At 41.6% G+C, this 72,089-nt stretch overlaps 1 protein-coding gene across 1 annotated transcript; it reads right to left on the reverse strand.

Annotated features, from left to right (window-relative positions):
* Positions 1 to 1,872: 1,872 nt before the first annotated feature.
* Positions 1,873 to 35,741, reverse strand: PCSK1 (proprotein convertase subtilisin/kexin type 1). The gene is made up of 14 exons (XM_065406125.1): positions 35,559 to 35,741; positions 33,628 to 33,732; positions 28,239 to 28,349; positions 25,775 to 25,921; positions 24,569 to 24,645; positions 22,056 to 22,144; positions 18,761 to 18,933; positions 16,137 to 16,349; positions 13,428 to 13,528; positions 11,069 to 11,302; positions 9,327 to 9,484; positions 5,800 to 5,933; positions 3,550 to 3,711; positions 1,873 to 2,235 (listed from the first exon to the last, which is right to left on the reverse strand). Exons 1-14 carry the CDS (start codon positions 35,739 to 35,741, stop codon positions 1,873 to 1,875), a joined length of 2,250 nt encoding a protein of 749 aa, XP_065262197.1.
* Positions 35,742 to 72,089: the final 36,348 nt, after the last annotated feature.

The raw sequence follows: 72,089 nt of genomic DNA on the forward strand, positions 1-72,089 counted from the left end.
AGTGTAGACCTACCCTTACAGTCTTTGTATTACCCTGCCCAGGGTTCCCTCAATTTTTTAACTGGGTATTCAGCTGTGCGCTATTTTTTGACTCTGAGCAACAAAACATATACCCATCCGGGGCACTGGAACAATTTGTATAGTGGAGGTGCTGCAAGCCTTTGAACAAAACTGTAAACTCTGTATATGATGGAAGCCACTTCAAGCTAGGGGTGCTACCACACCCCTAGCACTCCTAGTTCCAGCACCCCGGACCGATCTTGATTTCAATTAAAATAAATGTATGAAACATTGCTACTCTGACATCCACCATCCCTCAGCCATTTTGTCCCAGAATTTGTCTTCCTACGTTAGATAAGGTGATCTGACCCCTCCACTCAGCCAGTCCCACCAGTTTGAATCAGATCTTCTGGATGCAGCACTTTACTTGACAAGAGTTGCTGGGACCATTCTGAGGGACTTCCTTCCATCTCCCTTTCTCTCCTCTCTTTTCTTTTCTGACTCTGACCTTTCATTTTTCTCTTCCTTGTCTTTGACTGCTGCCTCCTCTTTACTCACATTCCATTTCATCCTTTCCCCCCCCCCCTTCTCTATTCTTTCCCTCCTTTTTCAGGCCCATACAATTTCTTCCTATTTTGTTTTTTTCTCTCTCTCCATTTACCCCTCCCCCTCTGAAAGATTTAAGAAATGCTGCAGTCAGCCATTGGCATGCCCACATCCAGTCTCACCGTGTTCTCTGTGGATAGAGGTCCTCTCCCTAGGCCACAGTGAGATTAGGGAGAAGACAAGCCGGTCACAGGCTTTTGTGCAATATTTCCAACACTGTAGTTACTGATTCTGAGCTCTTTTACACCAGTGTGACTCTGGATTAGTGTAAATCAGGAGTAACTCCCTGGTGTGTGATCAGAATCAAGTCCAATACTTTCTTCCAGCCATGGATCATAAAGAATAGTTAATCTGAATTCTCTTGATTTATAACTGTCTGCAAAGCTCAAACCCATTGCAAGCTTCCTCTCTGCTCTAGAATCTGCACGGAGACAGAATTTGCAGCCAGCATTAAGTCTTGTGAGAATACCAGGTGTGAGAAGGACTGATATGCTCACTACAGGGAAGATGGTATTTTCCCCATTCCTTGGCAGCTCGCAAAGCACTGGCAGTTCTGTTCAAAACCACTGCCTGCTAAAGGAATCAAGTGGAAAACAATAGGGAAAGGAAAAAGAGTTTGAAGTGGAGCTGTAGTATTTTCAGAGGAATATAGTTGCATTTCATGCCAGAGGGAAGAAACTACCTCTTTTGGTGATAATGAAGACAAGATTTGAATAGAGCAGTGGTTCTCAAACTGTGGGTCGGGACCCCATTTTCATGGGGTCACCAGGGCTGGTGTTAGATTTGCTGGGACTTGGGGCTGAAGTCGAAGCCTGAGGGCTTCAGCCCTGGGTGGTGGGGCTTAGGTTACAGGCTTCCTGCCTGGGGATGAAGTCCTTGGGCTTTGCCCCTGCCCCCCACCTGGGGCAGTGGGGCTCGGGCTTTGGCTTTCCCCACCCCACACCCGCTTGGGGCAGCGGGGCTCGGATGGGCTCAGGCTTTGGTCCCCCGTCCTGGGGTCATGTAGTAATTTTTGTTGTCAAAAGGGGGTTGTGGTGCAATGAAGTTTGAGAAGCCCTGGAATAGAGCGATCACTGATACCCTTCAGCTTAGTGCCTCGCCACTAACAAATTACACTTCCTATCTGTTTCCCACCGCTTGACATCCTGGTTAAGTATGAAGCAATCAAAGTAGTAATCACATGAGTAAAGTGTAGAATATACTTCAGAAAAGGGCAGTGGGGGTGGGGAGCATGAATATTTCCAACTCAGTGCCATACCCTATATTTTAGTTGTCTTCATTCAGAATATCAACCAAGGCTTGCAGCAGTCTATCATCTCTATGTTTGTATGGTTTGGCATTGTAAAAAAGGTCAACATAGTCACTGTACAGAGTGTCCTCAGAGTCTTTTAACTGGGAGGGTTTGTTTAATTTTTCAAGGGCTTGATAGAAGTGTTTATATGGAATATTTAACTTTTCATTTGGAGTCTTCTTTGGTGCTCGATTCTGGGCCATGTGCCGGCTAAAAGCACTTTGCAATAGACGAAGCATTGCCTCTGATGGGATTTTGTCTCTCATTTTATCAGTGCTACTGCTGGTACCTTCAGTGACCATGGGTTTTGCACTCAGGTTCTCTTGCGTGGTATGATCCTAAAAAACAGAACAGTATCAAAAGGGTTAGGTATCAGTGAAATGCTGACTGAAGTAGGCCTTGTTATTAATAGGGATTTGTGTGTATGAATAAATGCTACTTTGATCATTTAGGAACCATTGGCACCAGGAAAGGGATTGCAAATATCTTGTGCAAAATGTTTAATATCCCAAATAAGTAACAGATCATAAAAGTGTTAATTTGGATTCTACCAGCTGGTTACCTATTCTGTGTACCTAGCTACCATCCAACATTATATAGTTATCCCTGCAGATCTTAAAAGGTGAATACAGTTGGATTGGGTACGAACTTGGAAAGAACACCTCTCAGGAGGTAGTGCATGAAGTGGTAACTCAGTAGGTGGCATTTTTCCCCTCTCAAACAGGACTAAACCAATACCCCAAAATAGTGAATACATTTCTGCTGGAGGTATTGTTTCAGATGAGACATGAAAATGATGTCCAGATACATTCTGCCCAGCAACTTCCCCCTGCAGTGTCAGTTGACTACAGTTTTACTTCTCTTCCCGTTATACACTGTTGTGGACTATTGCTGTGCACACAACTACTTCAGACTGATGAATTGATATCTATATATCCTATGGATATACCTACCTACCTATTAGGGGTGATGTTAGACTATGTAGTTAATGCCTGTGAAGTGCTCTGAAAACTTTCAGATAAGCAGCTATTTTAAAAGTGCAAAGTATTATAATCATATGTATCTGGCACCAAGTCCCAGACACAGAGTCTTGAAACATTATTTTTTATAAATAATTAGCAGTTCACCTCCAAGCAAAGAAAGAGGAGAAAAAGGAACTGAAGGCAACAGCTCTAGTTACCAGAAAAACATTCAGGATCAGAGGTTCCCTAAACTACATAGAACCATTTGTAGGTGCTTCATTCCAAAACTCACAGCAGGCACCAGAGCTGGCATGCTCTTTTAGGGCCTGATCCTACTCCCACTGGAATCATTATAAGTGATTAGACCCTAAAATGCAGCTTGATTGTTGGAGGGATCCCCCCACATTATTCAGCTTCTTTACAGACTCAGTGGAGAGTTCGTTTTGAGAACTGATAACATAAAATGATCACTAGGTCCCTCGGGTCATGTATCAAACCACAAGATAAATGAAATAGTCCATTGTTGGTACAGATCACATCACAATACTCACACAGTTCACAAATGAACAAGGGCTGGGTGAAATGAATAGAGAGATAGGCACATTCATAAAAGCAAAACCACCATTTTTTCTAAATTGTTTTAAGAATTAAAAGTAAAATATGTAGGAAACACCACAAAGTGACTGATACCTCTACAAAGTCTGCCATCTTCTCCACTCCTCTTCTGTCATTTTGCACAGCATTGTAGGATGTGTATACACGAGGCTGCTTCATGTGTTCAGGTTGGGTAGAAGTGCCATGCAAAATTAATTTCCAGTTCACAATTCTTCCTTCATTCTGCATTCTCCTAGACTAAAGGACAAGCATGAGTATTGTATTAGCATAGACTCAGGGGATGAGAGAGAAGAAGAGAGAGGACAGCTGATGTCAACAAAGACAGGAGTCACACGACTGGTTTATAGTACTTTTTAAATGTAAATGTAGATGCTGATTTACAACCACTGAAATATACCGCCGATATGATATATAATGTATGATGCATAGCAGAAGGTGAGAATGAGTCCAGTGATTCTAAACTATCCCAAATATGCCAAAAATACACATATGTTTTTAATAAGTATCATTATCATTAGTTCAGTCATTACAGGTGGAAATACAGTACAGAATGTCAAAAATTACTAAACCAGATATTTCATATTGTTAGAATTTGTTCTCTGAGCCACTGGACAGCGATTTCTGCACTGTGAGCAATAGATTTTTAATAATGTTGTACAGTAGTAACACTGCTCACTACTGCAAGCAATAGGGTTTGGGACCATGACTGAGTAATACAGTCATTTTAAAATCTGATAAAGGAAAAGTCAAGTATGGAATTTAGTGGAACATGTTTTCAACAAATATCATCTTCAGAGTTCTTGCTCAATTGTCTACCTGAACTAAGACAGCTGCTGAAGATCCACCTATTCTAATAAAACCCTACATTACTAGCCTTGAGATTTAAAGGCTATGAACACTATTTAAAATTAGCAGTAAATCTAAGTGAGGATCTCATTGGGTAGCTATAAATTACAAGTGGGGTCAGTAACAAGTGTGAGAAACTGTTTCTGGAATAACAAAAAGTGCCAGAAGCTGAAGAAATGGTGCATTGTTTTTCAGGGAGAAGGTGGGGTTTGTATGAGAGTTCAGGTATCTCGTATTTGAAGATGGAATATGACTATCCATCTAACTAAAAACAAAATGCTCTTCTTATATACATTCCAAGAAATATTATGCCTTGTTACAATGAGCTATTGATTAGGGCACTTCTAACCACGGGATTATCTGACAAGCCTACAAATCCTACAGGTAGTATTAACACTACTCCAGAGCTCCCTGTGGAGAATAATGTTTGTTTCTGCTGCCTTCTCCACCTGCTATGTGCTTGGCATTACTCTGCTGCTTACAAGTTCCTCTCATTCCACAATGCACCATTTATTTCTCTAAATGGCGATCCTCCAATTAAAGATGTCCCACAGAGAAAAACAGAATCAGTGTTCCTTTTCCAGGACTAAGGTCTAAAGGATAGATCCTGAAAGGTGCTGAGCACCTTCAACTCCCACTGATTTCTATAGAGACCAAGGGGGTTGGATACTCTCATATGTCTCATAGGAGGCACTCAGCACCTGATAGGATCTGCCCTTAGTGACAAGCTTATTACCAAACTACTTCAGTGAAATTCTCGAGAGATGAGTGAACTTGGATTGATTGCTCTCCCTTTGAAGAGAATGATTTCTCAGTCATCTACCAAGCAGCTTTCTCCCCAAACCTCTCACTGTTGTAATGTAATCCATATTCCCATATGGTTTAGTAAACATTTATTATATATCTCTAGATTTCTTGGCTATAATCCTTGTGGACCATTCATTACTTTGAGAGAGAATATAGGGGAAGATATACATCAGAATTGCTCTCTGAGGTCACCAGGAATTAATAGACTCACAAGCTTTTGAGTCAATGAAAATTATGTGCATATACCAAGAAGAGACTAGACCTCTTCTTGTGCTTTACTCCCCAGGAAATTAATTTGCAAGTAATCCATTACATATTCCATTTCAAAACCACACAAAAATTGCATTAAATGGTTATTCTTCAGCCATATGAGGAGTATGTACAGCATGATAAATTATTAAAAGCTAAATTCTGCTGATAGTTGCACTTCCATGAAGTTACCCTGGTTTTACACAGCTGAATTTGGCCCTATCTTTTGAATTTCTATCTCTTTAGCCTGTCCTTTTCCACTTTTATCCAGGTGCATGTTTTGTTTTGTTTTGTTTTGTTTTTAAATAATTAGTTTTTCACTGAACAAACTCCACCTGTTCTCCATCCTGCATGATGTTAGTGATCCACTGGTCTATGTCCCCAACTCATCTACTTGGCTAATTAACATGCACACATACTTACCACATCAGTAATTCTCAAAGTCCAAGTGCCTTTTGGATTCTCTCCCCATGTGTGAACAGACATGAAGTCCCAGTTTTTAAAGCCATTGGGAGACTTATCTCTCTCTCTTTCAGCCAGTAAGACAGTGTTGGTGCCTGTATTAGTGCAACAAACAAACATTAATGGAGTTAGCGAGCATCCATTGATTTTGCTGAACTACAGCTCCTGTAAATCCTCCCCTTGTGTCTGCTCTCCATTCATCACCTTTTAGAGATTTTTGCCTATCATCAAGAACTGCCCACCTTGTTAAACAATACCCATGCTTGCTTTAAGACTGAATAGACCATTTGACTGTTGATCCAAGGCTCTCTTATTTTTCATACTATCAAACCACCAATTGCACTCTACTATCACCTGGAGCAGTTACACTTGCTTTTGGTTTAATTATGGGATGGGACAATGTTACTTCTGGATATTAGCTGTTAACTCAATTTCAAAGCAGGATTTACTACGGAGGGTTGCAGTTAATCTAGGAGATGTAATGGAGTATCAGAATCACACCAGCAAGGATCTCACACCCTAACAGACAGTAACATACACCCATAAGGGAACAGCTTGCAGGAATTAGGAAGTGAATGTCACGCTTTCCTACCTTATGAAGTCATTCAGTAATAAAAAACAGAACTGGGGAAAACTTTCCCCACTTTAACCTCTGCGGGTCAAATTCTGCTCACAAAGTTTGCATGGGGGTAAATGAGAGCAAAATTTATCATTGTGTTTTCAACGAGTGTGGGGTGTATCTTAGGCCATGTCTACACTATGGGCACTACAGCAGCACAGCTGTGGTACCACAGCCATACTGCAGTAGCGCTGAAGTGTAGGCACCTCCTACAATGACAGAAGGGAGTTTTCATGAATGTAGTTAATCCACCTTTCCAAATGGCGGTAGCTAGGTTGACAGATGAATTCTTCTGTTGCCCTAGCCATGTCTAGCCCAGGAGTTAGGTTGGCGGAATGCATTTTTCACATCCCTGAGTGCTGTAGATCTGTTGACCTAACTTTTAAGTGTAGACCAGCCTCATACTCAGGCCAAGTCTACAGTACGGGGACGTTAGTGACACATCTATGGTGCCGTAGCTATGCTGGCGTAACCCATAGTGCAGGCACAGCCTACAGTGATGGAAGGGGGTTCTCTATTGTTGTAGGAACACTACTTCCCTGATCGATGGTAGGTAGGTTGAACGGAAGCATCTTCCATCAACCTAGCTGAATCTGCACCAAGGATTAGGTTGGTGTAGGCTGTAGCTATGCCATGCAGGGGGTGGTTTTTTCATACCCTTGAGCAAAGTAGCTATGTGGACCTACATTTTATGTATAGGCCAGGCCCGGGTTACATTGTAACACCATGGTGATGAGCTCTAACAGGGGGAAAGGCATTTTCACCATAGTACTGGCCTGAGTAAAAGCCACTACTTGTGTCTTGCTTGCAACACTCCTGCTAATACATCCCAGAATGATGTTCGCTTTTTTTGCAACAGTGTTACACTGTTGACTCATATTTAGCTTGTTATCCAGTATGACCCCCAGATCTCTTTCTGCAGTACTCCATCCTAGGCAGTGTGCAACTGATTGTTCCTTCCTAAGTGGAGTATTTTGCATTTGTCCTTACTGAATTTCATCCTATTTACTTTAGACCATTTCTCCAGTTTTTCCAGATAATTTTGGATTTTAATCCTGTCCTCCAAAGTACTTGCAACCCCTCCCAGTTTGGTATCTTCTAAAAACTTTATGAGTGTACTCTCTATGCCATTTATCTAAATCATTGATGAAGAACAGAACGAAACCAGACCCAGAACAGATCCCCGCGGGACCCCACTTGATATGCCCCTCCAGGTTGACTATGAAGATAACTATTCTCTGGGAATGTTTTTCCAACCTGTTATGCATCCACCTTATAGTAGCTCCATCTAGGTTGTATTTCCCTAGTTTCTCTCTATCTATTCCCAGACAAAATCTAAACTAAGATGGAGTCAATGCTGAGAGTACGGTCAGTAATTTAGAGTAAAATACATTTCAGGGATGTGGCAATTATCCCCAAAACAGACATTGTAAACCCAGGAAATTCAGAGTTAAGGTTATACTTGAAAGAAATCCAAATGAGTTAAGGGTGCAAATGCACAACCCAAAGAACCCTAACTCTGCCTTCTAGTGACACCGTGCCATAAGTACATGTTTAGGATTAATGCAATTTAGTGTTTGTGGTCCCAGATTAGATAACACTGATCTCAAAGACCATATTAAATTGCTACACCTCAACCCTGTGACAATACAGGGCGAAGTTAAGATTACTTGTTTTATATTTTAATGCAACCATCACTGTAATATCTAGGTGCCTGATACAAACATAATGCCCCCATTCAGGTGATGCAGTTGCTCACCGCCATCCCAGAGCTCCGTTGACTCACTGAGTCATTGTCTGGCCCCTACAAAGCATAAACTACAAGCTGGTGTCCTACAGAAACCCCCAATATGGGCTACACACCCTCAGCACTGGACAGGGCCGGCTCCAGCTTTTTTGCCGCCCCAAGCAGCGAAGCGGGAAAAAAAAAAAAGATAAAGCCACGATCGGCAGCACTTCGGCGGCAGCTCTACCGCGCCACTTCATTCTTCCGCGGCAATTCGGCAGCGGGTCCTTATCTCCGAGAGGGACTGAGGGACCTGCCGCCGAATTGCCGCCGAAGACCCAGACGTGCCGCCCCTTTCCATGTGCCGCCCCAAGCACCTGCTTCTTTCGCTGGTGCCTGGAGCCGGCCCTGGCACTGGAACACTATACCTAGAAGTCTTGTCTCTGGAATATGGGACATCAGAAAATGATGCCTCAAAACTAACCAATCACTGTTTCCAACCTTGCAATATCATTTTCATTTATGGATGCTACCTCTGAGGTACAAACAATGGGACATCTGGAGTGATTCTGAGCCTGTAAAAGTGAAGAGCTGGCAGTGTCTACTGAGCATCCTTACAGAATTCTCAGGACAGCTACCTCACAAAAGGAACAATCTTCAGAAAACCTGGATGGGTGGCAAACCTATTTTAGTATCATTTTCAGTTTTCATTTTGAGGTCTTTGCTTTCAAGAATAACTTAAAAGACACGGAGGTAGATAGTGAGGCATAGACAGCCAAATCCCTGCCTTCACCACATGCTTCATCCAAGAGTGGCATTGAGGATCTGGGCCTTTAAGGGCTGAGCTTCCCAGACAGAGTCTGGGCAAGGTACTTTCAATCTCCTGCTGTTGTGCACAGCCAGTTGGAACTGGACATAGAATAAAGCAGAGATTTTGCAAGCACCTGAAGCACTGAGAGATCACTGAGCACCACACCAAGCATGCACCTTTTTGGAAGTAATTACTTTTCCTAGAATGTATTCAGCCATTTCGAACACAGGGAGATTAAGTGATTTTTATATAAAGATTAATAAGATCAGTGTCTTACACTGCAACAGCAGAAACTAATCATTTCTTTGAACACATTTGTTTGCCTCCTGTACCTGATGGGGAAGTGAGGGTGACGTGAAGATCACCTCTGCGGGAATATTCAATTGTTGCTTCAAACTGCACATGCTCCAGAGATGTAACAGAATTTTCTTGCCCTTCACAAGCTTTTGTGGGAATTTCAATAGTTACTTCTCCATTTGCTCTTAATAACCTAGCAAAGATACAGGGATTATTTGGTTACCTACTAGCTTATTACACAAAGTCCAATGGATGCATTTTACACCTGTATCATGAACGATCAGACTGGGGGAAGATGTACTGCACTCCTTGCTCATCCCAAACTGCCAGTGGGACCTCCGGGAGCTCTGGGTGCACATGAAATACAGAAATCAGCTAAACTGTTTAAACTGACTGGGCCTGATTTCTTCCACACACTACGGAAGCAAGCAAGCTGGATAATCAATATGTTCTTTCAAGGCTTAATGTCTACATTGCTCTCCAAGAGACTCCTAAAAGACACTCTCTTTAAAATTACAGCATCACACGAGTGTATCAGATGTACATGTTGTTTGCCTCAGTAAAATCACCAGCAGGAATATTATTATATAGTTAAAATGGCTGGAAAAAGCTGCAGCGGCTGTAGCCCTCTGAATCATTCCTAGAATAGAGCCTACACCTTCCCAACATTTTCAAAGCATTGTGCATGGTTTTCTCTGTAAAATTCTCATTAACTTTAATGAGAATCTGGTGCTTGAATCCCTCCCTACACAATGCATTAAAAATGTAGGAGCTAGCGAGCTTTGTTTTTGTAATGTAACATAAAAGGATTGCAGTAATGATACCTAACTAATAAGTTTCATGTACGTCAGCTCTCTGTATTAAATTCAAAACACCAAGGAAAACAGATCAGATTGGGGAAAAAAAGGCAAGAGAGTTAAAAAAAAGCACTATAATAAAAATAACATAAATAAACAGGTTACCAAGAAGTGAAACACCACATAGTTGTAATATATTTCTACTTGGTGCACTTAGATGATGTCATTTAAAGATTTGTTATAACTATCTTTATTCCAGACAGCAAAGCCATAAATTAACATGTGAAAACCAAAAAGAAGAGAGTCTAACGGTCCTTATTGATTAAACAAATTAATTATTGAGAAAGTCATTGTGGCTTGCCAGTATTAATACTAAGTCTATGTGCAATATATAGGAAATATTTGCAGGTATGATATATGAGGTTTTATCAGAATGCATCTGGGATGGTTGTGTACATAGGAATGGCAGGATGTGTGAGTTATGCAGATCACCCCACGAGTGCTGCTGATACAACCTTTACATCACACTGTCATGTATGGGATATATGTCACATACGTTACAGAAAAAAATATTTTAGGAACAATTTAGAAAAAACAAATTAAACTATATCAGGGCTATTTCTTGTATTTCTTCATCTTAACTGGTTGGATTTAGTATAACAGTGCTAATAGTCCTGCAGTGTCATCCATCCAGATGACGGTTACACATGCAGACAGAATCTTCATTCTGTATTGAATCATGTATCTTAGTATTTTGCAGCAGTTTTACAATGAACTACATGAAACAAAGAGATGGGGCATTACTCACCCACCCCCTGGATTTGTGAGAAATAGAGCAAGGCAAAACCAAAGAAACTGAAATTAAATATCTCAATCTCATTTATACCTATTGGACAAATTTGTGCAAGATACTACCTTCTTGCCTTAGATTAGAGAGAGATAAATTGATATGAGGTATTAATTTCAATGCAAATTCTTACCTAGGTTCAAAGCTGTTGTCCTTGACTATACACTCTTTCTTTTCAGGTACTCCTTTCCAGATTTTAGGATCAGCTAAATCCACCAATGCCTTGGCATTAAGTAATCCAAATCCAAATCTGCTATTCACCATCAACCCTGCTCCATTCTTCTTCCATCCAGGATTGTTGGCCAGTGGATCATATTCTGAAGTCCAGACTACCAAATGCTGCATATCCCTCCAGGTTAGATTAGGGCTGTTTAAAAAAGTCTGGTTAATTCCTACAAAACTGCCAGTCAGCTTTCTCTAATAGTATAATTTTACTCTACACACACAAAGATGTTGAAAAAGCAAAATATTTTTCTGTTAGGCGCTTATATGCACCCCTGCCCCATTACTGTAGTATCTGAGAGTCTCACACACAATGTATTTACCCCAACAAAACTCCAAGATATGGAAGTACTATTATGGCCATTATACAGATGGGGAACTGAGGCAAAGAGAGACTAAGGGACAGATTTTAAAACGTATTTAGGTACCTGAGTACTTTTAAAAATCTGGCCCTACATGACCTGCCTAAGATACGCCTCTGGTGAAGCAGGGAATTGAACCCAGGACTTCCAAGTGCCCTAAACATTGGACCATCCCTTCCTCCCTCACAGTGCATTTCTTCTCTGAAAAAGGATTTTGTGAAAATGCTGTTGTGAGGTTCCATGATTTTTCGAAGACATTTTTTCTAACTACCAGACCTGCAAACTCAGCATTGTTCTCTGAGCCCCGATCTATACTACAAAATTACTTCGGTATAACTACATCACTCAAGGGTGTGAATAATTCACACCCCCTGTACAACATAGTTATACCACCCTAAGCACTGGTGTAGACAGCGCTATGTCAGCGGGAGAGCTTTTCCAGCCAACATAAATACCGCCTCTTGTGGAGGTGGACTTATTAAGACAATGGGAGAGCTCTCTGCCATCGGTTTAGACTGTCTTCACCGGAAGCACTGCAGCTGCATCGGTGCAGACACACCACTGTAAATTTGTTGTGTAGACCTGCCTAGAGAATCAGTCTTGGATACTTTCCATTTCATGCATCATCACTAGCACTAAGGGTTCTGCAGACTGAATTAGCACCTCATTTAAACCTGGGCAACCCTATTGTCTTCAGATTAGGTGCTCACTGACATGTGCAATCCCATTGCCTTCACAGGTTTTGTTCACAGGTAACAGACTGGAACTTAAACTATGTCTACACTGCCTTGAAGTTCGGACTAAGGGGGTGTGAATGGCAGTGTGTACCAAAGTGCTGCATTGTAACTCCCTGTGATGGGGCGGCTGCCCCACACTGGCAGAAAAGGGGTTAAAGGCAGCCCTAAGGAGGCTGCGCCAGAGGCAGTCAATCAGAGAAGGGCTGAAAGGAGCAGCCAATCAGGGCCGAGCAGGCCCATATTAAAAGGGAGCTGCAGGACAGAGGAGGGCAGTTCTCTGCTGGGAGCCCAGGGAAGAAGGACTGTGTCTCTGGAGGGCTGAGAGAACCGCCAGCACCCTGGACAGAGCAGTGCTGCTAGCAGGAACCAGGAGAGTGAGAGACAGCTCCTGGATGGCTGCTGGGATTTGCAGGCAGAGGCCCTGAGGCAAGGGCAAAGAGGATGCTGGGGCCATGAGGAAATGACCAGACAATTCACTGCAGTAGCCACTAGGGGAAGTGGCTGAACAGTGGACTGCAGGTCCCCCAGAAGGGGGGAGCACAGTGTGTGGCATGGCTGGAGGGCTGTGTCACTGAAGAGGATGTTGTGGTCCTTCAAGAGACATGCTCCCTAGAGCAGGAGTGATGGCGGCAAGGCACTACTCGAAGAGGGCACACTAACACGCAGAGATAATTCCCCCAAGACAGCCAGCAGGAGGTGCCAGAGTGGTAAGTGCACCCTGTTACACTCCCCCTGTGTGATGCCATGGTCATGAACTAAAAGATTCTTAGTTCTCATTAATCTACTCCTGTTTGAAGAAGGTGATGGCAATGCAAACTAGGAACTTTTTAGTTTGTGCCTGCAGCTTCCACATGGGGGAGTTATCACACCGCACTTTAGTGTGCAAGGCTATTCAGACCTCCACAGTCCAAACTGCAGGGCAGTGTAGATAAGCCCTAAGTAAACAGACTGTTGCTGATGCCCAGAATGAAACAGAATCCCCAGACTCACCCTATCTCATTTATGTTGATCTGCCTGGCTAGCAAGGGTTAAAAGGACTACTAACTTATTTTTATCACTAAAGTTAGTAGGCCTAACTCTGACAGGAAGCGGACCAGTTGAGTGAGATGGTGCCAATTTTGTACAGTCACAGTATGAGAGGACTACAGAAGTAGAGTTTAGGAAGTCTTACTTTGCTTCAAGAGCTAGAGCAAAAATCCCTGCTGCCAATGGAGCAGATGCAGAGGTCCCAGTGTGAGTCTCAGTACATTCGTTGTGAAGATCAGCACTTGTCTGAAAGAAAACATGACTAAAATTAACATGAAAAAGCTGAATAAGCATTATTGTTTATATGTTTGGATACATAGTTATGCATCCTTTATCCAGTGCACCTTAATTCACTGTAGAAAAACTTCCCCCCAGTGAACAAAATAATGGACGCTTAAATCTGATGATAATTCAATCTACTCCTCCCCCTACTGTATCTATTTCAACTATAATTTTTGTATCAAAATGCCTTGTATTGGAACAAAGTACTCCCACATTGAATATCTTGCCTTATTCTGAGATCTGAGAGATATAAAAATTAGTGATTCAGACTCATCTGTGAATCATAAAACCCCATCATTGTGTTTGGTCTAGAACATTTAAAATTACTGCTTGCTTAAAAATTACTCACAGGCTTAGTAGTAGCGTTCTGCTTTCTCTTCAGCAGAAGCACTATAATTTGTAAATGAAACATGCATTTTATTTGAAAATGAAGTACCTAATTCCTCTGCCCATGTGCCTGCAATATATGAAAGTGGATATGCTGAGAGCTTTACATCTCAGCTACAGAGAAGCCACTTTGGAAGGGCATTCTTTTGACCTACTGAAATGAAAAGTTATTTTAACCTCCACCTATGCAGTACACTGTAAGATTATCATCAACCAGATCAAAGCTGTTGTAGTTACTTAAATTCTACTTTATCACACGTAATCTCTTTACGGCAGGGACTATATATACACACATTTTCATATACATATATATATATATATATATATATATATATATATATAGGTGCTGCATATTAGATAGATAGCACCTAACACAATGGGATCCTGAGCCTTGACTGAAGCGTCTATGTGTTACCACAATAAAAAAAAATGAAGGCGACATAGAGCCCAGTTCTGCCTCCTGCTGAGCGTCATTTGCAAGGTGCTGAGCAGTTCTGCTCCTACTGTAGTCAGTGGGAGTGGAGAGTGCTCAGAGCCACACCAAAAGGGTTGAACATCTAGCACAAACAATCTCAGAGTTTGGAAAATTAGAGTTGGTTGGAAAACCGAGTTTTTACTCCCCACAAGAAATTTTGAACAAAATCTTTTTTCTTTTACTGAACAAAGTTTCAAACTGCTTCAAAATGATCATTTTTGTTCCAAATTGACATCCTGACTTTAAAACAAAAACCTGAATTCGTTTATTTACATTTCAATAATTAAAAAAAGAGACCCAATGCCCTAGGTACTCTAACTCATCATTAAATATCAACAGCATTACAATAATTTCAACGTAACCGGCCAGACACCTATAAAACTCCTTTCCAACCCTTTTATTGTGCTAGGAAACAAACCCTCAGGCCTTTTAGAAAACCCTCACCAACAGATGTCTTTTTCAATGTCCCTTGAAGGTCATTAAATTCAGGCTATTTCAGACAAAGGACGAGGCAGGGAGAAAGTTCCAGAGTCCTGGAGTCCTCACAGAGAATGCCCTGCCAGCTGCCTCCTATCTTGGATAATGAGGGGGATACAGCTGAGGCACCCCTGCTGACTCAACTGTGCCATGAAATGACATTTTAAGTTGGAGCAAAATGAACATTTTCCTTTCATTTTGAAGTGTCAATTAGAAGTAAAAATTTTCATTTTGAAATTGCTCCCAGGAAAACCAAAATTTCCCATTAGACTTGACATTTTCCCACTGGAAATTTAGATTTTGACTAAGCTATATTTTGGGGTAGAACATTTTTCAACTCAAAAAATTTCAACCATTCTAATGCTGATGATAGGCACTTAGGCCAACTGACTGTTAATCACAGGCAGTGGAAATTCTTAGAGATTTCCTAACACCTGGAGATTTCATATCATGAGAGGAAGATGCAAAAAAAAAAAAAATTGTTGAATCTAGGGCTAGATTTAAATTCCTGTTCTGGTCTCAAAGGACACATACCTGAAAATACAATGCTCCTCTTACTTGCAGGGAATGTAATATTCTGAAGCACATTTATGTTTGTGTTAAAAGGTCAAGGTTCCAACTAGAAATGGACTTGAGTTATGATAAGCAGATCTGAACCTGAACTTCCCCAATTTTCAGGCCTTCAGGTCTAGTGTTTGGATCTGTCTATATTCTTAACATGTAATCACCCCTGATGTCACATGTTTGAATTCTGAAGAGCATACATTCTTTGAGCTAAGGTCAGCATGAATTTACACTTGGGAATTTTCCTTCCGTTTTCTGATGGTATGAACGCTACCTAGTTTTGTATTTTTATGATTCACCAGCTTTGGGTCAGAACCCACCCACTTTTTTAGACTCTCCCAACACAAGGATAGATGAGATGTGGTTCTGAATATCTTCCCTTTTGCAGGATATCCTATCAAACCTCTATCATATTTAAATAGCGTATCTTTTCAGAGATCAACTGTAATGAAATGATGGTACTATGTAATTATTGCTTTAAAATTAAGGGACGTTAAAGGGTTGCAACCAGGTTCCAGCATGACAGTATTAGGCATATAAAGCATAAGTAAATGAAGCACTTAAAAATCAGGCCTCTAAAAGCTGTTTCTGTTTTGTCATTTTCATATATAAAACAATTCTACATGTGTTCCTCAAGCATGTTTATTAAATCTGGTAAAAACAACCTACAATTCTCTGGTCAGTATAATCCCCACTGCTGTATGCTGTGGCCAGTGTCGAGGAACACTTCTCTGCATACCAGGGAGAAAGACCTTGTTGAGAAGCACTGCTTATGGATATAGTGTAGATACTATCTGTGTAACCATCACAGTCACAGTTATCACCCTGACGACCACCATTCCCAGAAGCCCATACAAAAATGGAACCTTTTCCATTTCGGCCCTAAGGAAAAGAAAGGAATGATTATCATTAGGAAGAAAGTCTACAGTCTCTTTAGTACCTTCACACCAAAAATCCACATAATTAAATGATCTGCAGATGATAAAGAATAATTATTCATATAAATCCTAAAAAGTTAGAGGTAGAAAAGACCTATTATATGTTCCAGTCTATCTCCCTGCCAGTGAGGGATTGCTCTCTATAGTACATCATCTTGTGATTGGTCCAGTCTAGTTTTAAATGTCACAATTAATCAGGCATCTACCACGTCCACTGGAAATACGTTTTGGATGCAAATCAGGAGACTGTGATCAATAATGTGGTTTTTCCTATGAACACATTTGGTACTGAGTGTGTTTACAAAAAGCAGAAATATTTTTTTCAATAAATGGAACTTCATTATGAGTTAATTTCATTTGCATTTGTTGTGATCACAGTAATATTGGTAAGCAGTATGTCTGATGTGTGAGATGACATTTCCATCCAACTCCCTTTGTAGTTATGCCCTTTACAGTTTGGCATTTACTTGATGAAAAACTGCAAACCCATAAGCTCATTTTATTGGAGAGTCTACTCATCACTCCCAAATCTGTGGGCTTCCAGTCATCAATCTCAGGGCACAATTGCCCCCACTTCCTATTCCAGTTTCTAATGTATAATAAATTAGTTGCAGCTATAAAGATGCTGACAGCTAGGGATTTGGAGAGCTGGAGCAGCATGAAAAATGCCACACTTTTCCTAGTTTAAACAAGTATTTGCCATTACATCTTAAACTCTTGTAGACTTTAAGTGGAAAGTATCTGCTAATGTGCAGAGCAGAAGCTTACATTTTTAATTCAGTATTAATTTATGTACATTCATTATAGAGAGCAACTAGAAAAGCAGATCATCAATTAATCCCCTCTAATCAATGTTGACGTAGCTGGTTCAGGGGCCAAGTGGCAATTGCAGCAATCTCAAAATAAAAAATAAAAATAGAAAAACAAGCTACACTCTTCCTATTAGAGTTGTCAGGGTGGCTCCATTGGAAATCACAATAAATGAAATAACTTGTTTTAGTAACTATGGCCCCAATCCAGCAACACACTTAAACACATGAGACACTCCATTGACTTCAGCAGGAATACTCATGGGGCTAATCATGTACTTACAATTAAACATGTGCTTAAGTGCTTTGCTGGATCCGGATCTAGGGGGCCAGTCCTGAAGCTAGCTGAACACTGTCATCTCTGACTTCAATGGGAGTTGAGGGCACTCAGTACCTTGCAGGATGGGTCCCCAATGGGTTAGTTTGGTACAAAATAAACTGAAAAAATGCTGTCCTCTTCACCAAGCAAATTTCCTGATTTCCCAAGTCCAGGCCTATGATTTCAGGGGCATTAGTTCTTTACTCTTTCCAATGCCCTTTCAGCCCATCTTCCCTTCCCACCCCCTGAGACTCAATTTTCCACTCTACCTTTTCAGACCTCCATTCCTCTCCCTCCCCATCTCTATCTCTCCCTTACCAACACCTTTATCATTGGTTAGAATTTCCCTCAGTTGTCAGGCTCCTCCTTCTTCTGTCCCTCTTTCTGCTGTTCTTGGCCTTTCCCTTTTCTCCAGACACCTCTTCTACAACTCCACGAGCTCTGCTTCAGGCTCTTTCTCTTCTCCATTTATCTCTCTGCTGCATCCCCCTGTCAACACTATCGCTAGACCATCTTTAGATGTCTCGATATCTCCTCCTGGCTAACAGGTGGGGACAGTGTTCATGTGTCTGTTTGTGTGTGTGTACCCAGCACTCTCATTCAACACACAACTTGTCTCCTAACCAGATCTATAGGAATAACATAAAAGAGAATTTAAAAGCTGCTGCTTTCAGTATTCTCCAGCATGCATTCCTACCATCTTCATTTTAATTGGATTAGGTTATGCATAAAGCAATTAACATAGTGCAAGTAACAGAATAACACAACCCATCCACACAATGCTAAAACACATCACCATTTTACAAAATGAAATATTCGTGAAGCGAACACTTTGTATTAAATTTTTATAGGAGCCTCTGTGCAGAAATCCAATTACTATTCAGAGCAAAACATGCAGACAGAGAGGAGGTGGGGGAAGGGAGGCACAAAAGCAGCAAAAGGAAGGATGAAGAAGGAAAGCTAGTCTGCAGAGAATAACCTCTTGAAAGCAGAACACTGTAAGAATGCTTTCATAAGTCAGGTCCCAGCTGGGAAATTTTGCTGAACCTTTATATTAACATCCTTCTAAAGAATGATTCAGTTTCTCAAATCTGTTTGAATGAGCAGAATGCTTTAGCAAGAAATAGACAAAGAACGGACCATTTTCTCACCCCTAAGAACCATTTTAAACTACGGTCTTTACCTGCAAGCTGGGCTGTATTTCAACTTAACTACCTGTTAGCTTACCTGTTTGATCCCATATTCAAAAGCCTTCTGTGCTAGCCTGCCAGGTCCCTCTACAGTTTTACCATCATCATTAGGGCCCCAGCTTGCACTGTAAATATCCACATGTTCTGGATTGAAACCAATTGAACTGGCTTCAATGGCATCAGTGACTATTCCATCCAGCATTCTTATACCTTAAAATAAAAAAACAGGAAGAATGAATCTATTTAATGTTTCCTTTACATTATCATTAACTGCTCGTACAGCACCTAACACAATGGGGTCCTGGTCCAAGATTATAATATCAATGTAAAACATTTCACGTATGTATCATCCTTCCTTTGAGGAATTCAGGGCATTTTACAAATATTAAAAGTGACCTTATAAAAATTGGACTGTGCCCCACTATTTCTCTCCCATTTTTTTCTTTTTATAGTGTACAGAGAAGGACTGTGAGAGTTCCCCCTCCCCCAGTTTGTTTTTTACCCTTGAAATATAAAAAAGGACAAATCTGGTCTACAGTGTTGTTGTTTTTTTTCTTGAGAACCTCCTGAATGTCTCATAGAAGGTGTATTGTATGCTCTTATTTTAAGGTCTGTCTGTCTGTCTCTGTCTGTCTCTCGTCTTTTAACAAAGATTTCTTTTCTCTGGAAGTTAAATAGGTGTTATCAAAAATTTTAAAAACTTTGAGTTTAAAAATTTTGTTTAAAACGAAGAATTTTAAACACTCTGACTAAAAAATCCCTTCCCCTCTCAATTACCAAGCTTGTCTTTTATGCTAGCTATCCAATCCTGAATACACAAAGGAATATTGCAGAAATTTCCCAGCATTGCTAATACTAGTTAATTTTTACCATTGTGAGCAATGTGGGAAGCCCCAGTGATAGCCAGCCATTAACATTTTCATTAGAACCATGTCATCTAATCTTGCTCAGAGCAGGGCTAATCTCCAGGATGCCCTAAATTCCAATGGCAGCTAGTGGCTCATCTGCACTAGAGCTCCCAACATTGCTAACACTGTTCGTTGTTAGAAATGGTGGGGAACTTTTGCAAAATTCCAGCAGTGGTGCAGCAATGGTAGCAACAGTACAACCGCTAATGTAATGAGGATTCGGAACAGGTTTTCATGGCACAATAATAAAAATGCTTGGGCTCTGTCTATGCTAGCAATTTAGTACCAGAGAAGCTGTATCATTGCTGGCAGTTGCTGAACTATTGCTTATAATTCTTCTAGTGCAGAAATTCTCATACATTTTCCAAAGAAGGACAGACAAGATCTGAATTTCTAATGGGAGGGGGGGGAAAAACCACCAAACCTCAGGCTTTGATTCCTTCTTTTGCATTATTAAGAAGCAAAAAAAGGGAACTGACTGCAGGATTAGGGCCCGAGATTGTAATATGCAATGAAATACTTAGAAAACAGGAGCTAGTATAGACACTGTGAGAGCACCAATAGAGGTAAAGGCAGCTGTACAGATCTGTAATATAATACAAGAACAAACAATTATATCCTCAGCACACTAGCGAAAAACAATTCAAGCAAAACTGCTGTTTCGGTTCAATTCTCTGTGAAAATTCTGTTTTGTTTTCTAAATAAACTCAGGGATATGATTATTGTAATGGTTTTTCATTAAATTAGTTTTCACCAGGAAGCAGAGTCATATTAGTCCATACATTTGTCTTTCCCTTTTCTTCTACATGCTTGTTTCCCATCATCAGCCTCATGAATTCAAAAGCAAAAGGAATTTCAGACAGATACATGTAGCTGCCTGACAGACGGCTATTTTTAGCATCACATTCACTATGTTGGAACTCTCAGCCCAGTCCTTCATAAAATATAACTTCTTAATAATTTGATTTCCATGCAGCATCAGAAGAAACAGTGCTATGGTGACGTATGTGTAAATAAATAAATTCCATTTACTATATGGTATATGGGATAAACATTTCTTTTTTCTACAGAAAATAAAGGAGGGAAGTGCATGTAAACACTAAATGAAATTGAAATGTAACCTTTAAAACTGATACAAGGAAATATTTTTCAAATAATGCACAATAAGCCTGTGGAACATATTGCCACATGATTTCAATGAGAGCAAGAATTTAATAGTATTCAAAACAGGATTGGACATTTATATGGATAATGAAAACATCCAGAGTTATGATGTTAAATATTTGAAAAATAAACAAGAGCATTCCTTCCTGGAGATGTGTACCAGTAAAAACCTGTATCTCCATTTGCAAATCATATAATAAAGCATGCAAACAGGTGTGAAGTAACCTTCTTTGTATATGCAAGTGCTTGGAAATGTGGGTACAGTGAGTGTTCAACATTTTTGCAGTTTCATCCCTTCACCCTGCTTTAAATATTTGATCCTTGGTGTCTTCATCTTCTGAATGAGATCTTTTATTTAAACAGTGTGTGAAAGCATAAAGCAGAATGGCAAAGGCGGACAGGAAAATGACATCTGTGACAGCTCTAAACCCCTCTGAGAAAACAGGACTCAAACGGTGAGAACAGTAATCACAGTTGTCAATCCCAGCTCAGCTGTCCCATTTGAATCAAGGAAAAAATTGTGAAATGGAAAAACTACAAATTTACAACTCTATTTTCTTTTGTGCTAAATAACCACTAGCAACTGATATTTTGATCATGTCTATTTCACAGATCTGTAATAAACTAGACTTTCAGACACCATTCTATTGACTAACCAATAAATAAGCCTTTACCATTCTACTGACTAACAGATAAACAAGCCTTTACCTGTTTTCAAAATTAACATGCAATTGAAATGGAGAAACAAGCAATTGAAATGGAAACTACAGCAATATGAATACCTTGACTGACACCACCTTTCTATATAACTGTGTAGACAGGAACAAAACACTCTAAATAAGAGTAGATAGGAAATTGGATTTTCTTTCTTTCACTCTGCAGGTTCTATTTATTTTTGTTCAAAATGAAATACCAGTCCACCATTCCTTTATTTAAAAATATAGCCCTCTATTTAGTTGCAACCAATAATCATATTATGGATCAAACCCTGAGAAACTGATGGTTGCTCTGGATTTGAGACAATATACATGTAGCAACTTACACTATTTCTGGTATGAAACCAGATACCAAATACCGCAAGGTGCTGAATGCCTCTTGAGACATGCTGAGCACACTCAGCTCAAGGTGATGGTAGCTCAGGGTGCTCAGCACCTCCAACTGAGTGCTCAGTACCTTTCAGGGCCAGTCCCTTACTTCACTTTGTTTCCATTCACATCAGAAAAAGTAAAGTTTAAATCAAATTATTGTTTGGTTTCTTACCTCCAACTCTGGAATTGTATGCCACGCCAACACCACATTTCTTGTTATTGGCCTGCATGGCAATTTCTCCTGCACATCGTGTTCCATGTCTGGATAAAGTAAATGATCATTTAAATCATACTATAACTCAGTGCATTTATTTAACCTACAGAGAGACTTATCACTTTTCTGCTAGAATTGGTGCATTCTTTCATCACCGAGATGTGAACTCTTTGAATATTAAATAGGTATGGAAATATGTCTATTTGGAAAAGAATGCACTTTTTGTACTTAGGCTTTGGTAAACATAATTTCAAACCATCCCGTGATCAATAGATCATCAGGATGAGGCACTAAGGACCTGATCCAAACCCCACTGAAGTCAATAGAAAGATCATGTTGTTACAATGTCTACCATGAGCTGTACCATGCCTACTATAACAGAGTGCAGTAGTGAGGCAAATTTGGAATGCCAAGAAGATGCTAAATCCCTTAAAAATATCATGAAAAAAGCCACTTTTAAGCAAAAATTTAGACATTTAATTTATTTTGGAATGCAACTGGGTAGTATTTAAAATAAACAAACCTCTTCATCTTTGTGAAATGATTCCTCTAACAAGGAATAATCTTTTGCCATGAAGGATTCCTACCCTTCAAAGCATAACAAGACAGCATAACTATACAGAGTTACTTTATCTAGTACTACAGCTTGGTATGCAACTAAATGATTCAATGTTTCTGGATGGAATTCCATTTACATATTAATAAAGATTAGAGGTAATGCAGGTAGATTTAAAAGATAATGTCATTGGAATAAGAGGATAATGGCCTCCTACTGCTATATAAATGCTGAAGCAAAGCAGAGACATTCATTTTCAAAATCATAGAACATTTCTCCTCTGATAACTTCCCATTCTGGTGACTTTATTTCTATTATACCAATGGATTCATGATGTGGATGCTACCATTGTGCCTGATAGACAGTGGGGAACCAGAGTGTGAGTTCCTCATTGTATCATTATTAAATAGTGACTTCACAACTGGCTTACATAATTGACTTGTTCTGTGCTACAGCTTGTAAAGAGGTCTGTTCTCTTCTCTGTGGACTAGCTCTCTTCCTAAGCTATCATGGAAGGATCTAGGTGCAGCAGAACTACCATGGTGTTTCACTGTGCAGAGGAGAAGTGGGTTGTAGGGAGGTCATGTGGGAAGATTCTTCATTCCTTCCCTCCCACAAAATGCTACAAAATTCCACTAAAATAACTGGCCAGGTGTGTAGGAGGGAGCCAGCTGCATCTTCACAAGGGATGGTGCGGTAGGTATGTTCCCCTAGTGCAGGAAGGGGCAAACTTTTTGGCCTGAGGGCCGCATCGGGTTTCATAAATTGTATGGAGGGCCGGTTAGGGGAGGGGTTCACGGCCCCTCCCCCCTTTGACTCCTGCCCCATCCAACCCCCCCGTTCCCTGACGGCCCCCCCGGGACCCCTGCCCCATCCACACACACCCCTCCCTGTCCCCTGACTGTTCCCGGACCCCTGCCCCATCCAACCACCCCTTCTCCCTGTCCCCTGACTGCCCCCGGAACCCCTGCCCCTGACTGCCCCCTGCTGCCCCATCCAACCCCCCCTCCTTCCTGACTGCCCCCCCGGGACCCCTGACCCTATTCAACCCGTTTTCCCCCCCCCCCCAACCGCCCCGACCCCTATCCACACCCCAGCCCCCTGACCACCACCCCAAACTCACCTGCCCTCTATCCAACCCCCCCTGCTCCATGCCCCCTTACCGCGCTGCCTGGAGCACTGGTGGCTGGTGGCGCTACAGCCACTCCGCCGTCGCCACCACGCAGCTCAGAGCACCGGGTCAGGCCGGGCTCTGCAGCTGCGCTGCCCCAGGCGCTCACAGCCTGCCACCCAGAGCATTGCGCCAACGGCCAAGCGAGCTGAGGCTGCAGGGGAGGGGGAACAGCAGGGGAGGCGCCAGGGCTAGCCTCCCGGATGAGGTGCTCGGGGGCCAGGCAGGATGGTCCCGCGGGCCGGATGTGGCCCACGGACCGTAGTTTGCCCACCTCTGCCCTAGTGCCTAAGACACAGTCCCTCCCAGAGGCCATCCGATGGGCAGACGTAGTTCCTCATCGTCCCCCGTGCAAGGCCGTGCATTACAGGCATAACTGAGTACAAAGTCTGCTTAGTCAGATTGGTGTGCCCTATAATTCATTAGCACTAACACCAAAAGATTGTTCCCTTGAGATTACAAATATGTTATCAGTGCTTTATACATAGAACCATATGAAAAAGAGAGCTTCAGAACATAATGGGGAAATTAAATTGAAAAAACTCATCTTGATCTGGAAACTTATTCAACGTCCATATATAATGTGCGCAAAAATACCATAATGTTTTTTCCCTTTTACATGTAATAGTCCTGAGTACAAATATTTCTCAGGTTAATGGTGAAGAGCTGTACATTTGCCTGTTCTAAGGCACAGCATAATACTTCATTAGTTTGTTTCTTTTTACAAAATGAGAGGCTACTCACTTGTTTTCATTTGTTGGATCATATCTGGGAAAGGGATCGTGATCATTGTCATTGAAATCATAACTTGCCTCTGGATCCTAAATTAAAAAATAGACTTTATAGTTACAATGAGAGAATATCCTCTAAAACAAGTTTTAAAGTTTCTGAAGTCTATACTAGGCAATGGCATAATTAATTAGATAGATAGATGTGACATCAACTTTAACGTATACTTTGTCCTCAGCGTTAGTCATCATTCTTGATGTTTAGGTGAACAGTTCACTTTCATAAAATAAAAGTACATAACATTTAAATTAATCTTCTAGAGAGGTATTGATTAGCATGCACGTGGGAAAGGTTTTTTGCTATCAAAGCTTTGGATGTTGGAAGGCTAGTGTGGGGAGGCCTGCAAAGAAAGGTATTGGGATATCTAGAAGAAGGGCACTGGATGGTTTATTTATCATCAAATCACTTTACAAACATTTAATTAAGGAATCCTCACAGGCAGAGCTGTTTTGAACGACAAGTTTTTGTTAAATGAAAAGTGGCTTTTTTCAAAACCAATTTTTTTCATGAAAAATTGGTGAAAGTTTTTTGTTTACAATCTGTTTTCAGTAAAAAAAAATGATAACCATTTCAATAACATTTTCAAAAATATTTTTTTAATTCTCCATTTTTTTTAGCAAAATTAAACATGGATCTTTTAAGAAATCTTTGAAATGACAACAATTTTGAACATTCTAATTTTTGTGTAGTTAAATTCTGGAACTGGCTTCTAAAGGAGGTTGTGGAATCCCCATCAGGTTTTAGGAACAGGTTGGACAAACACCAGTAAGGGATGGTCTAGGTTTACTTGGTTCTGCTTCAGCACAGGGGGCTGGACTTGGTGAGCACTCAAGATCCCTTCCAGCCTTACATTTCTATGACACTGTGAATAAAAAATCCACAAAGGGCTAAAAGAGTTTTAATAATTCAGCGTTAAACCATTGTGTCTAAACATGCCCAGGGACTAAACCACCCTGAAGAACCCACTATCCTGGTGAGCTTATTACTCAATTCCTAGTGATACAGGCCAGGGTCCAAATTATGCTTGAGGTGAGTATTTCAGTTTCTCTGTCATGTGGGAGCTGTCTTACTGAACAGAGAGAAAGCCAACAAAGAATGTTTGTATATAAACATCTGCAATTGTTTTATTTTTTCTACAGCATTCTTAAATCACAAACTTACATAGTTAGTATATATGTCAGTGTGATTCCACTCCAAGCCATCATCGAGCACTGTTATAACAACACCTTTGCCTGTAATCCCTTTTTGCCATACAGGAATAACATGGAGATCCAGTTTTGGCAGAGATGGAGTCACCCTTGTATCTTGCTGGGGGGAAAAATGATAGTAAGCATTTTAACATTTATACATTCATATTACACCTGTTCAAAGCTGTGTTTGAGCCATATTACAAATGTGCTTTAAATCAACCTTGGTTTGAGTGTGACCAGAATTTGTAAATTCCACCCAAGTTTTACAAAAAATCAACGAAGATTGGCCTGTTCAAATAGCCGGGATATTGACAAACCTCCCTATCCCTACCCAACTTCCCTCATTCCGTTCACCATATGACTTATGATCCTCCCGAAAGATATCTTAGGTAAGAAAGGGGCATCCTGTGTCTGATAACAGGAGTAAGGGAGACTGAGGAGCAGGATATGCTGGATGATCCTTGGATATTTGAGTTAATAGTCAAATCTACAAAGGCTGGTTCTCTTTCACCCACTGAGAACCAAACTGCAGCCACCCAGGATATGAGGAGCTGTGTTTTCTCTAAATGGTCTCTCCTTTGATGTCCAGGTTAGCTAGTGGAAAACAATTAGGAAATGAAAGGAATTAAAATGATGGGTTGATTATGAAGGACTGTGCTGAATCACAATTTGCTATTTACTGTCTTCTCTTGGAAACATGACTCACCTATGCCCTCTTTCCATTCATGGAAGGGTCTTTAAAGATTAACTCTTAAACAGATTATTTTTCTTTTGTAATGTTAGCCATAACCATATATATATTTTAATATGTGACAGCTGTACTTGATACCTCTATAAAAACACAGGCATAGATTCAATCACTAATGTTTTCTTTGAGTTTCTCAGCACATAAATACATTATTAAATAGGATTTTTTTTTAATTTTTGTACATCTTTGTTTCCAGAAAAATGCTGAACGAAGCATGAGATCCAGATAATGAAATGTACTGCGGGAACAATATTTCTTGCATTACAATGCCCTGTTTTCTAGCAGCTGCAGTTCAGGGAAATATTCTAGGTCACAGGGTTGTTCTGTAGGATCTATCAAATAATTGCTTTTCTGATGAATGTGTGAGGATAACCTGGGGCAGTGGGTTCTATTTTGTCATCAGAGCAGCCAATGAGCAATGTATTTATTACATGAATAGGGAAGTACCTTGGAAAAAATACTTAACCCTTAAATAGCACTTTTTATTTGAGGATTTCAAAACACTTTGTAAAGGAGGTAAGTATCATGATCCCTGTATGAGCAAACTGAGATGCAAAGAGGTGAAATGACCTGTCAGAGCCACACAGTGAGTTGTGGCAGTACCAAGAAGAGAAACTAGGTCTCCTAGATTCCAGTCCATTGCCTTTTCCACAAGACCACACTGCCTTTCTGTGTATTTGCATTCTCCCCATTGGAAATGAGCTGGAAAGAGAACACAGGGGAAAGGCTTCCCAGAAATAAAGATTCTGAATATTCTCCATTGCAAAAAAACAAAACAAAAAACCCACAGCTGACCAACCAGCATTGGGGTGGGAGAAAAGCAGGCCAATCAAAGCAGAGCAAACAAAAAATGCCTAGCGGCACAGCAATACAGTGCCCCCTTGAAGCTGATGCCCGGGGCAAGTGCCCACCCCTAGAACCAGCTTTGCCTGGGGCTTCTAACTGTACCTTACCCTCATTCCCTCTTTTGGAGCCAATGAAGTCTGAAGGTACAGGCATAAGTAGATGCACAGTGTGATCATATGTGGTGAACAGGCTTAAGTCTAGTTATGATGGGGAATGTCCAGCAGATTCTCAGAAAAGCAATGTAAAACTCAGCTGTTCAGCTGTATTTAGCTGGGTTGTCACAGGAGGCCAAAAAAACATGTATAGGGCAGGAAACCTCATCCTCTGCCACCTTTTCATTAATGATTTGATCCTATGAGATGCGGAGCACCTTCAACTCCAGTCGAAGTCAATAGAAGTTGGGGTGGTCAGCACCTTGCAGGTTTGAAGCTTTATTCCCTGTTGACATATGCAGTGTGCATTATTAGCTCCAACACAGAAATATGCTACCAACTAAAGAGGTAGAACTAGAGATGCTGGTGTTATCTGGTAAGGCTAAAATTCCTGTTATTGTAAACATGGTTCTTAACTGTTTAACAGCTTTCTAAGGTATCACATAATTCCAGTGATCAGAAACTTGAACTGGATGACATGGCTTTTGCGTGAACTGTGGTTTAAAGAGAGAGAACATTGCTTGGTGACATCAAATGCTAAGACCTATCATTTCCATGGGCTACACCAAGGAAAGTGGCTACAGTCTGCTCCCTTCTGTGCACCCTCTTTGACATCAACAAAATAGCATATGTGATCAGTATAAATAAAGTTCATTGCCTGCTACTATCATATAAAAATAAACTCTTACCAGGTACCACTGCTGATTCCACATAGGATCGTTGAAAAGGTTTTCTGCTGAGTCTCTCAAGGCTGAACGCTTAGTTCGCTTTTTTTCATACTGTTGCTCTGCCCATGACACCTACAAGTATTTTTATCAACAATAACAACGTATAAACCCACAGAGATTAACTGGTTTTGAGAGTGTTTCATTGTAAAACAGTACCTTGGTATCTAGAGGGAAAAGTGGAGGGTTCATTGCTGCAAAGTGCATTTCTGCATTAAAGTGTATCTTAAACAGAAGGAAGATTCAGTGAAACCATGATACTATAAAAATCATTTAAAGTACAGCTAAAGTGAAAATCTTTTATCCGCAAACGCCCCATAATGCACCTTTTTTTTGTTGAAAGTATATAGCTGTTAGAAGATTGCCTGATCTGTGGTAGTGACTCAAACAAGCAAAAACACAATTTGTTTCACTCTTCAGCCTACAATTTAATATCTCTCTATGTGAACTAGAAAGAATGGGAACCGTGAATTTTTAGAGGGGGAAAAAGAGCCATTCTTGCCACAGTCACAGCAATGTTGCTACTCATAGTCAATCTGTCCTTCAAAGCAGCTTTCCAAATGGCATTTATGATCACATTCCACTTCAAAGTGTAAACAATTAGAAAGAAGTGAATAGTATGCCAAATTCAACACTGGTGTGACTCTATTAAAGTCAGTGGGGTTACACCAAAATGAATATGTTCAAGTGTGTTTGTGAATGTGTCTATGCATGTAATTGCATGCCAGTTATAGATATACCTGACTATGTCTAATTTACTTGATGGTATTTTCAAAAGGTTTCTCATTTTGTCTGTTGGAATGAATTACTCCTTTGTCTCTTTACCTAGAAAAATTCAGTTAAATTTTAACAGAGACAGATTCTGATACCCTTACTTATGCTGAGTGGAACCTTATTCTGCAAATAGTGCTATTTATTTCAGTTGGGGAACTATTCATGGAAGTAAGATGCTACTCAACATGAGTATGGGTATCAGAATCTGGCCCATAGCTGGTGTCTAACACAGACTTGTTTTTTGCTCCATTTTCCAGCTTGGTAAAGTGAAAACAAGTTAGGTGACTTGCCAAGATCCTACAACAAGTCCTCAGCTCAAGATGTTCCTGGCTCCCTAACCCTTTGCTCTAAACATCAGATTAGGTTTTTTGATTAGGACTCGTCTCTCTATGCTGTGCTCTCATACCTTTTTGATTTACACGTCTGTCACAGGATATGTTAGTCACAATTGTGACTATGAAAAACCCAATTTAATGAACAGTTATATTGATATGATTTAAATGTATTTCACATGAGGGAAAGTTAATGAAAAGCTCCACATAAGAGAATATAGCCTAAAAAAACTGAGGCAGCTACACGTACGTAATTTGAGAGTACACCGCATAATATAGATTTTCCTACTTTGTGTACATTTAGTGCTAAAAATGCGTGCTGAGTGACAGCCCTGGAGACTGTAGACCTCTCCTTATCCACTGAACAGGAATAGCATGGACAGTATTAGTGCAAAAAATATTCTACTACTGCCCCATCAATGTGCAGGAAGACCACTTCTACACAAGTAAGGATGGTAATCCTTCACTCTCCTCCGTGTCCATTCAGTGCTTGGCCTCTTTGTCAGTTAATGCGTGTTAACAATTAGTGTCAGCTGTGCTCATCATTTTTGTGATGAGGACAACTGCACTCTGGGAAATGAGCCGAGATCACCAAACTCATACATCAGTGAAAGACATTGTGTAACAAGCCACATTTTTATCACTATGTAGTTGGGCTTGATTCAAACTGTCAATCTAATAGAGAGAAACAAGGCTCTGTACTAACCCATTGTGAGCCAACCAGCCATTGATATATAGAATAGTTAAAATTATCCCTTGAATTTGATGTAATGTTGTCGATAGAAAATGGATTTTTAAACTAGTCTGAATATTGGAAGAAGTTAGGGAACCAGATAATTACACATTTTTAAAACAGTTAAAAGCATTACACATTTTACTTTAAACAATGGGCAGATTATAAAGAGGCATAGCTCCAGGACCTTACTTATTGCATTTTGATACAACAAATTAATATTCTCAATACTATAGGCCAAAAGTTTCCCTAATTTACACCCACACAGCCCTACTAAAATAAATGGAATACTACAAACATAGCTAAAGGCAGGATTCTGTCCACTGTCTTTTAAAAATGTATTTAATTCTATTAAGACAGGCTGCTCTTGAAAAGGTATAGATCTTTAGTGAAGATGTCTATGTATAACTGTATAGCCAGGGCCGGCACCAGCCAAGCAAGCTCGTGCTTGGGGCGGCAGATTCCAAGGGGCGGCATTCCGGCCGCCCCTTTTTTTTCTTTTTCTTTTTGGTTTGCTGCTCCGGCCGCCCTTTAGGGGGCGGCGGCACAGAGAAGGGGAGCGCCCTGCAGCAAACTCGGCAGGGCAGCCCGCGTCCTTCCCTCCCAGCCGACCGGAGTGGCGCAGAGCCCTCCCAGCAGGCGGCGTGGCGGGAGGGACTGCATGGCAAGCGCCCCGCTGAAGCCCTGGCCGCCCCCCTTCACTCTCTCCCCCACGCTCCCTCCCGCTAGACCAGGCGCGCACTCCGCTGCATGTCTGCAGCACAGGGAGTCCCCCTGCACCCTGGTTCCAGCCGCCCTGCAGGTTTGTTTGTTTTTTTTTGCTTTGCCGCTCCGGCCGCCCTGCAGGTTTTTTTTTTTTTTTTTTTTGCTTTGCCGCTCCGGCCGCCCTGCAGGTTTTTTTTTTTCTTTCTTCCTGCTTTGCCGCTTCGGCAGCCCCGCGGGTGTTTTGTGTGTATGTGTGTGCTTTGCTGATCCGGCCACCCCTGAGGTGTGTTTTGTGTGTGTGCTTTGCTGCTCTGGCCACCCCGCAGGTGTTTTGTGTGTGTGTGTGTGTGTGTGTGTGTGTGCTTTGCCGCTTTGGCCACCCCACAGGTGTTTTGTATGTGTGTGTGTGTGTGCGCTTTGCCGCTCCGGCCACCCCGCAGGTGTTTTGTGTGTGTGTGTGTGTGTGTGTGCTTTGCCGCTCCGGCCACCCCACAGGTATTTTGTGTGTGTGTGTGTGTGCTTTGCCGCTCTGGCCACCCCGCAGGTGTTTTGTGTGTGCATGTGTGTGTGCTTTTCCACTCCGGCCGCCTCGCAGGTGTTTTTTTGTGTGTGTGTGCTTTGCCGCTCCGGCCGCCCCGCAGGTGTTTTTTTTTTTTTTTTTGCTTTGCTGCTCCCGCCCCCCCGCAGTTTTTTTTTTTTTTTTTGCTTGGGGTGGCAAAAAAGCCAGAGCCAGCCCTGTGTATAGCATTACAGCATTGCTTTGGGTTTACTGTATATACTTACATAATTATGTCTCACACTTTCAAATAGCTTATCTGAATACTAGATGGTAAATAAAAAGCAAATTGGAGATGATTTTACAAATGTCACCTGCAGCATTTCAAAACACTCTATTCTTTACTTCAATAGATAAATATGCAATAATGATTGTCATCAAAGTCAGTCATGCAATTGCCCCCACTTTCTGTGTTATAGCAGAGAAATATACTATAAACAAAAATGGTGGCATTTCCCCTTGTAATGGATAAATTAAATGTAACTGGATCAAAAGGAGAGAACTTAACCTAAACTCTGGATCTGATCTGATCTTGGTATTATGAGGGTGCTGAAAATGTGAAGCCAGATCTGGATGTGAATTTGGAAAGGCAACCCTTATTTGCAATGAGCCAAACCCAAATCCTGGATATAAACATCTCCAAATGTAGAATGTTCACATTTTTCAGCTTGAACCTATCTCAAAGGAAATGCTAGCAGTAAGACACCAGGGGAAGTATGACTTTGAAACAGAGCAAGCAGAACAAAGTATATCCTAACCCAGGGTTGGCAACCTTTCAGAAGTGGTGTGCCGACTCTTCATTTATTCACTCTAATTTAAGGTTTCGCGTGCCAGTAATACATTTTAACGTTTTTAGAAGGTCTCTTTCTCTAAGTCTATAATCTATAACTAAACTATCGTTGTATGTAAAGTAAATAAGGTTTTTAAAATGTTTAAGAAGCTTCATTTAAAATTAAATTAAAATGCAGAGCCCCCCGGAGCGGTGGCCAGGACCCGGGCAGTGTGAGTGCCACTGAAAATCAGCTCGCGTGCCACCTTCGGCACGGGTGCCATAGGTTGTCTACCCCTGTCCTAACCCATTTTTTCTCATCTCTGACTAGCTTCTCATATAGAATGTTGCCTCCTAACAAAAGCTCACAGTCTAATTTTTTTCTCTAAGTAACTGATCACTTAAATATTTTTCTTCTTAAACGATTAAATGTTTTTTCACAACTGGATTTCTAAATATTATGGTAAGTTTAGATTTAGATTTTTGCTGTTCCACTAGATGGTAGTTTTAATTTTCATGAAATTTCCTAACTTTTAAGCTAGGCTTTCAGTTACTGAAAAACTAACCAGTTACCTGTGTGTTTAAAAAGCAGCCACCACCTTTACCATCCACAAAATTAGATAAATGGAGTGTCTGTTTCACCAGTATAACTAGGACCCTACAAGGTCAAAACTCCTCTTGGCGGTTTCTGCTGTCTGATTTCCATAAAAGTTTTGAGTGCCCAAATACTGAAAGACTGGGCCCTGTAACAGGCCCTTTTAAAATGTTAACTGAACAGCTAGTTAGTGAAACTGGGTATTGCAGCATAATCTCAGCATTTTTTTTCTAATTTTTTTCTAATATATAAACACAATGAACTAGACCTAGATTTCCTAGAAATAGCACAGAATGAGCTTTCAGTCAGACCCTCTGAAGTCAATGGAAAGACTACCATTTACTTCAACAGATTTTTGATCAAGCCCTGAAGTTCTTTGTATGTATTTTCACCAACCACCCATAAGCATTTTAATAGGGCGGGGGGATAGCTCAGTGGTAACATTGGCCTGCTAAACCCAGGGTTGTGAGTTCAATCCTTGAGGGGGCCACTTAGGGATCTGGGGCAAAATCAGTACTTGGTCCTGCTAGTGAAGGCAGCGGGCTGGACTCGATTACCTTTAAAAGTCCCTTCCAGTTCTAAGAGATAGGATATCTCCATTAATTTAATTTTTAATCCAGAACCATTGCAGGTCTGTAATTATAAAAGAGCAATTTGGAGAAAAATACATGGCAGCTTAGGGCCAGATTTTGCCAGTCTTACAGACGTTGGCTAGTGCCTTACTCCTTGAAGTCAATGGGCCTGTTCCTGGAATAATGTACTACTCCACATGAGTATGGATGGAAGAATATATTAGACTTGCAAAATGTATCTGTGACCACATTACAAGTCAAGCAATAAGCTGACAACATGGATGCTGGATATCAGAAAGGGTAAATGCTACACTTACACGATGATCATCGGAGAGTCTCTTAGTGATATGAATGGCACTTCTTCGAGACCTTCTTGGATGGCTTCTATGTCTGAATAGGTAATGATTTTCGAGTGATCCAATCTATAAAACAAAGGAATATTTTACATACTGCCAGATACTTCTCCCATTGCAAACAAATATCAACATTCATAACCTGTCAGAATTAGATTCCATCTTCAAATGAGTGAAAACTAGCATAAATGTATAGCTTATAATATTTTTATTCTAAAATAAAATTCTCTCCAAGATAAGGTGTTGATCACTAACAAAAGCTGTGTGTTATTTGGCGTAATGTTGGGAAAACAAGGAGCACAGTCCAAGCTAAAGCTGAAGCTAAAGTACTTACTTTTGATTTACACAGGTATAAATTAAAGTAAAACTTGGTCCCTATTTTGACATATCTTAATTATATTACATTTTGAGGACAAGGTTTTATTTCTGACCATGGCACATGCTACTGCCTATGGCATCTCTTTGGGATGCTGATGGGATTGAATAGGGGAATGTATATTTTCTTGGAGTATGCAAATGTTAGTCAGTGAGTATGCAAATATGAGCTCCTTGTGCATGCAAAATAGGCTGATGGGGTTCTCTACCCCAGTTTATTGTTTACAGCTATGAAATCTATATTTTCATATGACATATTGGGAGTAATACACATATCCATCCATAGCCTACTAAAGTCAGTGGCAGTTATGCCATTACCTTCAAAGGGACCAGGTCCAGGCCATAATCATGGACCTACTATTATACATACTACAGTTTGTTTTAAGAAAGGAAAAATCTCTTTGATGGAGAAAGCCTGTCTTTCACTAGACAATAAGTGGGGCAAGACACTGTTTGGGAAAACTGTGTGGTGCTAGCAAATGGGGGACTAGAAGAGGAGAGATGGATTTTAGACTTGGGTCCCCAGGCTCTCTATCTTCACCATCCTCTCTCCTACTTGGGTTACTTAGATACAGGCTTTTTTTTACCCTTGCACAGTGGTTTGGGTCCTAACGCCGCCAATCTCATTGGCTGGAGCAGCACGACCCAGGGGGCTGGGGCTCCAGAAGAAGAGGAGCAGCAAGGATGCTGTTACGTCAAGGCAGTTACTCATCCCTGACAACGCTGACATCACGGCATCCCGAGCGCACGAGGAGCTCGCTGCCGGGAAGAAACGCGGCGGGCGAGGGTGAGCTCTGCAACTCCGAGCCAGCGCCGACAGACACCCCGCGCCCCGACTGCAGAGCCAGAAGTTTGCCTAATCAGAGATCCCCGGGAGGGGGGACCCCCCTGGCTTTGCACGAGGCAGGGGAGGACTCGCTGTCCGCTGGCTAGATACAGACTACGGCATCTTTCTCTTTAATGCGCACACGCGGGGGAGGGAAGAACCAACTCCCGGGTAAAGCAAAGTTAACAAGGCTCCGTTCCCTGCCGGGGGAGCAGCTGCCATTGCAAGCGCCCGCTCGCAGTCCCGCGTCTAGCGCGGAGATCGCCGCGGGGTGGCCGCCGCTGGCCGGCCGCCGCTGGCCACTCACATCAGACACTGGCTGAATGCGATGCTGCCATATTGGACCCACCTCCCTGGCACGGGCGGGGCCGGGCGGGAGAGGACTCGGGGCTGCAAACTCCCCTTGGGGCGCGAGTTTCAAGGCAGCCCCAGGGCGGAACCACTCTTCCCGAGCCGGGCACTGCTCGCCATCACCGGGCTCCGGCCCTGCCGCCGGGCGCGTCTGCGCGCAGCCCCCAGGCAAACCTGGGTACGCCGCAGCTAACTGGCTCGGCGCCCGCCCATCGCCTTCCCCGCCCCAGCGTTTCAAGCCAGCCCAGCGCTGGGACTGGAGAGCGGGGGCGTCCCTGGTTACATGGGGCCGGTACGTGCCCGGGGAGAGGCGTCCGAAAGTTACCTGCCGGCTGCCCCTTACCTGGCCCAGCAGCTCGTACTCCAGCTCCTCGGCTATGGCCTGGGCTGCCGCCGGACCGCCCGGGATCTCCGCCGCCCATTCATTGACGAACTGCTTCTCCGCGCCGGCCAGGCTGGCGGCCGCGCACCAGGCGCAGAAGAGAGCCAGAGCCACCCGGCGCCCGGCCCGGCGTCTCCCGTCCATGGCCCGGCGAGGGACGCGGGAAATCAAACAACAAACACACGCGGGGCGGGGGGAGACCGGGCAGCGGATCGATGGCTGCAGAGCCGGAGCCCTTTCGCTCGCGGTTGCTATGCGGACACCCGGCAGGCTGGAGGGCGCAGTGTCTCCTAGCCAAGCGCGCCACGGCTCTGGCTCGGGGCTGAACGGAGCCCAAACCCTCTCCCGCGCCGGGCTGGAACCGAGTGTTTACACGTCAAAACTACGAACGCCAGCCTGACGTCAAATGTAGCTGGCCCCCGAGCGAGCGGGTTATTCCCAAGCGGGGAGGGGGGAAGGGGGGTTGCTAAAATAAGCCGGAGGGACGGACGCACATTCAAATAAGAGGAGAAAAAAAATCCAGCCAACCCTCTGCTAGGAGCTGAACCCCTCCACCCCTGCCCTCACACATCCCCCACCCTTAATAGCTTCCCTGAGCGCTGCCAGAGCTAAGCTCTCTGTCAAGTGCATGGCACTAGCGAACATTATTGTGCCTTTGCTTATCAGGGGGCTTTAGGCTCCTCTTCCAGGAGGTGGCTGCTCTAACCCGCAGAAGGCACGAATTAATGCCTGATACAGCTCTCAGAATGGCTCTAACCGCCCTGGGGAAATGCTTGCACTGCCCCAGCAGATGACTTGTAAATAGATTCCGTCCAAGAGATAAACAGCTCGCACTAACCTCGTCTAAAGCAGCTACAGCTCCTCTTGCAGCAAAGGGATGTGCAGTTTTCTAATGTGCCAACTTTAGTTTACCTCCTTACTCCCGGGGATTTTAAAACTAGGAGGTTGAAAAATCACGGCACTGGGAACAGGCGTGACAGTATAAATTACAGTGTGTGCTGCGTGCAAAATAACATTGCTCGCAGATTGAGATAAAGAATATACATCGGAAACCTGTCCGATTTCTTGCTCTGTTTAAACGGGAAGAGCTGTTTGCAGGGAAAAGGGTCGATAGGATAATGAGTTAGAGGCACATCCTAAATATCTGATGTTATCCCTTGGAAAAAATATTTCAAAGTCAAATTTTAATTACAAAAATAAATGGGAAGTAGTGCATATGTAATTACACGTCTTCCCAATAATGATATTTAGCCGAGTACAAAGCGTTCAGAATCGTAAAGGGTTTATTTTTTATTTTCCCTCTCTATTAGTACAATCTTTTTCATTACGTCAGGATGAAGAAAGATCATCCTAAGTACTTAGAAGTAAACATGCAGTTAAAACAGCTTGAGACAGGGAAGGCGCAGAGTACTATAGATTCCTTCTGTGTCTAAGTGCAGGTTTGCTCAAATGCCGTCCAAAGTATGTCACATTTCAGCATGGCTGGGACGGACAGCGACTAGCGGCTGCATCTGGGTGAGCTGTGCATCTGGATAGTCTCATGCTCTCTCGGCCGTGAATCTCCGCTCCGCTTGACTCTGGCTTTAGATCCAACTTCTTTTTTAATAAGGCAGTAATTGAACGGTGGCAAGTGCGTTGGCAGACTCCTGGTGGTACCTCAAGATGAACATATGGTTGCTGTTTTTTCCTACAAACTCTAAGATTCACCCTGTACTAAAAACTGGAAATGAGTAAAGACTTTGTCATTTAATTAAAAACAAAACCTTTACAGTGTGGGGTATTTTTTTTCTTTAGCTGCTAGCCATCCTTGGGAAGAGCTGTGCTCAAAACAGAGAAGAAATAAAAGAGAAGAGCTGGGAGAACAAAACATTTTTCAATTAAGCTAATAAGACAGAACCTACTACGCAGTAATGCTTGATTAATGCACATTGTCCCCTGATACTTCCATCGCACCACAGGTATGCATTAATCTGCACTGCTCCCCAGTCTGATTTGTCTTTAAAATAAAGTACAATTGTTAATTTTTAAAGAATTAAATTATAATGCCATATCATGGCATGGCTCTGTTCCTCAGTAATGTTGACATTTGTTATTAACAGAAGATTATATATATAATATCATTTTATTGTCTGTTTAATTTCCCCCTCTCTTTATACTTTATTTAGCTCTTCTGCTGCCATTTCATTCTCTTCCCTCTCCCCACAGCTCAGAAACCCTCCTGAAGACTACCCTTGCTTTGCCTGACATTACCCACCTGTCCTAAGCAGTTGGTCAATTTGGTTTTGTAGTTGAACAACTACATGTGGCGTTGCTTAATGCGCCCAGTTTATTTTTACAAAGAATAGACAATTCACCTGAATACTCCTTCCAGGGATGTAGCTGAACATGACATTTGTACCTACATTTGCCAAGTTGTTGCCCACCGCCCAACCTCAACTGCATGATGTTCCAAATTTGGCCTGTCATTACGTATAGTGCATACAGATATAAAGTTAAGAAAAAGGTCAGAGAAAAGAAAAAAAAAGTGCAATCATGCTATAAGAAAAGTTAACATTGTATGCTGTAGTTTACATGGCCTACTTAACCCTCTCAGAGACATTATGGTGTAAAGATCAAATTTGGCCCTCATATTCAATTGCACGACTCCCACTGATGTCAAGTCAGTCACTGATATGCGGCACACAGAAATCAAAAAGTTGTTTTTAAATGTCAAAATCGTGGCACAGATGCAGTTTTCCTAGCACTATTCCTCAGCCTGACAGCATGTCTGTTCTATTTCATAGGGACCACCTAAAATGTGAGAGCAGTAAACAACTTCCCCCTTTGGACAAAATCCTCCTCTCAGATCCAAAGGTAGTCTCTAGTCTGATTTACTATTCTTCCAACATGTAATAAAATCAGATACCAGGGTGCTCATATTCTATGGTGATGAGTTCAGAATAAATATCTAGATAAAAATTGATTAGACAGACACTCTAGAATCAAGTGGAGATCTGTCATGCACCTCCAAGAGTGGAATTGTATTCTTAGTTTCCTAATACAAAATAAATCTGACAAAGGTAGTTGAAGCACCAGAGGGGGTGAGGTCGGGTAGAAGAGAAAGTAATTCTGGAAACCTGCAATCACCAGAACATCTTACAAAGAAAAAGCAAGCTGCTTTTAAACTTCAGAGAAATGCCATGGGAGAGTAGTTTTGTGTTCTGCTTTATTCAGGTTCTTAAACCATGCCCATTACCGTGGTGTCTGAATGCCTTATGATACCTGTAGTCAATCATTTGGCAGAGCTGGGCTCCTCAGCTGAAGTGCCAAACAAATGAGGCAGGAAGTCAAAAGACACAGAAAATGGTAGAGGTTGCGAGAGGACAAAAGATTCTGGCAAGGGGGAGGGACCACATTTACAGGAGACAGAAGTAGTAAGATTATAGAAGCAAGAGGTTTAGAGAGGCCAAGGGAAGAAGGAGGATGATGTAAGTAATAGACTAGACCAGTGGTTCTCAAGCACGGATACGTGCACCCCTGGAGATATGCAGAAGTCTTCCAGGGGGTACATCAACTCATCTAGATATTTGCCTAGTTTTATAACAGGCTACATAAAAAACACTAGTGCAGTCAGTGCAAACTAAAATTTCATACAGACAATGACGTATTTATACTGCTCTATGCACTAAAATGCAAGTACAATATTTATATTCCAATTGATTTATTTTATAATTATATAGTAAATATGAGAAAGTAAGCAAATTTCCAGTAATAGTGTACTGTGACACTTTTGTATTTTTATGTCTGGTTTTGTAAGCAAGTAGTTTTTAAGTGAAGTGTAATTTGGGGTACACAAGACAAATCAGACTCCTGAAAGGGGTACAGTAGTCTAGAAAGGTTGAGAGACACTGGACTAGACAGGCTAAAATAGAACAGCAATTAACATAATGATACTCATATTGGAATTTAGTGCTGCTAATTTTGAATACTCATATTTACTGAAGTATGGTAACCTAGGTTGAGATTTTCAAAGCCAACTATGGGATTAGTATACATCTTCCATTAATTTTAATTCATTTTAATCGTTCCTTGATTTTATCAGTGTTCAGTGCCAAGAATATGATTTCTTCAGTTTCCTGGACAATTACATTATAGATCTCTTCCTTGCATTTTCTAGGCCTTCTTAATTGTGGTAATCAATCACTCAATGCAGTTTCTTGGGCTACCTAGATATTTATTTCCTTTTTTATCGATATTATAATGTTGCAAGCTCATATTGCCTTGTGTGATAAATTTTTCACTCAATATTTAGATACTGCTTTTATTGAATTGTTTATGTGTAAGAAATTATGTCAAAGATGCAAAAAGGTTATTCTCATTCATATTACAGAATCTCAGTTAAAATGAATGGAATTGCATGTCTAAATCTCTTAGATTGTTTTGAAAATCCTAACCCTGGCTTTTATGGAGGATAGGTCCATCAATGGCTATTAGCCAGGATGAACAGTGATGGTGTCCCTAGCCTCTGTTTGACAGAAGCTGGGAATGGGCGAATGGGGATGGATCACTTGGTGATTTCCTGTTCTATTCATTCCCTCTGGGGCACCTGCCATTGGCCACTGTTGGAAGACAGTATACTGGGCTAGATGTACATTTGGTGTGACCCAGTATGGCCTTTATTATGTAATAAAAATGAAGGTTGTAGCCCATTATATTCCTGTCTAATAATAATGCAATGTAAAAGCAATAACCTGTACAGCAGAATCAGGTGAAGCCAAGAATAATTGTTTCATGCTCCATAAACATCATGACTTTGAACTGTTGTTTATGAGTGACAGATGTGTTTATTCCATGATGCACCCAGTGGTACTGTGGCTAAATATATGCTAATATACAATCAATTAGACCAATTTAAATAAAAGAAATTTCAAAATGCACAACTTCAATTTAACGTAAAGACAAACTGATTTTCTAAACCCTATTACTTTTCATTTTTCAGCAGACTTTTTTCTTGAAAGGCATAGGAGGTGAGCAGAAATAAGATCAACCTTTGGACAGAGAAAGATTAATGAAAGGGCTCATTTTTCAGTCCATAAATTAAGAAAAATCATTAAAAATCTTGAGGTGAAGGATGGTCTTAGGGTTAAAGTGCAGAATTAGGAATTTGTTTATCTGTACATTTTTAGTATGCTCATCACTGTAGTATCTAAATATTTTGGGCAAAATCCTGACCCCACTGAAGTCCATGGGAATTTTGCCGTTGACGTCAATGGGGCCAGGATTTCAACCCTCAGGCCCTGATTTTATCTTCAAGTTGGCATAAATCAGGAGTAATGCTATTGAAGTCAAAAGAAGTATAGCAGTGTAACACCAGTGTAAAAAGACAAAATCAGGCCCCTGGGCAGGAAACCTTAGGCTCTTGTCTCAGTTCTGATGCTAATTGGCCGAGTAAATCACTTCATTTCTTTGTGCTTTAGTTTTCCTATCTCGCAGGGATGTTTTGAGAAATATTTCATTAATGTTTGGTAAATTGCTCCAAGACCTTCAGGTAAATAGAATACTAAAACAGTCATTTCATCCAGTGGGTGAAATCCTTTCCCTAGTAAACTCAGTGGCAAAACTATCACTGACTTCAGTGGGACCAGAATTTCACCCAGTACTTTTTTTTCCTATGTCCCTGCAAATAAGCCTTTAAAGATTCTAGACCAAATTTTCAGCACTGACCACATATTTGAATGTACATTTCTGCATCTACAGAAAACATGTACACAAGAACAGAGACCATCTGAGAAAATCTAGGTGTCTGCACATACTATCGTACCTTAATGGGATGAGTTAAAACCTTGTTCACACTGATGTGTGAATGCATCATTCATTTAAAATAGTTATATAAGACAGTTAAGGGACTACACCTAAAACAAGCCCTAAAGAGTCTGTCCAGAAACTAGCACCATGTGGGCATGGGTTTCCACTGGGTATTGTGACCAGGTGCATGTGAGTGGGTGTGTAAGAGAATACACAAAAACTGAGAACAGACAAGAACAGAGAGGACAAAGGCAAAAAGCAAGAAAGCCAAGCTGTAGTCTGTGAGCACAGTGTGATCCTGCAAAAAGCTAGCGAGAGCTTTTGGGTCTGTTGGTTAAGAGGCTTAGGGCTTTAAGCTAAGAAACTGCTCCTTTTGTTCTTGGTTCCTCCTGCATTTGGAGAAGCAGGACATTGTTCATTCCTGATAAATAAACAAGATTGCATCAAAGAGAATACCAGACTCACTCAGTTTCTACTGCTGCCTGGAACACGCCAGGGCCCCAACACTTGACTAAGCTGCTCAGGTCAAAAAGGGCAACAAAACTTCCACATACATTATACCTGCTAAAGATACAACAGAATTAAGTAAACAATGCAAAACTGCAGATTTATCTACCAATCTCCACTCATACGTCTATGTTTTGAAACCAGCCTGCAACAGAGATGCTGTAGTGTGAATCAAAAGCACCCTTACTCAGCTTTGACTTAACCACTAGGGCACAGAAACTGCCTCTGTTGAACTGTTTAAATGTTCAGTGACAAACACATCCTAAATTGCATTCAAGGAGGAATGGGAATAGGAGCCAAAAAGCAATTTGTGAGAGGTTGTAGTATTGATACAAAGGAAAGAACATATATATATCCAAGTAGTCCAAGGAACTGCTTTGGGTGATTACTGCAATTAAGAAAGGTCTGCACAGTGCAAAGCTAACAATGCAACAAAAAGCCCCTTAAGGTAGCAGTCCACGAAAATGAAGACATTATATTCCAACAGAATTAGTGAGTGCTGACAACACCAAGGGCTGAATATACTGAACTGGCTAGTGTCAGTAACTATACAGTAGGTCTGATTATGACAGGCGCGAAACACCTACAGCCTCCATTGACTTCACTGGGATATATAGGTGCTTAGCACCACTCAGAACCAAGCCCTGTTTATTTGTTAATTCTGAATGGTCTCAGGTAGAAGTGATTTATGTTTTGCACTTGAAGAAAGTTATAATGGAGAGCATGTCATCACCATGACTACTTGAGAAAACAGAAATATTTGAAGCTGCCAAGGTGAAATACTAATTCCAGATCATATGAACACAGAACAGCCAACTATCTGTTTTCTATATTGAATTTTCCTTACAAAATCTTAATAGTTACAATCAGAAAATACATCTTCCATATATCTTACAGATGATAACAGTACTCCCTTCCCAACTCTGAAAGAGCTACATTCCCCCACCCACCCACCCACCCACCCACCCACTCGCCAGCAAACTAGATTTCCAGTCATTCAAATGGCCAGATTTTCAAATTGTGCCCACAGCACTGGAGCATACATCTGTGGCTTGATGTCACAGATACATATTCCTGTTTTTATTTTCTGAAGAGGCAGAAAATAAATAATCAGTGAATGACAGATAGTGTCATCGATTGTAGGCCTCTAATTGAAAAGAAGAAATGGAGGTTGCCAAATTATAAGAAGCCATAGTTTAACCAGATGATCCATAAAAGTATGGAAAATAAAATAAACTCATTAATAGACATTATTGGCTTGAGTTTAACTCCAAGTACAAAATCTCAAAAAAGTATGTGCATCTCTGTATATTATGGCTGAAATTCAGCCCTTTACAGAAGAAGCCTGAACAAGGCCCCCTATGAACCATTTCAATCACCTTAATATATGGCTTATATGCTCCATAGGGCCTTTTGTGGGATCTCAACACTGGAACAAATTTCATCTGAGAATGCTAATGTATTCTATATATCGATGCACTTTATGCTCTCTTTCTTGATGTGCTCACTACAATTGGTGACACACACTATAGACGGTGGGCCAAATTCATTGCTAATGTCATGGGGCTCAACTCCATTGACATCAATGAAGTTGTACCTGTTTACACTAGCAGCAAATTTGATCCATAAGCTTTCCCATTCAAGATATCACTCAAAAACACTAGTCAAAACCTGCCACAAATGATAGGTCTGGCAGATCCAGAAACCTGCAAACACCTATCAATGGCAGCCTGTCATCTACCAAAGATACTGATTACAAGATAATAAATACCCTTAAGACACAGCAGCAAAACAGTGAGACTTGTCAAAATGAGAAACCAGTCATCAATAATCAAAACAGCTTGGAGGAAAGTCCAAAGAGATCAATGAAATTCCCTCATTGTATAATTTGGAGACCACCACCACAATATGGGCTAATCTTATTTATACAAGTTTCATAATGAAAACCGAAGTCAAGTAAAACTTACCTTCTGTCTGGTTTTGATAAGAACTTGAAATTTGACCCAGATTGGTTGAAAGGATCACACACCTTCAAGTGAACGCCTGCATTTTATGTTTTGGGGTGGGAGAAATACTGTTTGTAAGGAACAATCATGTGCATATCAACATTTCTTTGTGAAACAGTCATAAAGTGAAACACATAGGGCAAATTCAGTCCTAGTGTAACTTCATAGATTTGAGTCAATTGCTTATGTAGAATGGAACTCTGCATTTTTATTTGCTCACATGGGGCTTATTTCAATAATTAGAATCCACTAAGCTAAAATATTGTTCTTTCCTCCTGGATAAACTGTTAGCAACCTTGTTGGTAAGCAAGAGAAGATTTATTCATAAAGAGACAATGGACCACATCCTTGGGGGCATTACTGATCCTTTGCACTGTACCACTATGTAATTTGGCAGCAAAAGTTGGCTGCACGGATCAGTGCAAGGGTGCTCCTGCAGACATATACAGCCAACATAGAGGCTTGGACACCACACGCCTTCCTTGCTTTTAGTGCAGTAGAGAAGGGGGCCACCGTTAATAAACATTTTTTTTTGTCAGATGACAAATGTTACACGAATCTTGGTTTAGGTGTTTGGACAGTTGTAACCATTACAAGCTCTCATAACTCAGCACCTAGTGGCATGCACTGAGCAACACCAGTGTAGTGCAAGTTGGAGCTTTATGTTGTTCAATACCTCTGATTTTCACGCTGAGCAGTTAGGTAGTTCCCTAATGAGCTAGATCTCTAGGTTAGAGCCTGAAGCTTTTCTGGTCTTTTCAACATTGTCCTGTCTGAATATCATAAACCAGATGACAGATTCACTGTAAAAAAGTATCATAAAAAGTGAATGCTACTAATACCACCAGCATCTCACGATAAACTCTGTAGTTCTTGTTACTGATTCTACAAAGCAAGTATGATATCTTAGAAGAGCTAAGAAGAGCTAAATGGTTCAAAAGAAAAACAAGACTTTCTACTGGAAAGTTTAAAAATGGCCATCGGTGTCTATAGTATTTTTATTGATTCTAGAGTGCGAATATAGAATGTTAATACCAATTAACAGATAAACAGGATTTTTCGTACCAGATGTTACATTTAATCTTAATTTGCTAAGTCAAATCAAGAAATTAAATGACTACAGTGGCAAAAAACATAATTTGGTGGCTCAGAAGTTATGTGCTCATTTAGTTTAATTATTTCAATATTAAAAGGGCCATCCTGCTTAGATTTAATTTGGCTCTATACTGAAGCACACTCTTAAACCCCACTCTTTATAATCAGTACTATTTCTTTTTGTGCTGGAGCTAACACTACAAAGTAATTGAAGGCTAATGTAAAAGAAGCCATATGTGTAGGCAATCACACAGAATATAGGAAACACCTGTTTTTACTTCAATTACTGCCTGCAAACTAATAGTGCATGTTTATTTTGGGGCATTAAATTTGCTTGTGTAATAGCGCATGACACATTTTCAGTTCTCCTGCAGATGAACACCGAGGATGTCTAACAGTATCTGAATAAATGAAACACAAACATGCCCTCCCAGCCACACATGCAATTGAATATGGGCCTAATGACACCACGCATTACCCGCTGCATACAGTGTATACAAGCAGGAAGCAGTTGGTGAACAACCTTAATCTTTCCATTCTTAGCAACCTGTAGACTTTTGTTTATTTAAAGTCTCAAGTTAATTCAACCAAAAGGTATGGAAAATGCACTGGCAGGACTGTGTAAAACACAAAGGGAACTGACGAGCAGTAGTGACTTTATTGTGAGGAAGGAACAAAGCCAAAAGAAGGTACAGTTTGATTTCTAGACATTAGGCCATGCAGAAGGTTCACTTGCTGTTCTCATGATTAACAACAGAGCTGGTTAAAAAAATGGGGAAATGTGAAAAAAAATTGTAATATTGCAGTTCTTTCCATTTCACAGGATTTGAAATGAACCCATTTTGGGATTTAAATTTTTTTGCAATAGCTATTAATATTTTAATTGAAATGTCATATTGTATGTATCACCATCATTTATGAACATTTTAAAATTTCAATACATTCAGTTATGGTTTTAAGAATTATTTTGATAAATAACTGATTAAATACTGATTAAAAATCTAGCAGAAAACTTCATGTCGGATTCAAAATGATGATCTCAATCATTTTTAATGAAAAGTTTCATTTTTTAAAAAAGGCATTTTTTGTGCAAAATATTTTAAGAAGCCAAATAAATAAATAATACTTCTTATATACTGCTTTCCACTCATATATTTAGTAGTAAGGTCTTCTAAACCCCCACATAAAGGATAAGCAATATGTAATGGAAGAGGGAAGGGGTAGGGAGAAAAAATAAATGGAAAACAACTACACTTTGAGAGAAAAGTGAAAGGAAATGAAAAAAAAAGTTACCAAAAAAACCCATCTTTAAGTAAACAAAAATGTTATTAACCATTTCAAGGATGTCTTCAATTTAAATAAATAAAAATATCAATGAAAAATGAAAATTTTCTTTTTTTTTTGCAAAAGTTTTCAATTTGGTTAAAGGGCATTTTTCAATGAAAAAAATTGTTTAAAAATATTTCCACCAGGTCTAATACAAATCTGTTAGATCTGTACAGATACAGGGGAACATGAATGAGTTATCTTATGCAGATTGTTTTTACTACAGTACTGCAATCATCACATGGTAGTTCTGCTGTACTCCAATCATTACATGGTAGCACCCAGTCACCTATAACAACCACCTTTATTTGTCATCACGCTAAGGGTGGCTGGACATGTTAGTTTTCTCAATCAGTGGATGGAGTGAAGCTTGAATGCATTTCACTTCTATTTCCTATGATGTTGCTGTGTTTTCCATCTAGCTAAGCTCTTATATCATGCCTGTGACCATTATATCTGACCACCATTTTGGTAGCTCCATTTCAATAAGTCTGAGGACTTGTTCATATGTAGGGTTGCACCAGTTTAACTATATGTGGATGATTTAAAGGTGTGAATTTAAACCAATTTATTTGAACTAGAGCAAACTCCTGTGTGGACATTCTAATTTTGGTTTAAACTGAGCTTATTTTGGTGTAGTTTATGTTGATTAGAAACAGGTTTATACTAAACCAAAATAAGCCACAGAAAACTGAAATAAGGGTATGTCTACACTTCCCACTGGATCGGCGGGCAGCGATCAATCCAGCGGGGGCCGATTTATCACGTCTAGTCTAGTCTAGACTAGATGCGATAAATCGATCCCCGTGCGCTCTCCCATCTACTCCTGTACTCCATCGCCGCAAGAGGCACAGGCGGAGTCGACGGGGGAGCGGCAGCAGTCGATTCACCGCGGTGAAGACACCACAGTAAATCAATCTAAGAATGTCGACTTCAGCTACGTTATTCACGTAAATGAAGTTGCGTAATGTAGATCGATCCACCCCACCCACCCCAGTGTAGACCAGGCCTTAGAGTGTCCACACAGGAGTTTGCACTGGTATAGCTAAACCTGTGCAAGTCTGTATATAGGCAAGGCCTGCATGTGAACTTCACTCCTCCACAGAATGGTATTTCCATCTCCATGTATTATCCAAATTGTACTGTTAAGTAACACTTAGCCACATATAGCCTTCAATGAGTATATGTGTACTTTAATCTAAAAAGTCAAATGCTGATTTATATCAAATGATTAAAACCCATCTTGGAATTTACAGTAGTTTGAACTACTGAAGCATAGCTGACTATTGGAGCACAGATTTTAAACACTTCTTGAGATCAGGTTTCAGCATTGGTAAACAATTATAGTTCTAAAAAAGCTATTCATGACAACTAGATTTGCTGATTAGATATATACCAGATTACGCACAATAGATTACACTTCAGTGAGCACTACTGGTGATGCATGTAAATAGGAAATATTTTTACTGTGGCTTTTTTGTTGTGTGATAATCAAGGTAATATTTCTGAAAACTAGGCTTTTTTTGTTCTCAATATACAGTACTAACACTACAGAACTTTTCTATAGCAGTCCATGTAGGCTGGCATCCAGCCCCCAGCCTAGCCTATAACTGATACTTCAGGGGAAAAAGAAAAAACCCATAATGCACCCGGTCAATTGTGCAATACTGTAAAATGAGGGCAGGGAGAAATTTCTTCCTGATTCCTGTGGTGAGCAGTTTGTATCTTCACTATTTAATTATTACTTAATATTTGTAGTGAAGCAGTGTCCAGAGGCCCCAGTCAGGGACCAGGGCCCCACTGCACAAGGCAGTGTTGTTGTGCAGAGACGTAGGGTATGTCTACACTATGAGAGTAGTTCGATTTTACTTCAATCGAATATGTGGAATCGATATTACAAAGTCGAACGTGTGTGTCCACACTAAGGACAGTAATTTGACTTTGTGAGTCCACACTAACGGGGCAAGCGTCGACATTGGAAGCGGTGCACTGTGGGCAGCTATCCCACAGTTCCCGCAGTCCCCGCTGCCCATTGGAATTCTGGGTCGAGCCCCCAATGCCTTCTGGGGAAAAAAATGTGTCGAGGGTGGTTTTGGGTAACTGTCGTCATCCAACCGTCACAACCGCCCTCCCTCCCTGAAAGCGCCGGCGGGAAATCAGTTCGCGCACTTTTCTGGTCAGTGACAGCCTGAACGCTACAGCACTGCGAGCATGGAGCCCGCTGCGACCATCGCTGCAGTTATGGCCGTTGTCAACACCTCGCAGCTTATCATCCACCTTTCCCAGAGGCAGATGCTGAGAAATCGGGCGAGGAGGCTACGGCAGCGCGGTGAGGACCTGAAGTTTGAGAGTGGCACAGACCTGTCACAAAGCACAGGACCCCGCGCCGAGGACATCACGGTGGCAATGGGTCATGTTGATGTTGTGGAACGGCGATTCTGGGCCCGGGAAACAAGCACGGACTGGTGGGACCGCATAGTGCTGCAGGTCTGGGATGAATCACAGTGGCTGCGAAACTTTCGCATGCGTAAGGGAACTTTCCTTGAACTTTGTGAGTTGCTGTCCCCTGCCCTGAAGCGCAAGGACACCCGGATGCGAGCAGCCCTGACTGTCCAGAAGCGAGTGGCCATAGCCCTCTGGAAGCTTGCAACGCCGGACAGCTACCGGTCAGTCGCGAACCACTTTGGCGTGGGCAAATCTACCGTGGGGGTTGTTGTGATGCAAGTAGCCAACGCAATCGTTGAGCTACTGCTCTCAAAGGTAGTGACCCTGGGAAACGTGGAGGTCATCATAGATGGCTTCGCCGCAATGGGATTCCCAAACTGCTGTGGGGCTATAGATGGAACTCACATCCCTATCCTGGGACCGGACCACCAGGCCAGCCAGTACATTAACCGAAAGGGCTACTTTTCAATGGTGCTGCAAGCACTGGTGGACCATAGGGGACGTTTTACAAACATCAACGTCGGATGGCCAGGCAAGGTTCATGACGCTCGTGTTTTCAGGAACTCTGGTCTGTTTAGACGGCTGCAGGAAGGTATTTACTTCCTGGACCACAAAATAACTCTTTGGGATGTGGAGATGCCTATAGTCATCCTCGGGGACCCAGCCTACCCGCTAATGCCCTGGCTCATGAAGCCCTATACAGGCACCCTGGACACTGAAAAAGAACTCTTCAACTACCGGCTGAGCAAGTGCAGAATGGTGGTGGAGTGTGCTTTTGGACGTCTCAAGGGGAGATGGAGAACCTTACTGACTCGCTCTGATCTCAGCGAAACCAATATCCCCATTGTTATTGCAGCTTGCTGTGTGCTCCACAATCTCTGTGAGAGCAAGGGGGAGACCTTTATGGCGGGGTGGGAAGTTGAGGCAAATAGCCTGGCTGCTGATTACGCCCAGCCAGACAGCTGGGCGATTAGAAGAGCCCAGCGGGACGCGCTGTGCATCCGGGAGGCTTTGAAAGCTAGGTTCCTGAGTGAGCAGGGTAACCTGTGACTATTAAGTTTGTTTACAGAGAAGCTGAACCTGCCCCCGTTTCTTTACCCAGTAAATGTTCACTATCCTCTCCAGTTACATACCCCGTTCACCCCGTTCCCCCCCTTCCAACACACGTTTAAAAATAAAATCACTTGAAATTTGTTAATGAACACCGTTTTCTTTATTACTGTTTTCGCGGGAAAGTGTTGAACCTGGGACGCAGACTGTGGTGGGGAGTGGGTGTAGTGTAGTGATGCAAAGGACGCTTCTAAACTCCAGGAATGACAGGCTCCGCACTGGTGGACTGCTTGTTTCAACGGAGCCTGCCACCCCTCCTGTTTGGGACTCTGTGTGTGGGGGCTATGTGACTTTGTGGCAGGGGGAGGACGGTTACAGATCCCCTGCTGCGTGGCTCTGTGATCCAGGATAAGGACCGCTGCATAAGATCTCTAACCGCCCTCCCCCGCCACAAAGTCACATGGCCCCTTCCCCCCCCCCCAGAACATGAAAACCACCTCCCAGACTGACCAGGGTAACTAGTGAATGCAATGTGTGTGTGCCCTGCTGCTGAACCTGCCCCCGCGTCTGTACCCTGGTAAAGGTGACTGTCCTGTCCAATTACCAACCCCCTTCCCCCCCTTCAAACAGACTCTCCTCTAAAAGAACATGATAGAAACAGTAATTAACAGAAACATATTTTTTATTAGCAACTACACATGAAACTGGGGGATGAAACTGGGACGGGGGCTTGGGTGAGGCGGGAAGGAAAGGACTTATCAAATTTTGGGGAATGAGAGCCTTCTGGTACTTGAGCAGTCTGCAGGGGTGGAGTGAGAGTTTTCACGGACTCTGCCGCCCCTCCTTCTTGGGACTTTGGGTGAGGGGGGTATGGGACTTTGTGGCGGGGGAGGGCGGTTAGAGATAGACTGCAGCAGGGCTCTGTCCTCCTGCCTCCGGTCCTGCAGAACATCCACAAGGCGCCGGAGCGTGTCCGTTTGCTCCCTCATTAGTCCAAGCAGCGTTTGAGTTGCCTGCTGGTCTTCCTGCCGCCACCTCTCCTCCCGTTCCATGTGTGATCGGTGCATTTGGGACAAGTTCTCCCTCCACTGGGTCTGCTGGGCTGCCTGGGCTCGGGAGCAGCCCATAAGTTCCGAGAACATGTCCTCCCGTGTCCTCTTCTTCCTATGCCTAATCTGCGCTAGCCTCTGGAACTGTGATGCCAGGGTATTTCGGGAGACAGTCGCAGCTGTGGGATGGGAAAAAGGGAGTGAATTCCTCAGAAAGATAAATTTTTGGTTGAACAAAGAACATAGTCTTTCTCTGTGAACAAGACCATGCACAGCACCTATCACATGCGCACTCAGGACAAGGTCGAATTTTCGGCCTTCGCATTCAGTGCCTGGGGTCTTGCAGCGCAGATCAGACAAGCGGGACAGGACAGCGGAATTTGGGTAACAGGCTGACATGGTAAGCTGTAGACTTGTGGCTGCTTAAAACTTTAATAATAGCACTGGCCTCCTTTCACGTTCAAAGCAATGCCAGTCCCTGCTGCCAGCAATCCGGCAAGCATGAACTCTGCCCCTGTCCCACCCCCTCGCGGCTGTCCCAGGGAAAGATCCCTGTATGCTGCTCCTCTCCCGCCTCCACCGCGTGGCTGTAAACCGCGGGTTACAGTTCTGTAAAGGAACAGGCAAGCAGTCCCAATACTAACATTCCCCTACCTAATTCAAAGCAGGTCACCATGAGCGACATCACTCTGATGAGGATTTCAGAGACGGAGAAAGAACGGATGCTTCGGGAAAGCCTGCAAAGACCAGGGCCGTATGCCGCCATGCTCTGCAAGGCTATGATCCCCGAGTACTTGCTTGTCTCCTGGCGCGGAAACATTTCCTACCAAGGAGGACCCAATAAGGCCGCTCTCCCCAGGAACCTGATGCAAAGGCTTTCCAATTACCTCCAGGAGAGCTTCGTGGAGATGTCCCAGGAGGATTTCTGCTCTATCCCCGGACATATAGACCGGATTTTACTGTAGCTGCACTGGCAGGGACTAAATAGTAGAGCGCCTAGGGCAAAACAATCATGCTAAACCGGACATTGTTAGATTTTTTTTCAGTAGTTGCACTGCCAAGGACTGAAACGTGAAGCGCCTAGGGCAAACTAATCATGAAAAACCCATTGTTAATATTGTTAATATTCCTGTTCTGTTAAAAATAAATGTTTACATGTTTAAAACACTTACTGACTGATCCTTCCCCTGATTCTGTGTCCGGGTTAACGCCTGGGGACGGTTGGTAGGGGATCTCTGTAAGGGTGATGAAGAGATCCTGGCTGTCGGGGAAATCAGCGTTGTAAGCGCTGTCGACTGCCTCGTCCTCCTCATCTCCTACCTCATCTTCCCCGTCCGCTAACATGTCCGAGGAAGCGGCCGTCGACAATATCCCATCCTCAGAGTCCACGGTCAGTGGTGGAGTAGTGGTGGCGGCCGCACCTAGGATGGAATGCAGTGCCTCGTAGAAACGGGATGTCTGGGGCTGGGATCCGGAGCATCCGTTTGCCTCTTTGGTCTTCTGGTAGCCTTGTCTCAGCTCCTTGATTTTCACGCGGCACTGCGTTGCATCCCGGCTGTATCCTCTCTCTGCCATGGCTTTAGAGATCTTCTCGTAGATCTTTGCATTCCGTCTTTTCGATCGCAGCTCGGAAAGCACGGACTCATCGCCCCACACAGCGATCAGATCCAAGACTTCCCGATCAGTCCATGCTGGGGCCCTCTTTCTATTCTGAGATTGCATGGCCATCTCTGCTAGAGAGCTCTGCATCGTTGCCAGTGCTGCTGAGCTCGCCACGATGTCCAAACAGGAAATGAGATTCAAACTGCCCAGACAGGAAAAGGAATTCAAATTTTCCCAGGGCTTTTCCTGTGTGGCTGGTCAGAGCATCCGAGCTCGGACTGCTGTCCAGAGCGTCAACAGAGTGGTGCACTGTGGGATAGCTCCCGGAGCTATTAGCGTCGATTTCCATCCACACCTAGCCTAATTCGACATGGCCATGTCGAATTTAGCGCTACTCCCCTCGTTGGGGAGGAGTACAGAAGTCGAATTTAAGAGACCTCTATGTCGAACTAAATAGCTTCGTGGTGTGGACGGGTGCAGAGTTAATTCGATATAACGGTGCTAAATTCGACATAAACTCCTAGTGTAGACCAGGCCCTATACTTTAAATTGTCCAATGTGACAAAAGTCCAACTCAACCTGTTACATAAAATAATTTATAAAAGTCAGCAACAGTTAAAGACAAAAAGACTGAATTAGTCCAAACAAGAATGCCTGCTGATACCATCCAAAGACTGTTATAAGATCATGACTTGTAAACAAAGGAGAATGGAATCAGAAATTAATGGACCAAAATTGGTATGTTCAAAGTTAGGCCTATCTGAACAAAATAATGAGGGAATGGGCTATTTCACCTCTTACCCACTTTTGGAGTCTTTAAAAAAAGAGACTTTGGTGAGAGGATCAAATGGTGGAGGTTGGGTGGACTGAAAGGAGAAAGCTTTACAATCCACAATGTGGATGTCAGCATTTATCTCCATGACCATCTTTGGTACTAAATCCCACACGGTGATTGCAGGATGTGTGAAAAAGTATATCCTTTTATTACTTTAAAATGTACCTGCTTTAAATGTCACTGCCTGACTCATTCTGATACTGCATTATGAGGTAGCATAAAAGAGAGGGAATGATCAGTTTCCTTTTCAGATTAAATACAGTATCTCAGTTAACACCCTTATAACTCATCTTTTTCATGCTAAATAATCCTAGATTTTATTCTCTCCCATTATATGAAATGCTGCAGTGCCTCTAGCTATCTTCACTGAAAAGATCCAGAGAAGAACAATCTTAGCTATATAGCATCTTTCTTGAGGTAAACCATCAAAAGCACAGCACGGTTCTCTGAGGGTCTGATCCTAAGAGGCAAACAAAATGGAACACAGTTCCCTACAGGATCAATCTCTTTATTCCAGTGGAAGTTGAAGGCACTCGACCCCTTCCTGGATGCTGGTGCTCAGCTCTTGGAAAAATCATATCTGCCAGGGAACTCATTCAACTACACTATGCATAGAAAACAAACGCAAAGGCTAAACAACGTCAAAGCACATTGATTTAAAACGTCAAACAAATGTTTGTGAACAATCTTTTCAGTATTCTTCTAGCAATAGCCACCACCACATTTATTAATTATCCCTAGAACCTCTTCCAGAAGATGTGCTTCTGACAGTGTTGCTGCAGTATCTGGAAATATACCAATGAAAATATTCCCCTTTCCTTGAAAATATATACAGCTGTTTAATAAACCCTCTCCTATCTGAAATAGGCTATGATGGACAGTGTGTTTTTCTAGGCTGATTTCCACCCACTATCTCTTTTGCATTTTGTTCAACAAAAAGAGAATGTTTGCTGTCTGTGATATGTTTGAACAGGACTCCATATACAGGTTTATTTAGTTAAATTAAAGGATGACGCCTAATTCAGATACAAGAAGGCTCTTACATTTAACTTCTCACTGATCAAATAGTCTAGTTTTGCATTTTAATGTCGGAATCTCCAAAAAACTATTTAATGACATTTCCATGAATAATTTTTGCTGTTTTTTGACAAGAAGAGCAACACAGCAGCTTTCAGTTTCCGTTGTATTTTTATATAATCACTATGAAGTCATGTTGCTAGGCAGAAACAAAAATCAATATAGAAGTCAAGCCATATCAGCTCATCTCTGAATCACTGTGGACATTTTGCTTTCTCCTCTCCTCTTTTTTTTTTTTAAAGACTCTTCCCTACTAAAATGTGAGTATAGCAAATCTAGCTCAATGCTATTTACGTTACTTACAATATATTGCATTCCACATTCATTTCTCTATTACCATACAATTATTTCCTGCATATATTACATGAATAAGAGTATGCAGTGTTGTTGTAGCCATGTTGTTCCTGGGATATTAAAGAGACAATGCAGGTGAGTTAATATCTTTCATTGGACCAACTTTTGTTGGTGAGCGAGAGAGACAAACTTTTGAGCTTACATAGAGCTGAAGAAGAGCTCTGTGTAAGCTTGAAGGCTTGTCTCTCTCATGAATAGTAGTTAGGGTGACCAGATAGCAAGTATGAAAAAATCGGGACGGGGGGTGAGGGGTAATAGGTGCCTATATAAGAAAAAGCTCCAAATATCGGGACTGTCCCTATAAAATCAGGACATCTGGACATTGGGAGAAAACTATACAGGCAACCTCCAGTCTTAACTGAGCAATTCAAAGTATCTCTGGTCATATTGCATACAATTCTGCTGCATCATATAATTTCACAGGCTCTCCTTTGCTTGCAGCAAAGGCTGTTATCGTGGTTACAGAAAAAGTTAGGAATCAGGAAGATCCTTTGTGGGATTTTGAGCTGAGCACATTTTGTCTTCTGAGTAGTAATTTAATTTCCCCACTTCTCAGTCAAACTGGAAACTTTGGTATAAAAGCGGGATCTGGCTGAGACCCGATGGTTTAGATTTAAATCGGGGCTTGGAGTTCTAATCCTCTCTTGGTGTCCAGCTCCTTCTTCCCTCCCATAGTTATCAATGCCCTTCCTTCCACTGACCCTCCAATATTTCCTTGAGTCACTTCCAATTCCCCAAGCACCTCCGCTCTGCCACACCACATACACACCTTTGAAGATCCACTCACAGGGCTCAGATCATACAGGAAAATCTGTGGTATAGGTGAGTGTTGAACCCGGGTCTCTGGCTAGCATCCTAACCACTGGACCGTTCTTCCTCTTCTTCAGATGAAGAAGAGAAGGGACATTAGGAATGCTTTTGAATATCTGACATGTAGCTACAGAATCTGAATTGCATAATATTCGTCCTCTTTGTAATGGGATATTTGGTTTTCATGTACGCCTCTGTAAGATCATCTCTCTCTCTCTCTCACACACACACACACACACACACACACACACACACACACACACACACACACACACACACACACACAGAAAAGAACCCACATCTAACTGATACATTTTCTACTACCATACCAGCCACTCCTTGCAGAAGGCAGGTTTATTTCTTAAAACTGAAAATTCCTTCCCAATACTTGTGAAAAAAATATAACCTTGTTATATACAGCAGTCTTAATGCCCAAGACAGAAATAGTAGCAGGTGACACAGCGGATCTAGCACAGCTCAGCTTTCATTGGATTAAAACAATGATTAATTCATGAGCTTTATGCCTAAAAGTTATTTTAGAGGCAGCATGAGCACTGAGTGATTGGAAATTCCCAAATAGATACCAGTGCATAGCAGTGTGAGTAAGTGCACACCCACAGGACCACATATTTGTTTGCACTATCACACTGCATATGACACGTACTTAACCAAGGCTTTGGAGACTGGAGCGGGTGGGTAAAAATAAGCAGCTGAGCCCAGAACAACCAAGTCATTATTTTGACTTGTGAACGTTTCACATCAAAGGAGAGCTCTAAGAACAGAGAAATAGGAAGTCTATGAAAACAGCTCTGTGAGTAGAGAAATAGCATTCAGAGACAGGAAATTTGTATGAGCTTTTTCTCTTTGAAACAGAAGGGAGGAGGAGGCCCTTAATTGCACCAGGAACAGGGCAAAGTGCCAGAGATATTCAAATGAACATGCAAGGATTCAGCTCTATGGTCTCTATTGCTTGCCATACCCCACCCTTATATATATGCACACATGCATGCACAGAGAGAGAGAGAGAGAGAGGAAGAGAGCGCTGTGTGGGATTTTCTGTGCAGCTGATTGAGTATCTTGGTGATAGTCTCACAATATGATTATTGTAACCCCCCAGCCTTACTGTTGCTGTCCAATCAGGCAGTGGCCTTCCTTCCTCTGCTTTCTTGTAGCTCCATTTCCACCTCCTTGGAGATTTCCGGGGGCACTGGGTGGCTCCTTCTCCAGCTTCCTTTTTCTGCAGGCCAAGAGGTCTGGACACTGCTCCTCAAAATCCACATAGTTGCACCAGTGAAAAATGGAGCCTTTCTTGCATGTTTAGGTTCCTTAACACCAATGAACAGATCCTACAGAGTTCAATACCTGTAATCTCATGAACTGGAACCTACAATGGTGATGAAGCTCTAGATATAAATCTTATTACTACAGCTAGCAGGGATTCTCCTTTAGCTGAAGAGTTTGGAACAGAAGGAGGCTATCATAAAATCTATGGAGCCATGGTATGCAGTATAGCTGGTCACCGTGATATCTATTCAGACAAAAATCCTTACACTACACATTTTGGAGATGTACAACTTTCTCTGGAGTACAGGCTGTTGTCTTGTCATGAAGGTAGCCTTTTCCTTCATCTCCTCCTTAAATGAAGAGATTTAGTAAGAGGCAGTGAGTCAGGTTAAGGATCTTGGTATCCAAGGGAAAGCCATGCTTAATATGTAGGATTTTTTTAGTTGTGCAGCGGAGCTCTTCTTTATCTGTGATATGCTCATAACAGCATGTTTTGAATGCAGTAGAATATTTGTTCACTGGTTGGAATGATCATATGTCATTCTCTGTATTCCTTCCATTGGCTTCCAAGTGCCTGACATAGGGTTAGTGCTGTTGTTTTTTAATGTAGGCTTATGCTCTATTTGAGAGCTCCACCCTACACTTTGCCCTGCTAAGTACCTAGGCTCAGAGACCACCCCATTTTAGGAATCTGATTGTTACATCTTAGGTCAACAGGCGATTACTCCTTTTCTGTGATAAGGGCTTAAAGAGTGAACTACATTCCTCTTTGATATTCACCTCAGTCAATCCCTCTCCAGTTACAAAGAACACCTTCAGACTTTTTATTTCCAAGGTATTTTTCACTATCAGGCATGTATTTATTACCCTCCTTTCTTCTACATTTTTATCACCCTCTTCTTTATATAGTGAATCTCTTCAATTGGTTTCATTCATTTGAAATTTTAATGAGGATGGCGGGAGGGGGGACCTTAATCATGTTTTCACTGAATTTTAATTTTGTTGTGATGCTCTGTGGCTTCCAGAGCGCTTTTGTGAAGATGTGAAGAGAAAAGCTTTATCATTAAAATGATTATTTTCCAAGCTGACTTAGAGATTAGTGTTAGACTGGCTTTGCATACAGCCGTTTGTCAATGTCCAGCCCTGGCACTAGGCTTCCCTCTATCTTTTGACTTAAGCAAACAAACAACACCTATGATATTACCAAAAAAATGGAAATCCCCAAACCTGCCAACAGTAAAAGAATGATTAGAAGAAATCTCACAGTGTCGCAAAAGTGAAAATAAAAGATTTCCATCACACTTTTGAAGCAACTTGGGCACTCTTCAGGGTTTGCATTAGAAAAACCAAGCTATGAACCATGAACCTGTTATTCGGAAATATGGCAGAACACTTTGAAAGCTGTGAAGAACATAGATGGGTACAAATAGTCCTAATTCGTTTTTTCAACGGGAATTTTGTTAAACTTATCGCACTTAGATACAGACTCTGCTCTTATTCAATGGAACATTTCCCTTCCCTGAGCAACTTACACCTTCAGATCTCTAGAGCAATGCATCTAAAAACTATATTGATAACTGTATTCTATATTTCTGTAAAACATAATACCTAGGCCTAGTTTTGCAGCCTTTACTAAAACGAAATTCCCACAAAAGTCACTGGGAGCTTTGCCTGAGTAAGGAATGTAGGATTGAGTCTCTCACTTATTATACTCTCAGAAGACCAGAAAACAAAAAGAATTATCGGCGGGTAGCAATCGATTTATCCGGGATCGATATATCGCGTCTCGTTAAGACGCGATATATCGATCCCCGAACGCGCTCACCGTCGACTCCGGAACTCCACCAGAGCGAGCAGCGGTAGCGCAGTCGACGGGGGAGCCATGGCCGTCGATCCCGCGCCGTGTGTACCCCAGGTAATTCGTAGCTGAAGTTGCATATCTTGGATTGATCCCCACTTCCCCCCCAGTGTAGACCAGCCCAAAGGAGGCAAAGTTTATCTAAAATTTCTTTTTTATAAGAGTAACAATCTATAACTATTTCAGATTGCAGGTCCTTCTCTGCATTCCTTCTCTTTTGAATGAGAGTTTTGGGTATCTGAAGAATGCAGAAGCTGGCTCTATGTCTTCATTTTCCTTAGAAATAATGTCCACTTACCTGAATATTCCACAATGAGACAGTGGTGGCACTTAGACCTCAATTCAGTAAAGCACTTAAGGGCATGTTCTTAAGTGTTTTGTGAAAATAGGGCCAATAAGTTTTGGATAAAGAAAGGAAGGAAAATTATTTTGATTTATTGGAGTAAATAAAATAATGAAACAAAAAATATAATATTTTGAAGTACATTCTAATACTTAAATATGTTATCCTGAGATAGTAATAAGTAATAATTATAATACCTTGCTCTTTTATAGCACTTTACAAAGGAGGTCATTATCATTATCCCCATTTTACAATATGGGGAAACTGAGACACATGGATGGGTGCCCCCAGGTTACCCAATGGAAGAGTTGGGAATACAAGCCAGGACTCCTGAGTGCTCTCTTCAGATGTTGGTATACGTTGTTTTTGAAGAGTGCTTTGTATCCCTGAGACTTAGTTTTAAATCAATTCCTGAGCACTGAAATAACTTATTTAAAATGTTGTTCATCTTTCTTTTTTTAAAATGCATTATAAGGCAATGCAAATTGGGAAGGTTGACATGGATGAGATGATTTAATAGTAATCATCAATATTTAGTATTCTGCTAGCTCCCTTTTGCTCCAGAGCACTTTGCAAATATTAATATTAATTTTATTGAATGCAAGTTCCATGTTTCTTTTGATTCAGGTAGACTTTTCCATCACTAATTTCTGTGATTCCCTGAAAACTTCTTTAGGGTTGCAAAAAAATCCAAAAATGTGAGAGAGGAGGGGTACCCAGTACCATCATTCGCTTTGAGGAAAACACATGCACATCATTCCAGTGGGAAAATGAAAATGGATTAAATCTACCACTTAAAACGTATCCATTTGTTTAATAAATATAAGGGAAAATGTGATCCTGAAAACAGGGACAAATTCTAGGAATTGCATCTTGATTGAGATGGAAATTGAGATGGGAATTTGGCCCATTATGTTTAAATATGTAGCATGCTAATTTAATTAGATAAGAGCTGGGTGTGAATACCAAGGCTTGTACATTTCTAGATAAGGCAAGCCTCCTTAATGACAGTTTTCTTTACTGTGTTATTCTCAGGGCCAAATTCTGATGCTTGTGCACAGCCCAAATAATTAAGTCTGTGCACTGGAGAACTATGCAGGAGGTAGCAGAGATACCATACTCTTCCCTCATACCCATCGGGCAGGCTGCTAAAGCACTCACTCCCCATGGCAACTACCACAGCTTCAGGGCTACAGTACCATGTGTGACCTATTACATGGTCTACAAGTTTGGGCAAATGGATCCATATAATAGTGGCCCACTGATTATTTCACAATGGCTAGTGTTACAGAATGAGTTACACACACTGTGCTCTCTCATGGAGACTTCTTATTTGTTCCTTCTTTGTTTCCTTTGATCGAAATGATAATCAAGATTAAATTCTTACGCTTTATGAAAGAACAACATTGATGGAGCTGGGTGGGTTTAAACTTAAGTTAATTTGTTAGGGAGAAAGAGGATAAGACGAGCCCATGAAGAAACATGAAATTAATAAACAAAAAAAAAACCCATAGACCAGTTCCTTATGTCAAAACTTTTATATGGTTGTTTATTTTCAGACCTTCCATTTAAACAAGTTGTTAGGTGTAGTGGTCTAAGTTCTACTGAAAACATTACTGTTGTTTAGCCTGCACTTTTTGGGAAAGCAAGGGGAATGCTGTATTTGCTGCTGCAGTATGCCAGTCAGGAATTTCTGATGACACTTTGCTATTGGAGTTTCCTTTTAGAGAAGGAAAATTCTGTCTTTATTTTTTTCCTCATTTTTACTGTGACACCAGATTGTCATGAAAAATTCAACATACATTCTCCTTTCTCCTGTGACCTTAAGAGAGAACATACAGAGCTCTGAGCTCTCCTTGGCATTTTCAACGAAGTCTTCCGCTCCAGACTGTCTACTGGCTTTTGTAAATAGCAATGACGTATTTAAAGTTTAAAAAAAATATGACAGTTAGTGCTGTGTGCTAATAACTTTTAGAGAAATGTCAGCTGCTCGGTGTTCAGTGTATCTTATCCAGTATTTGTCAAATACTTAACATTTCACCTCAGATCACTGACGTGTTGGGAGGTGTCACATTTTCATGGTAACAGCATCCGTATATCCCCTCCATTGTCCACCAAAGGCACCCACTTAAAGTTTCTGGCTCCAACCTGTCAACTCTTTGTCGCAGACCCGCAACTTACTCACTGCTGACCAGAGTTTTTCCAGGCTGGATGGTTCCCTGTATACATTGTGATATCCTCAGTAAGCCAGAGTGCATAAAGCTCAGCATCTGTGCTTTGCTTTCTCTTTGAAGGCTACAAACAGTGCATTTGCCAACAGTTACAAGTCACCACACACCTCTTTATAAGCAAACATGTATTCTTAAGGTAAAAGTATTACACAGAAAACATATTAAAAACAATACTAATTCCTATACACATGCTAGGAGCTTGTCAGAGGTCACACATCAGTCTTAAGGGGGCCTAATAGGTCAATTCCTTCCAACCCTTCTGTAAGGATTGGGGCTCCCCCTTAGGCAGAACGTCCTGCTTGTTTGCTGGATCAGAAAGAAGGCCCTGAGTCAGTTTAAAATCCTTTATCCAAAAGTCCTTTCTTTGTCTGTTGGTCTCTGGAGGATCTAGTTTGAATTAGTACATGCAAACTTCTCCAGGAGATGGTGCCTCTCTGGTTGGGTTAGAACTTGCTGATTTGCCTTAACCACCACCCACTATTTTTAGTTTTTGGAGGAGCTGTGGTAGCCCTCCCCCATGTGATAGAACAAAATCATACATAAACCATTCCTTTAAAACAATGGACCCCAAAGATACTGCGTGGGCTAACATTATTTGTCACAGGAGGAACTGGCCATATCCCTGTGGCCTTATGGGCTAAACCACAGATGTCAGCTCCATGGCAGACTGTCCTAGACATAAGAAAGTACAATTGCTACTGAAAGCCATAATGGGGGAAGAGTGTGTTCTGATGGGCCATAACTCCAGCTTCTATGAAGATAGTTTTTTATATTGCACCTGTCACCACAGTATAGCTAAGCCAATCTCCTCTCTCTCTCTCTCTCTCTCACACACACACACACACACACACCCCTTTCACCACAGTATCTGGGCCGAACCCCCCCCTTCCTCCCCACACCCCACCTTCTTTGGTATAACACACCTGCTAGAGCAGTGGTTCTCAAACCTTTGTATTGGTGATTCCTTTCACACAGAAAGCCTGAGTGCAACCCCTCTTATAAATTAAAAACACTTATTTTTATATTTAGCACTATTATAAATGCTGGAGGTGAAGTGGGGTTTGGGTGGAGGCTGACAGCTCATGACCCCCCATGTAATAACCTCATGGCCCCCTGAGGGGTCCCAACCCCCCAGTTTGAGAACCACTGTGCTAGAGTAACTCTCCTGTGAAGCCCCAAGAGGGAAAATAGATGGATTCTTCCAAGTCGTAGGCCTACAAACTCTTTTCTTTTTCTACCTTAAAGAAGACATGCATGTTAGTGGGAGGCATCCCTTATCACTGGTCATGGGGCAATGGGTGTAGAGGCCCTCATCCTATGCCAATCATGGGAGAGTTATTGGAGAGGCTGCCCTATCCTCATGAGCAAACTCCTTGGCAAAGGAGTTCTTGCCCTTCATCACCACTTTTCAGGGGTGAGTCTTCATCTCACTGCTTACTCCTGTCTTCTCTCTGTCAGGAACACAGTGTTGGTGTCACTAGGCATAGCTACCAGGTAACTCAGGGGAGTAGAAGGCCAAAAGAGCCGATGAAGCTCCTTTGCTCTGGGCCTACCTGAACCACAAGACCCCATCTTGTGAACTCTCACCTACTTCTGTGCTAACTGCTTACATGTTGAAGCAGAAATGTAAGGGTCAGCTTTTCTAGCAGCTTTTCTAGCTGCTGTAAACAGGCCTTGCAAGGCCAAAAGATAAGCAGACGAATGGGAATTTTTCTAACTGTAACTGCTAGAGAAGGGAGGGGTGGGAGGGGTAAGAGGGAGTAACAGACAAAGGCTTGCACAGAAACAGCTTGGAATATAAAAGGTAAAAGTTGTTTGTATGTGCTGCACTGGATTTGAGACATGCTGGTCTCCTAGTGCCATTTCAGAGCTCTGAAATAAACTTGGCTTGCTTTCTCCCCTCGGTGTCTTTATTGGTGCCAAGCACACCGGGCGACGAACCCTGTTTGCCATCTCGGGCCCAATTCTGGGCAGGCAACAACAGCTAGATGTATGTCAGTGAGAGATCAATATATTTGGGTCAACCCCATGACCCTTTAAAAACTCCACACTGACTCACTGACATGCAGAACAAGAACACTGTTTCCTGACATGAGCAGCTGTAGTCTGTTCGTTTTCACTATGCTGTTTTGTATCAGATCACAGCTAGGTCCCTCCAAGCAGTAGCTACAGTCAGAGTCGGTCAATCTACTTGGGAACAGGTAGGCTAGAAGAATTTTAATCTCTCCAGATTTACATTTTGTGTCTCCATGGCATTTCATGTCATGGATCAGCCATAGAAAAGGATGTACTGAGTATTCTCATTTTAATATTATTTTGCCCCTTTCATACTCTGCAGTAGCCCTCAGTTCCCTAGTTGTATCTCTTATGTACAAAAATAGTCTCATATTTTGTTCTAATAAAGCTCCCTCCCAAGCTGAAACCCATTTTAAGAGACTAGTAGCTATTTTATCTTTACTATTAAAAGGTATATATTAAAAAAATCTTTTACCCTCTGGGTGAAATCCTGGCCCCACTGAAATGAACGGAAAAACAGCCACTGACTTCAATGGGACTAGGATTTCACCCTAAATATTTGATTTTCTATATAATTTATCTCTCTGCTATTCCATGTTTTTTTCCTACATGGTTCCTGGGAGAGAGGTACCAATTCATTTTGATTAAGAAGTATTTCTTTTAATCTTTGTAACCTCTCTCCTACTAATTGCAGCTGGCTCATTGTCTTCTCGATTAAAAGTCAGCCCTAGGGTTGATTCCCTGGCCCGCTCCCTCTTTGCAAGAGCTGGGAACCTTGCAATCAAGGTTTGGTATTTGTATCCCTTCTCTTAATCCAGCAGGCTGACTTAGATAGTCTGATTAATTCTGTGCACAGAGGATGCTCATTTTGCAAGATTCCTATCAGTGAACTAAAGACAGCTCACAGAATCCTTTATGCTAACATGATAGCCGACCGTTCCTAGCATAACAGATTCTGACTGCTGCAGTTACCTCTGGTTTTCTGATTAAAAAAAGAAGAAGAAGAAGAAGAAGAAGAAAGCCTGCATATTAAATAGTTACTATTTGTTAGCATCAATGTCAACATATTTCTGAATCTTCATCAAGAATGGGGGAGAGGAGTTGTGGCCAGATTGAGGGTGGAATCCTAGCCCTACTGAAGTCAATGGGAGTTTGGTCTTCAGTGGGCCAGGATTTCACCCACTGTTTTCACTCTAGTAGAATTCCCATTGAAATCAGTGGGCGCCTTGTCTGAGTAACGATGACAGGATCAGAGCCTTGGAGAAAGGCTGAATGGATGTGGGGGATCTAGAATGATATTAGATCAAGCTGAAGTGAATGATCCTAGGATTACATTAGGAGTGGAGTAAAATAAAATAAAGATCAAGGCAATAGAGACCAAGGCACTTACTACAAATTATTGGCCTGATTCCTATGGTTTTTACACCTGGTATTTTTCTGCAACTCTGCTGATTTTAATGGATTCACTTTTGATTTAAGTCAGTGTACGTGAGAGGAGAATCAAGCAATGTTTGTTTTAATGGTGGTTCTATTGGTGATGGCTGAAAGATTTTGATCTAGTATGTGGAGATTTGCAGTTGACTTTCACTTGGAGAAAATATCTTAACTGTTCTTACTCAAATGAATATTCAAGATTTGAGGGTTAGTTGGAGGGGCAGGGAGTATGCAGCACATCCCCGTGCATTTGGGCAAGAAATTAAATATCCACTTCAGAACAGCATTTTTCTCCCTCATTGTCTGTCTTTGGAGTAGCACTAGTCAGGCCAGATGGGTCATGGCTCATTGTCTCGTACAGGGTTATTAAAAACAGAACAATTTACTTGAAATGTACATGAAAGTGCAAGATTTACATATAACCTTAATTGTTAAGCAACATATTCAAAATAAATCACTTTCACTGAAGAGAGAATGACACTTAGTATTCAGAATATAGTGTCTGAATACATTGAATAAATTGTATGTGCCAAAGGATTTGCGTATTGCCTGACTATAAGAGTCACTCAGACAAACCACCATGGAAACTACCAAGACATCTTCAGGATATTTCCAGAATACAAAATGTCCTATCTCTGTTGGGCTTTGGAAGCTGTTTGAAAACAGAGTTTGTTCTCAGAGAGGAAGGATGATCTTGGGGTTCAGACACCAGACTGGATTCAGGAACTTTGTTTGATTCCCGGTTCTGCCACATACTTCCTATGTGACCTTTAGCAACACACTTCATCTTTCTGTGCCTCAGTCCCCCATCTATCAAATGGAGATAGTCATACTTCCTTTTTCCTACCCTTTGTCTGTCTTGTCTATTTCGATTTTAAGCTCTTCAGCACAGAGGCTGTCTCTTACCATGTGGTCTGTACAGCGCCAAATACAATGGGGCCCCAGTCTCATTTGTGGCTTCTAGATTCAATGATATTACAAATAATCAACTGCAATTTAAACACAGTTCCAGCTAAATGTAGATAGGCTGGAGCGTGATTTTAAACTAGTTTTCATAAACAATTTGATCCCATCCACAACAGCCAGCCAGATCAGGTTTGAAATTAGTTTAGTTAGAATCATATTTAAATTTCTGTCTGCAGTCAATTTTGAACTCAGATTGCACTTTTTATTGGGATGTGATTTTGGTAAAGGTGTATCTTAGAATTTTCCACCCTGCAGAGAGGGCACAGACTAAAATGCAGTTAAATTAACCCTTACCAGTTAAGTGGTCGAAATACACAGCAACAAGCTGCACATTTAATTACTGCCACTGTGCGCAATCACAGAAATGGTTTGCACAAATTGTGTACCCATCTAGTTTGAAACTCTGAGTCACAATTTTTAGAACTCTTTACAAACATTAAGGAAGTAAGAATGATTATCCCTATTTTGCAGAGGGAAAATCAGGCAGAGTGATTTAGGACGAAGACCTCACATTTGCATGTCAGTGTCGTGACTCACAGGCCTCAAATCCAGGTCCATAGGAGCAGCCAAGCTTCACCTTCCAACCTGCTGACAGTTTGAGGCTCCTCCCCAGATGTCCAATTGGTGGAGTCCCTGAGAAGCCGATTGGCCCACTGGCACTACTTAAGCCAGCAGTAGGAACAGGAAGCTGTCTGAACAACTGGGATTCAGCCTGTTCTGGAGTGTATGCCTCCTGCTCCCCTGGCTTGACTTCCTGGCATCCTGACCTGGCTTGGCTCCTGACTTCTGATTTGTGGTTCTAATCTCCAGTTTGTCTCCTACCTCTGTCCTGCTGGTATCCTGACCCAGCTGACTTGTGACTGGACTCCGGCTGTAACCACTTGGTCTGACCGCCCATGACCAGGCCTTGACAGTCAGTGACTTCTTCTGTGTCTCTGAAAATTAGACAGCTTAATTAGGTGACAAAATATGAAATTAGGGGTAAAATTTTCAAAAGTGCTTACATGACTTAGGACCCTAATTAACACAGACTTTCCCACCCTAAATCCCAATGTTACTCTAGGTGCCTAACTGATGGCACCCAAATGTGAAAATTTTGGCCCAGTTACCTTTTTCTACTTAATCATCTGACCCTGGATTCATCACATTCAGTTTTGGAATTCTGGTTAAAGATGTCACCTAAAAGTATTTCATCTTTTTACTTGTTATGGTATCTTTAAAGTAATTTAAATTAAGATTTGGTATGTAGATTTATGAATATATTTATTATAGCTTTGATCTTGTGAGTTGTTAAGGGTCTCATTCAAGGGGCTGAGATGCTAAGGAATTGAAAGAAAGTCAAACAAAATAATAATCATGGTCGTTTGAAAGACTCATGGACAAAACATTAGCATATTTCTTTGTCTTTCTTGCCAGCCATTTTTATGCCTGCATTTTAATAACAGCCACCTACTGAAGATTTGTATATGCTATTTCAGTTATTTTCTTGGTCACCATCGTGATATAATCTCCTTCCATAGCAATTTAATTAGCAGAGTGAAAGGACTGACCTTTCTCAAGATTTTATTTTCCATCATGCTAAAAATATCCATCTGGATATGTCAATACGATCTTTGATGCACACAGCACGCTGATACACTGTGGAGAGGAGAGAAGCATTTGAGAAAAAAGTATTTTAAACAGATTGCAAACTGTATCACTAACTTTCACTTGAAACACTGCTCTACAGCCAAAATGCTTCTGAAATAAATGTAGTCAAACTTTACTAATTCTGAGTCACTGAGAACGAAAATGATGCTTAAAATTGTTGATTGGCTCTAGTTTTCAAGCTATGCTATTGGGTCAGTATATACGACCCTTGACTTGGGAATGGCGGAGGATAAGTGAGTTATAAAGGGAAGGGATCTCAATTTAAACCAGAAATGACTAAAATACATCTTTGACTGGATCTATGAATAAATCTATGACTGGGTTTGGACAGTACTTGCTTTTTAGGCAAAACAATGAATGATGCAATCTGAAGCTGGTATTGCATCATACATGATATGAATTGCATCATGTTATTCCTAGAAGTCATGGATGATGCAATCATAACGAAGCTTACATCACTCTGCTGAACAAATTGCCCTATATCAGCTCTAGAAATCATACAGTGTCGTGCTCTCTTATTTGTCAGTGTTTGATTTTGCAAAGGGACACATTTCTGTTTAGCCAAAGTGAGCAGAGATGCCTCGTACTTGTGTGAACAGTGCAGATAACTTCTGCTGTGTTTGTGGTGAAGTGACTTTTGCATCACAAAAGCGCAGTATAACCACTATGGTTAAGAAAGCCTATCACCTTTATTTTGGCTGCAAAATTGGAGATCAGGACAAGAGGTGGGCCCCACACATATGCTGCAACACTTGTGCAACAAATCTTCACCAGTGGTTGAACAGGAAAAGGAAATCTATGCCTTTTGCAGTGCCAATGATTTGGAGAGAGCCAACAGCTCATACCAGCAATTGTTACTTCTGCATGGTGCCTCCAGTTGGGAAAGGTGTGTCAAAGAAGAAAAAGTGGACTGTGCATTATCCAAACATTCCATCAGCTATATGCCCAGTACCCCACGGAGAAGGACTGCCGGATCCTGATGCACCAGAATCATTCTCACTTGAGTCAGACGAGGAAGAGGAAGAGGATGAAACTTCTGGTCCTGAACCATCAATGTCACAGGACCCACATTTTCTCCCATCCTTCTCCTCTGAACCACACCTCATAACACAAGGTGAACTGAATGACCTTGTCAGGGATTTGGAACTACCCAAGAGTAAGGCAGAGCTGTTGGGCTCCAGACTACAGCAGTGGAATCTCCTGGCAGGTGATGTTAGGGTTTCCATGTTCCGTGACCGTCAAAAGGATCTTGTCCCATTCTTCTTCATGGAAGGTGATCTTGTAGCCTGCAACAACATCGACGGTGTGATGGCAGCCCTCAACATCGTTCACGATCCAGATGAGTGGAGACTGTTCATTGATTCATCGAAGACGAGTCTTAAAGCTGTTTTACTGCATAATGGCAATGTTTTGCCATCAATTCCAGTTGGTCATGCAGTCCATATGAAGGAAACCTATGACAACATGAAACAACTTTTGAGGTGCATAAACTATGACCAACATCAGTGGCAGCTTTGTGGTGATTTGAAGGTTGTTGCTCTCTTGCTTGGTCTGCAGACTGGATACACAAAGTACTGCTGTTTTCTCTGCGAATGGGATAGTCGTGCAAGAGATTCCCACTACATCAAGAAAGATTGGCCACTCTGACAGTCATTGGAGCCTGGGAGGAAAAGTGTTCAGCATCCACCACTTGTTGAATCAAGGAAGATTTTGTTACCACCCTTACACATCAAGCTGGGTCTGATGAAGAACTTTGTCAAGGCCATTGACAAAACATAAGCAGCTTTCAAGTACCTCCATGGAAAATTTCCAAGGTTAAGTGAAGCTAAGATAAAGGAAGGTGTCTTTGTTGGTCCTCAGATTCGTGAACTTCTTCGAGATGATGCATTTGACCATGCACTGCGTGGCAAGGAAAAGACGGCATGGAAAGCCTTCCAGTTAGTGGCAATAAAGTTTCTCGGAAACAACAAGGCAGATAACTACAGGTTGTTGGTGGAAAACCTCCTCAAGGCATACAAAAGCCTTGGTTGCAACATGTCACTGAAGACACATTTTTTGCACTCTCATCTAGATTTTTTTCCACCGAACTGCGGAGCAGTGAGCGACGAGCACGGCGAGCGATTTCACCAGGACATTGCAACAATGGAGAAACGCTATCAGGGCAAATGGAGCCCATCAATGCTTGCAGACTATTGCTGGACAGTGACAAGAGATGCTCCATTTAATGAATACAAGAGACAAGCCAAGAAGCGCCAAGTAGACACTGAATAGGACTAAACTATGTACATAATATTTTTTTGCCTTTTGTTTCATAATAAATTTTATTTATATAACCCTTTTGCTGATTTTTAAAGTGTTACATAAACAGGACAGGTGAAATATTATCATGTAAAGCAACCATAAACACATGAAAAGACCTAGGTTTACAATTTATGATTAAAACTCTACTATCTACACAATATACATAGACATAAAATGTAAAAACTTAAATATCTTAGAAACAGTAGCCAATCAGTTGTTTTAATTGTCATATTTGAATTCAGCACATCAAAATACATAATAAATAGCACATTTTATCTCTGAAGCAGACGACTTCTCAAAAATTGTAGACCAGTGAAATGGGCAATATTAGTGCAAATGTCTGTGGTAAGAAAAAGGCTCTTCAACAATAATAAATAATACCTAGCTCTTGTATATCATTTTCCACCAGTAAATCTAAAGTATCATTATCCCCCATTTTACAGACAGGGAAACTGAGGCACAGAGCAATGACATGATTTGCCAAAGGTTATCCAAGAAGCCAGTGCTAGATGTGGGAATAGAACCTCAGAATCCTGAGTCTCAGGCCCGTGCTTGATCCCCTTGTCCCTACTGCAATACGGACCCCTTCATTTAGCCTCAATTTTCATTCTTGGCTGGCCCACAAAGGCTTCATCTACTTCATCTTAAATAAATATATTGGACAGTTGGCTGCAAATTCTGAAAGCCATCCATGCCTAAATGCATGTACCCAGTTTAGGCACATAACTCTCACCTGAGCAAATGCAAATCAGAGCTGCTTGTGTGCATGTAAGCAAGGATTTGCACACTTAGGGCTCACACATCTTTGATAATGCCAGGCTAGAAATTCTTGTTCTTTTACCTAACATAGAGTTCCAGGAATGACCTTTTTGCCTCACACAATTTCACAACAACATAAGAATTACACTCCGTAGGTTTATATTTGAATGGTTAGGTTGGATTTGATTTAAGGCCATAAAAACAAGATTTCAGGATTCACTGAAACCTAAGGACTTTTTTATTTTTAATAGTATTCTGGGGGGGGGGGTGAGTGGGGTGTCAGTATCTCTCCTCTTTTATTAAGCTCTCTAACTGAAGCTCGTTTATCAGGATTTCTTTCTCACCCAATAACCTGAAAAACTGCTTTTCTTCTGCCTCTGATCCAGGCTCTTTTCTAGGTCTCCTCTAACCTTCTCTTACCTCTGACATTGTTCCATGCTCTTTCCTTCACATCTAGGCCTCCTTGCACCTTCTGAAACTGTAAACCCTGCAACTCTACCATTTTCACAGGGATGGTAACTATGATAATCACCAGATTTGGTAATTTGAGAAAGATTGTAGCTGAAACAGAATATCACAGCTCAGGCCAATCTCTAGTGCAAGTATGTTCTTATCACATTGTTGGAGTATCACGTACAGAGCGTTTTCAACTCAAACTAGGATGTGAATGTATGCTGCGTCTTTGTAAACGTAAGCGCATATTATACCATATACTCAAATTCTTTTTAGAGTGGGCACAGCAGGCTAACTATTCCAAGCAAAACACTCTCCAGGCTGACTGGCAAGCCTCCTGGAGAAGTCCTTCCTATTAACCTAGCCCTCATGGGGAAAAAATTAGAAAAGCACTTCCAGGCTTCTTCTGAAGGCTGTTGTTGCTAACTGCCACTGGGGATCAACCAACATGCATAATCCTGGAGAAGAGTCTGGCCAATTTGTGTCCATCTTTTCAGTACATTTCTAATATTAGAAAGAACACAGCTTGAAATAGTACTTGGAAATAATGAAGCTTTGTTAGAAAATATACAGGACGTGTATCTCTTCGTTATAACACTGTCTGCCCTTTCTCAAGTCATTTTAACATTTTAGGTGAAAGCCAAATAGTTATGTTAAAGCTATTTACAGTCTGGACAAATGCTAAATATAGATGGCTTACTGATGGTCAGTTGCTATCTCAAAAGCTGTTGCATTTTCATGTTAGGTTGCTTAGTGTTTAATGACGACAAGTGGAATATACTTTGCCACGAACAAGGGAAAAAAATCTACTCTCTTGTTCATAGCATTTTAAATTATTTTTGAATGACAGTAGCACTTAGAAGCCACACTCGGTCAGGGCCCCATTGTGCTAGGCACTGTACATACATAACAGAAATGACAGTACCTGCCCCAAAAAGTTTGCAGTCTTAAGGCTGGTCTTATTCTCTTTTACACTAAGGCCCCTTTACATAACTCTGGCAACATAAAAGCACATTAAAGTGGGTAAAAATTTACATTAAGGCCTCATTACAACTCCTTAGCAGTGTAAAATTGCCCTAGTGTAAGTGATAATCTGGCCCATGGTCCCAAACCTACAATTGTATCTGCACAAGCATGTCCTGACACTAATCCCCATTGAAATCAACAAAACCCAGGGCAGCTTATTTAGAGTGCAATAACACTCAGAGTGCTCAGTAACAAACACAAAGAAGGACAGCATATCTGTCCCAAAGAACT

The sequence above is a fragment of the Emys orbicularis genome, chromosome 6 (genome assembly GCF_028017835.1).
Source record: "Emys orbicularis isolate rEmyOrb1 chromosome 6, rEmyOrb1.hap1, whole genome shotgun sequence".
Taxonomy (NCBI): Eukaryota; Metazoa; Chordata; order Testudines; family Emydidae; genus Emys; species Emys orbicularis.

Coding starts and splice junctions, on each gene's coding strand:
- PCSK1 (XM_065406125.1), bottom strand. CDS start 35,741: ATGGACGGGAGACGCCGGGCCGGGCGCCGGGTGGCTCTGGCTCTCTTC. Junction 13,529..16,136: donor ATTATACTGACCAGAGAATT/GTAGGTTGTTTT, acceptor GTTTTCTTTCAG/ACAAGTGCTGATCTTCACAA. Junction 9,485..11,068: donor GACAACAGCTTTGAACCTAG/GTAAGAATTTGC, acceptor TATCTTTGCTAG/GTTATTAAGAGCAAATGGAG.